The 72,089-nt window shown below is 39.0% G+C and overlaps 1 protein-coding gene and 1 pseudogene across 1 annotated transcript; one reads left to right on the top strand and one right to left on the bottom strand.

Moving 5' to 3' along the window:
* Positions 1-30,963: 30,963 nt before the first annotated feature.
* On the bottom strand, positions 30,964-58,440 carry Sgo2b (shugoshin 2B). The gene is made up of 8 exons (NM_001195687.1): positions 58,208-58,440; positions 49,367-49,492; positions 47,274-47,449; positions 46,294-46,371; positions 44,638-44,723; positions 37,525-37,766; positions 32,736-35,360; positions 30,964-31,136 (listed from the first exon to the last, which is right to left on the bottom strand). Exons 2-8 carry the CDS (start codon positions 49,488-49,490, stop codon positions 30,964-30,966), a joined length of 3,504 nt encoding a protein of 1,167 aa, NP_001182616.1. The 5' UTR covers positions 49,491-49,492; positions 58,208-58,440.
* Positions 38,421-39,633, top strand: Gm35713 (annotated as a pseudogene).
* Positions 58,441-72,089: the final 13,649 nt, after the last annotated feature.

The raw sequence follows: 72,089 nt of genomic DNA on the forward strand, positions 1-72,089 counted from the left end.
GCAGAGCCATGAAGACAGAGAAAAGGGGAATAGAGAAGGACAGAAATGGGAAGTGAGGGGCCACTGGAAACACACACACACACATATACAGAGAGAGAGAGAGAGAGAGGGAGAGGAAGAGAGAGAGAGAGAGAGAGAGAGAGAGAGAGAGAGAGAGAGAGAGAGAGAGAGAGAGAGAGAGAGAGAGAGACATAGCCAGTACCTGGTGCAACTGTCCCCAGAGGCAAGTAATTGCTAGATCCCTAGGAAAAGCCTGATGTAACTGCCTTTAAGCTTCAAGGAGAAACTGTAATCAGGATATAACATGGGAAAAACTATTTTCAATAAAAGAAAATAATTTAAAATAGTTTTTAAAGTCATAGAAAACATGCATCATGCACGATTATAGTGTTTTTGCACCAACACTCAGTCAGAATGTCAATTTAGCCAGCATCCCAGAAAGCCTTCCTCTCCACCACTACTATCTCAGTACTCCTCTTCTTCTTCAAGGCATCCTTTTCCCAACCTTGAACACAGGAATAACGAGTTTTATTTTCGAGCAGTTTTAAGTTTAAAAAAATGAAATGACTGTGACATCTAGAGTGCCCTTTCTCCCACACCATCTCCATTACTGACAATATTGGAGGGGATTTGCTGGTCAGCCAACATGTTCCCCTGCCCTTCAGAGTGCCTCTAAGTGCATTAACAGATGTACAGCATTAAGTGTTTGTATGTTCTATTACTTTGGCAAGAAGACTCCCAGGCTGTTCTTTCTACCAGTCATGTATTGACTACTTCATATGTTACTGGTGTTAACCATTGTTTCTCAAAGTCCCTTTATATGAAATATATTATGTATCAAAACAGTGATACATTAATTCCATCACATTGGTCATATACATCAGCTGTACAATGGCAGTCTTGTTAAATTAGAGAGAAAAATAGTAAAAATCTTAATTCTTTGCCTTCATATAACAATTTATCAAACTAATGACTTTGCTTCAGGTCTTCCCCCAAAATAATCCATACTGAAAGCTCATTGATTTAAGATACCTTGTGTTTCAATTCATCACATTTTTCTATTGCTAGTGAAAATTAAATTGTCTCAATTCACATGCTCATAGTGACTCCTCAATTTGAAATTGTCTTAGTGGTTTTTCAGTTCCTTCCTTATATCTCACATACCAAAATGATTCACTGACTACAACTCTATCAGTTTACTATTTCTAAGGATTTTTAATGGACTACATCAAATAGTAATTTACTAAGCCAGTCAATATTCTACAACTGAGGGAGGAGGGACTCACAAGTCTTTAGCCCTAACTGAGAAGCTACTTACAGACAATGGCTTCTGAAAAAGGAAGAGTCAATTTTTTGTAAAGGTGTGACCCCTGGTAGCCAGACTACCCTCCAGTGTATGGCACCAAACCTGTAACTACGTGGACAATATCACATTGTGCTTTTCATTGTTGTAATAAAATAAAGGCAACTTGGAGAGGGAAAAGTTTATCTGGCTTCCAGGTTCTGATCATAGTCCATCCTGAAAACAGCTCAAGGCAGGCATCTAAAGACAGGAACTGAACCAGAGACCATAAAAGAGTGCTGCTTGCTGAACTTTCCTCTACAGCTTGATCACCTTGCTTTCTTATCTCACACAGAACCAAATTCCTTCACCGGGCTGTATTCTCTAACATCAATCATTAATCAAGGAAATTCACTACAGGCAATCTGATGGAAGGATTTTTGTTCTCAGTTGAGGTTCCTCTTTGCAGATAATTCTACACTGTGTCAAGTTGATAATAATCTAAACAGGACAGAGAGCACAAATTGGATCAGATCTAGGAGTCCTTAGGAGGAGAAGTGAAGGCAAATATGATCAAAATACATATGCATGTATAAAATCCTCAAAGAATTAATAAAAATATTGTGAAGTATACTTATTTCTAATTCAAATTTAGTAGTACAACATGTAAAGGCAGCTTTAACCAGACCTGTTGTGTAATATATTCTCTTTAATTGCTACTGGCACTAGGTATCCCTAGTAAGAACAAAGGAGGCTGAGCAGGTACTTCAGTCAGTTAATTGCCTGACACATAGGCAAGCATTAAGCTCTGCATCAGGACACCCAGCACCCACATTAAGAAAACAAAGCTGGTGCAGCAAACACTTCTAAGGCCATGGCTAATGGTCAGAGAACATCAGAAATGAGAAAGAATCCTGCACTCACTGGCCAGCATGTCTAGTCTAGTGGACTGGTTCAGCCTCTGAGCTGAATACACACATAAACACACCTGCACACATGTGTGCACAGTCACATTACACAAACCACTCACAGGGAATTGCATGATTCATATATTGCGTGTGCATTAATTTGCTTCAGAGTGCATGACCTGTAAAACACTCCAGATAGCATCCTAATACTCTCATTTAGACTAGTGAAAGCAGTTACTTTTTCCTCATTTCTCTAATTGCTGTTTATTTTCTGTCACCATCATTAGTTACTGCTATCATTTCTCACAATGTCCCACATTGCCCCTTATTCATCTTTAAGTCTACAAAAGGCTATCAAAAATGCTCTTCTAACTACTAGTGGCAGTTTGTAAACTCTGTGCTTTGGAGTTATATAGTAGATTCCGTAGAAAGGTCAAGACACCCCTAAGTGTGTGCTTGTGGCATGTACCAGCAGATGACTAACTGAGTTTTCAGCCCACTGACTAGGAGGGCATTCACCCTTGGAATAGTAAATCTAGCCAACTACTTGAGGCTGGGGAGGTCATGGACCCTCAGGGGGAATCTAGTACTGCCACTTTCTAAAACCATTATAATTCCTACTGCATTATAAATACCTATCCCTAAACCCACAATAAGTGTCCCACCTCTCATCAAAGATGCTTCCTTTTGCCTGACATGGAGACTGTTACAAGAATCAAAATTTTTCAAACTGATTCTAGAGTTCCCAAATCAACTAATAATGCATGTACAATTCAACCCCTACAACTGAGGCTCAAGAAAAATGGCAGAAAACACGTTATATTTTACAAATGTTGAAATTTTACAATCAAAAATTTCTAAAATATAGAGGAACAAGATTCCTCCTATGAGAGAGTGTTTTCTGTATATGGCATAAAAGTTACACCCAGAAAGTTCTACCAAGATGGTGGCCTAAACAGCACCTAGACACTGGCTGAGATGTCAGCCTGGATGAGGGAAATCTCTCAAGATCACCCCCATCATTGAAGATTTATAGGCAGTCAAAGCCTACTGAGAGAGAGAATTAGCTTTATCCAAGGATGATCCTCTGAAAGGTTATTTAGTCCAAGTTATTTAGCCCTCAACATATGTACAGATTATGTACATATGAGCAACAGTAAATGAACCCATCCCATCGGGCTGTATTTACACACACACACACACACACACACACACACACACACACACATCATTAACAAAGAGATCATGGGTTTGAGGGGTAGTGGGAAGAACACAGGACAGATTGGTTGGTTGAGGGGAAAGGAGGAAAGAAATTCATCTAAATACAGTAATACAATATAAACTTCTCCAGTTTTATTTTCAAATGGAAATAAATTTTTTTTCATAATTTTTTTCAATTAAGTCTTTATACTGATAAAATGTAAACACAACTGTTATAATTTTATACAACTTAAATAATATAAAGGCTGCAATATAGATGATTACAGAGAGATTGCCTAGAATGTGCTAAGCCCAGAGGTTAAAAAAAAAGAATTAGAAAAATAAAATAAAATAAAATAAAATAAAATAATGCATTCATACAAACCAAAAAGAAACTATTTTTAGTTATTATTCATTAATAGTGCTCCTTTTATTAATCCAGGAACTAGTTTGGTTGACTATAAAACTTTTGCTTCCACTGACTTCATTTGAAACTGTAATCTCATTTCATGTTATAAATCAATGCTGTTGAGAAGTATTATTATAATTTTATTTTGTTTCCTTATGAATTACTTATTTTACTCAGATGCACATAGTATGTATATTGAGTTTTCTTTGCATTCTGGTCATTTTACTGGATTAAATGTTACGTACGTTAGTGTTCCATGATGTCAGATTTCCTTTCTATTCAGGACAAGTCCTCATAATCTAACCATCATCTGTAGTAGTATTTATTATTTTGGTAACCCTGCTTTTTTTCTTTGCAGATTAAATTTATCCTTATCATAGATCTTGTATGCTTGCATTAAGGTTTTTCCCCTAAATCCTTACTATCATTTTTATTTTAAGATTCTTGGGTTTTTTTGCCTAGGTAGAGAAGTCTCTTCTACTTTTTTGTTGTTGTTGTTACTTTTTTCATTCCTAATTCCATCTTGAATTTTCCTACAGTAATTTGCTCTATTACTTTTTTGTGACATCTTTAGTAGATTGGTCTGAATATTGTTTGGAGTTTACATTTTCTATAAAAATCTATTTCTCTGCTTTAATATTTGCTTACTGAAAAACTTTAATAGGTTATGTACTTAATGCATGACTACATAGTATATTATATATACACATATATATAAATATGCATACAGTTCAAATATGAAATCTTGCTTTCTGTAGTTCCCTAGCTTCATAATCTGCTCTAAACTGTCTCGTTCTCTGATCCTCAGTGGGCATGTCCTGATCTGGAAACACATATATGGTAATCCCATTTAGGAATCTCATGACCCTAGACTCCAGTTATCCCAATAGGTCTTACTGTAACGCACATGCTATTCTGCAAGTACAGTGGACCTGCCCTCTAGCTTCAGCAGTTCTTGTAAACTTGGATTATTAGGTGAGATTCTCCAGGGAATGAATACATGTTTTGTATTTTGGGGCTCTCCTCTTCTCTTGCTTGTCAGGTACCCAGTTATTTCCCATTGCTTCCTTTACAGTAGATGATCAAAAGGAAACCATTACAAGTGGAATTCTGCTCCCCACTAATACTAGGAAGATATCTTTTCACTTAGCCTTATTGACAATATTCCCACCTGCTCATGTGTTTGACCTCCTGATATTTTGTGTTTTAACATGAGAGTTCAAGAAAGTCCAAAATTCTGCTGCAAGAAATCACTATTACCAGATTCTACAGGGTCTGCTTCTAACATCGCTAATCCATGTTTGTTCACTGAACTCCCTTGGGTCTGTTTAACTTTACTACATCACAGTGTTTATAAAATGTTAAAGAATGTTTGACAAGGTTTGCACTTGGGAGGCTTAGTTAGGATATCAGATTCTGCCTAAGTATGGGAAAGCTCATTTTTATATTCGGCAGAAGTTTTCTTTTGCATTTGTAGATCCAGATTGTGGGTTTGAATGGTCACCAATACACATGTCTGTATTAGTGTCATACTGCTTTCAAAGGAAGGCATGAAAGTAGAGCAATGGATAATAGAATATGTCGTTGTGGCATTTTGAACTACTATTGACTCATCTACAAGCAGCCTTTAAGAGGAACTCTTGCTGCACTTGAATACTGATGACATTAATTTTATTTTCACATTGATTCATCACACATTGAGATTCTTATTATAAGAGCTACAATATAAGAAAACTTAAAAGGTAAACAGGAGAGAGTAGATTTTCATTAAAATATAAAAGGAGTAAAATAAAAATATATCACTAATAAGCTTTTTTAATTATAATTTCACTAGTAATAGACTGATAATAGGATGATAAATCAACAATCTTATTTTGCAGAAACTATTAGTCCCCCTGGTGAAAAGAACACAACTGGGCATATCTAACTAATGATTTGTTATAGTAAAGTATAGCTTATTAGGTCAGCTGATATATTTAGAGCAACATTTCCTTAAGGCCAAAAGAATCCCTATATTTCATTTGTGCTGACCTAGAAAACATCTGAAAACTAAATGGGTTGTCTAATTTGTGCAAACATCCATGATGCCTTCCATACACACTCTTTATTACTTTTTGATTTTCATATAATCTCTTTTCGGTTACTCTTATTTCAGTTCATTTCTTTAGTATCAAATGCACAGTGTATGTATCTATAAGAACAAGTCTTAGATGTCTGTGACTTAGACTAGCATCACACTTATTTTTTATAAACATACTAACAAGATCTCTAGGGTAAAATGCTAATGCCACTGATATTTGGAGGATTGAGAAGTTTTGAACTATATTGGCTCTTATCTTTATTACAGACCTCATTAGCAAACCTTGCCCTTCATCTAAATAAATGTTATCATTTATTTTTGTCTCCATAAGTTTCCCGTTAGTGCATTTTTAAAGAGTTGTTGATTGTAAATCCTTACTCACATATTGATTCCTTACAAAGCTCTATGTGTCCTACTTTGAGTTATAGGTTCTCATACAGGGAGACACTTGAAAGCAGCTAATATGTGGCAGAAAGAAGCACTGTCCAAACAATATGACAGACTGAGAAAATGCAAAAGAACTTCCAATTTTTGAGAAAACATTCAAACTTAAATACATGATTAAGTCAGAATTTCCGCACTACTATGCTATTTGGGATTTTCAATATTCTCCTTTTATGTTTTACACAGTTGGATTTATATGATTAAATTAGATCCTTATTTAGTTATAGTTGTAAGTTAATCGTAACCTGGTTTTCTTAACTTTTCTTTAGGTGAGTCTAAATAAATCCACAGGATTTGGCAAAAGTAAAGTGTTCCCGGTGCTCTTTTCCTGAACTCTCATTCTGTTAGATTTGCCAGCCATAGAAAGAGTAAATGCTCAGGACAGTATATCCTGATTTATTATATGTCAGGAAGATCAGACAAGAAAAGGACAGATCAAATTGAGAAAGGTGATGATTAGGTAGGAGTTACATTTCTGAAAATAGTATTACAATATCAACACGTAATAAAGCAGTTTGCTATAGATACAGATGGCATTTTTCCCTTTTTCCAATTTTTTATTAGGTATTTTTCTCATTTACATTTCAAATGCTATCCCAAAAGTCCCCTATACCCTCCCCCCCTCCCCTACCCTCCCACTCCCACTTCTTGACCCTGGTGTTCCCCTGTACTGGGGCATATAAAGTTTGTAAGACCAAGGGGCCTCTCTTTCCACTGATGGCCAACTAGGCCATCTTCTGCTACATATGCAGCTAGAGACACGAGCTCTGGGGTTATTGGTTAGTTCATATTGTTGTTTCACCTTAGGGTTGCAGACCTCTTCAACTCCTTGGGTACTTTCTCTAGCTCCTCCTTTGGGGGCCCTGTGTTCCATCCAATAGCTAAGGACCCTGATATAGCTGTCTCTTGTGACGCTATGCCAGACACACAATGGTCTAGGAATATTGTCAGTGCACTGATAAGTAAACAGCTATGGATCCTGAAACCTTATGGTGTTTTAGCCTTTTGCTTTGAAAGAGGGTAATACCATGTACCTAGGGTGGTTTAAAATCTGCTGACTTCAAACACATGATATTCCTATCTTGGCTTCCAGAAGCTGGAATTACAAATGTGAGCCAGCATGACTAGCTAAAGTCCACTTTTTAATGCATAGCAGCCATTGCCTCAATTGTCATGTGACATTTGTCTATATGACACCAAGACTGAAATTTTCTGTTCTTTGCTAGCTGAACTCCTGTTTAGAGGGCACTAGACGAGAAAAGTACAGATAAAGAAAGGGCCTCCCCTCACTGCTTACACTTTCTGTGGGTTTCACCTTAGTAACTGCATTTTGCCCAACAGAGCCAGTTGGTTGTAGTTGCCAGCTAACATCAGTACTCCCAAAATTTACCTAGTACTCGCATCTGCAGTTGGGCATCTCTGTCAGAGGCCACAGCCTGTCTTTGCACAAGAACAGAAACCATTTGGTTTCTGAGAGCAATGTAAGATTAAAGGAGGATTCTACAGCCTTGAGTCTGTAGAACCATTTGTCGTGTAATCCTAGCTCATTGTGCATTCGTAGGTTCTGTGGTAGTTTCTCATAGTCAACAGAGCTCAATGGTCATTTTTTGATAGTTACTTCTAGTCAACAGTTCTCAGCAGTAGGTTTTATACAGTTAACTCACAGCCAGCAAGGTTCAATGGCAGGTTTTGTAGTTAGTATCTGAAGTGTCGTTCTATATTGTATTGTGAGAAATGAATGAAAATTAAAAATTGCCATCTGTGTTCCAATAGCTGACTGTGAGCACCCATGTGACAGCTGTGAGCACAGATGACCTGTGTGTGTGTGTGTGTGTGTGTGTGTGTGTGTGTGTGTGTGTGTGTGTGTGTGTGTTCATGTGCATTCGTTCATGCTATTAGTGTTACTCAGACTCCCACCCATACTTCTCTACTCTGCCTTGTGGCCAGGATTTTGCAAATCATCTTTCTCTCTTGCCAGGTCCCTTTAATCTTCAGCAATGAAGGGTCTTAGAAGTATGGAAGGCAATGAGGAAAATGTGCCATATTTTTCTGGGCACAGAGCAGTCACCCTGGCAGCACCGGGCTCCAGCAGCAACTGCTGGCTCCACAGTAGCAGTGTCCTTACACCCCTTCATGGACACCAGCAACAAGAAAGGCCTGGGGCTCATGCATTTTAATCCCATCCTTTTACTTCCTGGGGCCCCTTCTGTGGTACTACAGGGTCCCCTTCCTCTTGTTTTCTCAGTTCTTTAGAGTACAGCAAACAGTAATTACGGATTTTTGTCTCTTGGTCGGGTGCTAAATCTAATTTCTATCAGTGCCAAGCAGCATTTGACAAAGTCAGTACCAACTGACTTTTCAAAAACCACTCAAATAATAATAGTTTATGCTGCAATGTGATTGTAGTACAGGTTTTCCGGCCATGAAAACCACCATCATTTTCAGGAGAGGCATTCTCATAGAACTGAGGAACAAGACAATGATGCTGTTTCCAACACTACCAAACATTTTCAGGAAACAGACATGGCTAAGATAAGAAAATCCAGGAAAGCCTGAAGAATTGTAATCAAGGAAACTAAAACTCCTCAGCTTCGCTTGCTTTGACTTCATATGGCTTAGCCATAGATGAAGCTGCCTGGTGTTTTAAAATTATGTCTTTTCCTGTTTCTCCCTGCTCTCCAGCAAAAGATACTTTTGTTAATGGCTAACTACAGGTTAGCTTCTTGGAAAAAGGGTCTCAGACTCACTAATGAGTAACTTTTCTCTGGATTTAGAGAGTCTATGTAATCGCATCCTCAGACTTGTCAAACTGAGGGCCAACCATTTGCCAGTCTTGTTAATTACAGGTGGAGTAGTGGTTAACTTGCAGTGAAGTGTGTACGTGTAATCATTCAGATATGAATGCCCCCCACCATAAGCTTACATCTTCAATATTTGGTTCCCACAGCTGGTGGCCCTATTTTGGCAGGAGAGTCTAGCTGGACAAAGTGGGTCACAGGACCCTAATCTGCTTGCTTCCTTTTTGAGATGAACTAACTTTCTCTGCCACATGTCCCAGTATTCATACTCATCTGCCTGGCAGGAACAAGGCAGCACAGATCAGCCCTCTTTCCATGTTTAAGGTGCTCTACCAGGTATTTGGCTATTAATGGTGAAAAAGAAACCAACGTTTCTTTTAAGAATATAGGAACTTCATAAATTCATTCTTTTTAATAGCTGAGTAGTACTCCATTGTGTAAATGTACCACATTTTCTGTATCCATTCCTCTGTTGAGGGGCATCTGGGTTCTTTCCAGCTTCTGGCTATTATAAATAAGGCTGCTATGAACATAGTGGAGCATGTGTCCTTCTTACCGGTTGGAACATCATCTGGATATATGCCCAGGAGAGGTATTGCTGGATCCTCAGGTAGTACTATTTCCAAATTTCTAAGGAACCGCCAGACTGATTTCCAGAGTGGTTGTACAAGCTTGCAATCCAACCAACAATGAAGGAGTGTTCCTCTTTCTCCACATCCTCACCAGCATCTGCTGTCATCTGAATCTTTGATCTTAGCCATTCTGACTGGTGTGAGATGGAATCTCAGGGTGGTTTTGATTTGGATGTTGAACATTTTTTCAGATGCTTCTCTGCCATTCGGTATTCCTCAGGTGAGAATTCTTTGTTCCTAGCCAAATGGATGGACCTGGAGGGCATTCTCCTGAGTGAGGTAACACAATCACAAAGGAACTCACACAATATGTACTCACTGATAAGTGGATATTAGCCCAAAACTTAGGATACCCAAGATATAAGATACAATTTGCTAAACGCATGAAACTCAAGAAGAATGAAGACCAAAGTGTGGACACTGTGCCTCTTCTTAGAATTGGGAACAAAACACCCATGGAAGGAGTTACAGAGACAAAGTTAGGAGCTGTGACAAAGGGATGGGCCATCTAGAGACTGCCATATCCAGGGATCCACCCCATAATCAGCTTCCAAACGCTGACACCATTGCATACACTAGCAAGATTTTGCTGAAAGGACCCAGATATAGCTGTCTCTTGTGAGACTATGCCAGGGCCTAGCAAACACAGAAGTGGATGCTCACAGTCAGCTATTGGATGGATCACAGGGCTCCCAATGGAGGAGCTAGAGAAAGTACCCAAGGAGCTAAAGGGATCTGCAACCCTATAGGTGGAACAACATTCTGAACTAACCAGTATCCCGGAGCTCTTGACTCTGGCTGCATATGTATCAAAAGATGGCCTAGTCGGCCATCACTAGAAAGAGAGGCCCATTGGACACACAAACTTTATATGCCCCAGTACAGGGGAATGCCAGGGCCAAAAAAATGGGAATGGGTGGGTAGGGAAGTGGGGGGGGGGGGTATGGAGGACTTTTGGGATAGCATTGGAAATGTAATTGAGGAAAATACGTAATAAAAATATATTAAAATTTTTTTAAAAAGAATATAGGAACTGGCCTAAAAGATGAAACTTAGATGCTTTATCAAGATCTTCTGGCAAAAGGAAAACATATTCAAGATGAAGACTGCCCAGAATATAGGAGTCCCCCTGCCTCCTCTGCTCCCATCCCTTCCTTCCCACCCTGCCCTCTCTCACCTCCCTACAAAGCTGAGTCCCCAAAGATGGTCTTTGTCTTGGAAGATGAATGCTTTTGTTCTATCACCTTCCAAAGTTTCTAACCTTGAGCAAACATCTTTTCCATCAACTCATGGCTTTTGAGCAAGGAATTTGTATCAATCATAGACTCACAAAAATAGGGTTAGACAGCTTGGTTCAAGAAGTATGTCTGAAAAATATTATTATAAGCCATAAAAGGTTTTTTTAAATCAACATACAAAAATCAGTAATCTTCATATATGCAAAGAGTAAATTAAGAGAACTGAAGAGAAAGCCTTTATTGTGCCAACCCCCAGAAGGACAAAATGCCGAATGGTAAATTTATTAAAAGATTTGCAAAACCTATGAGGAAAACACTAACATTGTAAAGAGAATTACTCATAAAATGATATATAAATGAATAGAAGACAGGAAAATTAACAATTGATACACATGGAAACACAACACTATTTTTTTTTAAAGATTTATTTATTTTATGTATGTGAGTACACTGTATCTGTACAGATGGTTATGAGCCTTCATGTGGTTGATGGGAATTGAATTTTTAGGACCTCTGCTTGCTCTGGTCAACCCCACTCACTCTGGTCGGTCCCACTCATTTGCCCTAGTCAACTCGCTCAGTCCCTGCTTGCTCTGGCCCAAAGATTTATTTATTATTATAAATAAATACACTGTAGCTGACTTCAGACACACCAGAAGAGGGTGTCAGATCTCATTACTGGTGGTTGTGAGCCACCATGTGCTTGTTGGAATTTGAAGTCTTGACCTTTGGAAGAACAGCCAGTGCTCTTACCCACTGAGCTATCTCGCCAGCCCCTAAAACCTTCAAATCAGTAAATAGATATGAGCTCTTAAGTCAATAAGTCACTTGAAAATAGTAAAATATTACAGGTATACTTCACACCATACCACAAACTCTGTATTAGTCTGAAATTTAAATGAAGGACTCACGAAGATGACTCAATAGGCAAAAAGCAAAGCAAAGCAGATTACTTGAGCTCCATTCCTGGGATCCTAATGAGCAAAGGAGAGAGCAAACCCTCCACATGTTCCCTTGTATGTATACGTACATGTACACAACTTTTTTTTTAATTAAACCATGGGTACTTTTATAACCCGGAACCGTTTTTTAAATTTTTTTAGTGTGATCAAACTCTACCAATAGTAAAAGAAAAAGACTAGCTATAAAATATGAAGTAATTTGCATGGGAGAGAGAAATAAAGGAAAATCATCATAAAAGGTAGGGGAAAAAAAGAAACAAAAAATATACTGTCAGAGGAATCCCAGGGGGTCAGAAGTCTTAAACAGTATTCCTGGAGCATGAGATACTGTCAGAGAGGCAACTCTGACACAGTGTAAATGCTCCTTCAAAAAGGCCTCCAACCTCCACTGCACAGGCAGTGTGGTGTGTTCTTGTGTTTTAGCAGCAAAGATGACAGCCTCAATGTTAGGAAGAATTGTGTGCCTTATTCTCCTGCAGTAAACAGGTCTCAAACCTGTCAGCCTAGGACATCTCAAGGACTACTTCAAGTGCTCACCAACAGATTGGTGGGTCTTTATTAGCCAGAAATTATCTCAGAAAGTGTTTATACTTAACTCCATCAGCTAAAGTTTGCCTAATTGTGCGACTGTGGTAAACCATGTAGTGGGCTCAGACACAAGGAAGACTACTACTACTACTATTACTACTACTACTACTACTACTACTAATAATAATAATAATAATAATAATAATAATAATAATAATGATGAAGTGGGGTAAAAAGACAGCTCAGTTCATGGTCTTACAGAGGACCCAAGTTCAGTTCCTAGCAACCATGCCAGATGGCTCGCAACTTCTTATAACTCCAGCACTAGAGGATTCAGTGCACTTTTGTGGACTCCTCAGGATCCTCCACTCACCTGTGCATCTGGGAGTGACAGCTCAGTGGTTAAGAGCAGTTGCTGCTCTTCCAGTGGACCTGAGTTTGGTTCTAACCGCTCCTGTGGCTCTCTCTTACCTGCACATGCAGTATCCTTTCTGCCCCCATGGCAGTCATTCACATAGAAATATATATATATATATATATATATATATATATATATATATATATATATATATATATATATAATATTTAAATGTCTGGAAAGCTGAGGTATTAGCTAATTTTCTGGTTGCAGGGACAAATACCTGATAAAAAGTAATTGAAGGGAATAAGTTTACAGTTTGAAGGGATAAAATCCATCATGGTAGAGAAGGTATGGCAATAGGAATGTGAGGTGGCCAATGACATTTCACCAGGTTAGAAAAGATCAATATTGGTGACCAACCTGTCTTCTCTGTTTCCATCTTTTACACCCCAGTCTGTGGGATGGTGCTGCTCTTCCTACCTTCATTAATCTGGAAAGCTACTCTCAACATGCCTAGAGTGTATGTCCTATGTGACCCTAAATTCTGTAGACATGCTATTAACCAAGACAGCTACCTCTGACTCAGTCATCCCATCACCTTGTAACTGAGAGAGGCTGCTATCTAACAAGTGTCTCTAACATAGGCAGAATGGCTCGGACAAGAGATGATTTTCAAATCCTCTATGATCTTCATGTAACTGAATGGCTCAAAAGCAAAAGACAAGATAGCCTGATATACACGATAACCATTGCAAAGGTACGGATACATTTTACTTGGTTATAAGAATAGTTGCTTGGTTATATGATTTTGATAGAAATTTAAATCAAGTTATGTGATGACCAATGTTTTTTAAAAGTTTTTTATCTAAAATATAACTATTTTATGCACATAGATCTAGCAATAATCCAAAAAATTTCAAAAAACAAAACAAAAAAAGAACACTTCTTCATTTACAAACTCAACCAACTTCATCTTCTCATCTTCCTGCAAAAGAAAAGAAAAAGCAAGGCTAGCAATAATAATTCCAAGCTAATTTTTTCCTATAAAAAGAAAATTTCTAGTAGTCAGTTTCCTTTCTTTTTTTTCTTCAGGCAGGATTTCTCTGTGTAGCCCTAGCTGTCCTGGAACTCACTCTGTAGACCAGGCTGGCCTTGAACTCAGAAATCTGCCTGGCTCTGCCTCCCAAGTGCTGGGATTAAAGGCGTGCACCACCACTGCCAGCAGTAATCAGCTTCCTTAGACACAGCTTTCTCATGTGGGTGAGGCCTGAGCATCCGAGCTTTTCTCTACACTGTTCGGGCCCCACTACTGCATATCTAGTATTTGGTTTATCTACAGCAGGCCTATTTATCTCAGTGAAGTCACACTATGCGTGCTTTTCTGGGATTCACTGTTTTCCTTCACCATCTTAGGCATCCTCAAATCCTCTCCTTTGTAGGCACTCACTGCATATTCTAGATGCTGCTGTAGCTGTTTCTGCTGGAACCACAAGTATTGCACATGGGCCGAGAGTTGTTGTGTGAACTAGCTACTCATTTATTTCCTTCAGAACTGTACCTGTGGTAAATGCATGAGCCGGAGATGAAGGTGTTCTTACAACAAAAGGAAAACTACAACTCAAGTCTTTATCCTTTCCCGTTATTACAGATTCCAGCTGAAATCTGAATAAAGGCTTGGTTCTAATTACACATCTTAGGTTATTCATTTTGTCTCCCAAGTTCAGGACTCTAGTTACTTCCAGGGGCTGAAGTAAGTAGGAACTTATTTTTAGGTTATGGCTCTATTGAGAGAGTAGCGCAACAATTATTGAAAGGATCTGTATTAGAATTCATTCCAGCCAAGCCCTAGGCTCTTCATTCTGACCCTTGATCCTAAGGCTGAGAATGCTATGTCAAGCTGCCCTAACTAGACAAGCACCTCAGGCAAGCTTACCTTTTTGGGTTCCTGCTCACTTATCTCTGGGCTGAGTCCTTTTTTACATTCATATTAGCCAAGAAGTACATTAAGTTGTTTTTTGGTATTTTATCAGGAAACCTTGATTCTCAGTATGAGGGTGAATCTATCCTCCTAGTACCCAGTGCTATACATGGCACTGGATCTCTTCTCTACACTGTGTGTGCATGCACATGCATATGTGTAAGAGGTTACGGTTTTAGTTGAAATGTACACACATACTCTCAAACTGAAAGGGCAGAAAGGCTAGCTGGGAAGCGCGATCTCTTCTCTGCTGGAGTTCATCTCCAGAGCCAATGACAGTACGACTTTGAGTAACTGAACTTGATAAAAAATGTTAAACAAGCCCTTCCCGTCTACTCCAGCACTGGGGTGCCTTGCCTGCAGAGTCTCCGGACACCCGCAAGGACCCACAAAGGATCCACCACGGGATCCTAAGACCTCTGATGAGTGGAACACAGCTTCTGCCCCAATCCAATCGCGTGGAACCTGAGACTGCAGTAAATAGGGAAGCAGACTTCCTGGGCCTGACCTGGGGCACAAGTCCCTTCCGCCCCACTCGAGCACCGGGGTACCTTGCCAGCGGAGTCACCCAACACCCGCGGAACCTGAGACTGCGGTAAATAGGGAAGCAGACTACCCGGGCCTGACCTGGGGCACAAGTCCCTTCCACCCCACTCGAGCACCAGGGTACCTGCATTAACTAGGGAAGCAGATAACCTGGCCTGATCAGGGGCACAAGTCCTTTCCTGTCCACTCCAGTACCGGGGTTCCTTCTACACGGAGTTTCCAGACACCCCCAATGTCCTCACAGGACACACCACGGGATCTTAAGACCTCTGGTGAGTGGAGCAAAACTTCTGCCAGGAGGCAGATTTGAATACCAGATATCTGGGCACCTTCACTGCAAGAAGAGAGCTTGCCTGCAGAGAATACTCTGACCACTGAAATTAAGGAGAGAGCTAGTCTCCCAGGTCTGCTGATAGAGGCTAACACAGTCACCTGAGGAACAATCTCTAACCAGAGACAACTATAACAACTAGCTTCAGAGATTACCAGATGGCGAAAGATAAACATAAGAATCCTACTTACAGAAATCAAGACCACTCACCATCATCAGAACGGAGCACTCCCACCCCACCTTGTCCGGGCACCCCAACACACCCGAAAAGCAAGACCCGGATTTAAAAGTATAGCTCATGTTGATGGTAGACGACATGAAGAAGGACTTTAATAACTCACTTAAAGAAATACAGGAGAACACAGCTAAAGAGGTAGAAGACCTTAAAGAAGAAAAGCCTCTGAGGCGGCGCCATTTCCGGCTCCAGACAACCGGCCACCTTCCTGGTGAGAGCACAGGGGTCCACCCGGCCCAAGAGGCTTCTGCCTCACGTTCCGTGGGGGCCACCTTGGTTCCGGGACTCCGCGGCGGGCGGTCTGCGGGTGAGAGTGTGGAACACAGAGGCCAGCAGCTTCTGGAACGGGCGAGAGCCACAGAGCCTCTGAGGCGGCGCCATTTTCAGCTCCAGACAACCTGCCACCTTCCTGGTCAGAGCACAGGTGTCCGCACAGCCCGTGAGGCTTCTGCCTCACGTTCCGCGGGGGCCACCTTGATTCTGGGACTCCGCAGCGGGCAGTCTGCAGGCCAAAGCAACACAGCTTCTGGGAAAGATCCTGTTTTGGGCCTTCATCTTCGGCCAGGAGGAGGTCCAAACACCAGATAACTGTGCACCTCCCTGAAAGAGGAGAGCTTGCTTGCAGAGACTGCTCTGACCACTGAAACTCAGGGAAGAGAGCTAGTCTCTCTGGTCTGCTGATATAGTGTAACAAAATCACCAGAGGAACAATCTCTAAACAGAGACAACTATAACAACTAACTCCAGAGATTACCAAATGGCAAAAGGTAAACGTAAGAATCTTACTAACAGAAACCAGGACTACTCACCATCATCAGAACCCAGCACTCCCACTTCGCCCAGTCCAGGGCACCCTAACACACCTGAAAAGCTAGACCTGGATTTAAAAGCATATCTCATGATGATGGTAGAGGACATCAAGAAGGACTTAAATAACTCACTTAAAGAAACACAGGAGAACACTGCTAAACAAGTAGAAGACATTAAAGAGGAAACACAAAAATCCCTTAAAGAATTACAGGAAAACATAACCAAACAGGTAGAAGACATTAAAGAGGAAACACAAAAATCCCTTAAAGAATTGCAGGAAAACACAACCAAACAGGTGATGGAATTGAATAAAACCATCCAAGACCTAAAAAGGGAAGTAGACACAATAAAGAAAACCCAAAGTGAGGCAACAGTGGAGATAGAAACACTAGGAAAGAAATCTGGAACCATAGATGCGAGCATCAGCAACAGAATACAAGAAATGGAAGAGAGAATCTCAGGTGCAGAAGATTCCATAGAGAACATCGGCACAACAATCAAAGAAAATGGAAAATGCAAAAAGTTCCTAACTCAAAACATCCAGGAAATCCAGGACACAATGAGAAGACCGAACCTATGGATAATAGGAGTGGATGAGAATGAAGATTTTCAACTCAAAGGACCAGGAAACATCTTCAACAAAATTATTGAAGAAAACTTCCCAAATCTAAAGAAAGAGATGCCTATGAACATACAAGAAGCCTACAGAACTCCAAATAGACTGGACCAGAAAAGAAATTCCTCCCGACACATAATAATCAGAACAACAAATGCACTAAATAAAGATAGAATACTAAAAGCAGTAAGGGAAAAAGGTCAATTAACATATAAAGGCAAGCCTATCAGAATTACACCAGATTTTTCACCAGAGACTATGAAAGCCAGAAGAGCCTGGACAGATGTTATACAGACACTAAGAGAACACAAATTCCAGCCCAGGCTACTATACCCAGCCAAACTCTCAATCACCATAGATGGAGAAACCAAAGTATTCCACGACAAAACTAAATTCACCCATTATCTCTCCACGAATCCAGCCCTTCAAAGGATAATAACAGAAAAAAACCAATACAAGGACAGGAACCACGCCCTAGAAAAAACAAGAAGATAATCCCTCAACAAAACTAAAATAAGACAGCCACAAGAACAGAATGCCAACTTTAACAACAAAAATAAAAGGAAGCAACAATTACTTTTCCTTAATAACTCTTAATATCAATGGTCTCAACTCCCCAATAAAAATACATAGACTAAGAGACTGGCTACACAAACAGGACCCAACATTCTGCTGCTTACAGGAAACCCATCTCAGGGAAAAAGACAGACACTACCTCAGAGTGAAAGGCTGGAAAACAATTTTCCAAGCAAATGGTCTGAAGAAACAAGCTGGAGTAGCCATTTTAATATCGGATAAAATCAACTTCCAACCCAAAGTTATTAAAAAAAAAAGGAGGGACACTTCATACTCAACAAAGGTAAAATCCTCCAAGAGGAACTCTCAATTCTGAATATCTATGCTCCAAATGCAAGGGCAGCCACATTCATTAAAGACACTTTAGTAAAGCTCAAAGCACACGTTGCACCTCACACAATAATAGTGGGAGACTTCAACACACCACTTTCATCAATGGACAGATCGTGGAAACAGAAACTAAACAGGGACACAGTGAAACTAACAGAAGTTATGAAACAAATGGACCTGACAGATATCTACAGAACATTTTATCCTAAAACAAAAGGATATACCTTCTTCTCAGCACCTCATGGGACCTTCTCCAAAATTGACCATATAATTGGTCACAAAACAGGCCTCAACAGATACAAAAATATTGAAATTGTCCCATGTATCCTATCAGACCACCATGGCCTAAGACTGATCTTCAATAACAACATAAATAATGGAAAGCCAACATTCACGTGGAAACTGAACAACACTCTTCTCAATGATACCTTGGTCAAGGAAGGAATAAAGAAAGAAATTAAAGACTTTTTAGAGTTTAATGAAAATGAAGCCACAACGTACCCAAACCTATGGGACACAATGAAAGCATTTCTAAGAGGGAAACTCATAGCTCTGAGTGCCTCAAAGAAGAAACGGGAGAGAGCACATACTAGCAGCTTGACAACACATCTAAAAGCTCTAGAAAAAAAGGAAGCAAATTCACCCAAGAGGAGTAGACGGCAGGAAATAATCAAACTCAGGGGTGAAATCAACCAAGTGGAAAAAAGAAGAACTATTCAAAGAATTAACCAAACGAGGAGTTGGTTCTTTGAAAAAATCAACAAGATAGATAAACCCTTAGCTAGACTCACTAAAGGGCACAGGGACAAAATCCTAATTAACAAAATCAGAAATGAAAAGGGAGACATAACAACAGATCCTGAAGAAATCCAAAACACCATCAGATCCTTCTATAAAAGCTTATACTCAACAAAACTGGAAAACCTGGACGAAATGGACAAATTTCTGGACAGATACCAGGTACCAAAGTTGAATCAGGATTAAGTTGACCATCTAAACAGTCCCATATCACCTAAAGAAATAGAAGCAGTTATCAATAGTCTCCCAGCCAAAAAAAGCCCGGGACCAGATGGGTTTAGTACAGAGTTCTACCAGACCTTCAAAGAAGATCTAATCCCAGTTCTGCACAAACTATTCCACAAAATAGAAGTAGAGGGAACTCTACCCAACTCATTCTATGAAGCCCCAATTACTCTGATACCTAAACCACAGAAAGATCCAACAAAGAGAGAGAACTTCAGACCAATTTCTCTTATGAATATCGATGCAAAAATCCTCAATAAAATTCTCGCTAACCGAATCCAAGAACACATTAAAGCAATCATCCATCCTGACCAAGTAGGTTTTATTCCAGGGATGCAGGGATGGTTTAATATACGAAAATCCATCAATGTAATCCATTATATAAACAAACTCAAAGACAAAAACCACATGATCATCTCATTAGATGCAGAAAAAGCATTTGACAAGATCCAACACACATTCATGACAAAAGTGTTGGAAAGATCAGGAATTCAAGGCCCATACCTAAACATGATAAAAGCAATCTACAGCAAACCAGTAGCCAACATCAAAGTAAATGGAGAGAAGCTGGAAGCAATCCCACTAAAATCAGGGACTAGACAAGGCTGCCCACTTTCTCCCTACCTTTTCAACATAGTACTTGAAGTATTAGCCACAGCAATTCGACAACAAAAGGAGATCAAGGGGATACAAATTGGAAAAGAGGAAGTCAAAATAACACATTTTGCAGATGATATGATAGTATATATAAGGGACCCTAAAAATTCTACTAGAGAACTCCTAAACCTGATAAACAGCTTCGGTGAAGTAGCTGGATATAAAATTAACTCAAACAAGTCAATGGCCTTTCTCTATACAAAGAATAAACAGGCTGAGAAAGAAATTAGGGAAACAACACCCTTATCAATAGTCACAAATAATATAAAATATCTTGGCGTGACTCTAACTAAGGAAGTGAAAGATCTATATGATAAAAACTTCAAATCTCTGAAGAAAGAAATTAAAGAAGATCTCAGAAGATGGAAAGATCTCCCATGCTCATGGATTGGCAGGATCAACATTGTAAAAATGGCTATCTTGCCAAAAGCAATCTACAGATTCAATGCAATCCCCATCAAAATTCCAACTCAATTCTTCAATGAATTAGAAGGAGCAATTTGCAAATTCATCTGGAATAACAAAAAACCTAGGATAGCAAAAAGTCTTCTCAAGGATAAAAGAACCTCTGGTGGAATCACCATGCCTGATCTAAAGCTTTACTACAGAGCAATTGTGATAAAAAACTGCATGGTACTGGTATAGAGACAGACCAGTAGACCAATGGAATAGAATTGAAGACCCAGAAATGAACCCACACACCTATGGTCACTTGATCTTCGACAAGGGAGCTAAAACCATCCAGTGGAAGAAAGACAGCATTTTCAACAATTGGTGCTGGCACAACTGGTTGTTATCATGTAGAAGAATTCGAATCGATCCATACTTATCTCCTTGTACTAAGGTCAAATCTAAGTGGATCAAGGAACTTCACATAAAACCAGAGACACTGAAACTTATAGAGGAGAAAGTGGGGAAAAGCCTTGAAGATATGGGCACAGGGGAAAAATTCCTGAACAGAACAGCAATGGCTTGTGCTGTAAGATCGAGAATTGACAAATGGGACCTAATGAAACTCCAAAGTTTCTGCAAGGCAAAAGACACCGTCAATAAGACAAAAAGACCACCAACAGATTGGGAAAGGATCTTTACCTATCCTAAATCAGATAGGGGACTAATATCCAACATACATAAAGAACTCAAGAAGGTGGACTTCAGAAAATCAAATAACCCCATTAAAAAATGGAGCTCAGAACTGAACAAAGAATTCTCACCTGAGGAATACCGAATGGCAGAGAAGCATCTGAAAAAATGTTCAACATCCTTAATCATCAGGGAAATGCAAATCAAAACAACCCTGAGATTCCACCTCACACCAGTCAGAATGGCTAAGATCAAAAACTCAGGTGACAGCAGATGCTGGCGTGGATGTGGAGAAAGAGGAACACTCCTTCATTTTTGGTGGGATTGCAGGCTTGTACAACCACTCTGGAAATCAGTCTGGCGGTTTCTCAGAAAATTGGACATAGTACTACCGGAGGATCCAGCAATACCTCTCCTGGGCATATATCCAGAAGATGTTCCAACTGGTAAGAAGGACACATGCTCCACTATGTTCATAGCAGCCTTATTTATAATAGCCAGAAGCTGGAAAGAACCCAGATGCCCCTCAACAGAGGAATGGATACAGAAAATGTGGTACATCTACACAATGGAGTACTACTCAGCTATTAAAAAGAATGAATTTATGAAATTCCTAGCCAAGTGGATGGACCTGGAGGGCATCATCCTGAGTGAGGTAACACATTCACAAAGGAACTCACACAATATGTACTCACTGATAAGTGGATATTAGCCCAAAACCTAGGATACCCAAGATATAAGATACAATTACCTAAACACATGAAACTCTAGAAAAATGAAGACTGAAGTGTGGACACTATGCCCCTCCATAGAAGTGGGAACAAAACACCCTGGGAAGGAGTTACAGAGACAAAGTTTGGAGCTGAGATGAAAGGATGGTCCATGTAGAGACTGCCATATCCAGGGATCCACCCCATAATCAGCATCCAAACGCTGACACCATTGCATACACTAGCAAGATTTTATCGAAAGGACCCAAATATCTCTTAATATCAATGGACTCAATTCCCCAATAAAAAACATAGACTAACAGACTGGCTACACAAACAGGACACAACATTTTGCTGCTTACAGGAAACCCATCTAAGGGAAAAAGACAGACACTACCTCAGAGTGAAAGGCTGGAAAACAATTTTCCAAGCAAATGGTCTGAAGAAACAAGCTGGAGTAGCCATTCTAATATCGAATAAAATTGACTTCCAACCCAAAGTTATCAAAAAATACAAGGAGGGACACTTCATACTCAACAAAGGTAAAATCCTCCAAGAGAAACTCTCAATTCTGAATATCTATGCTCCAAATGCAAGGGCAGCCACATTCATTAAAGATACTTTAGTAAAGCTCAAAGCACACATTGCACCTCACACAATAATAGTGGGAGACTTCAACACACCACTTTCATCAATGGACAGATCGTGGAAACAGAAACTAAACAGGGACACAGTGAAACTAACAGAAGTTATGAAACAAATGGACCTGACAGATATCTACAGAACATTTTATCCTAAAACAAAAAGATATACCTTCTTCTCAGCACCTCATGGTACCTTCTCCAAATTGACCATATAATTGGTCACAAAACAGGCCTCAACAGATTCAAAAATATTGAAATTGTGCCATGCATCCTATCAGACCACCATGGACTAAGGCTGATCTTCAATAACAACATAAATAATGGAAAGCCTACAATCACGTGGAAAATGAACAACAGTCTTCTAAATGATGCCTTGGTCAAGGAAGGAATAAAGAAATTAAAGACGTTTTAGAGTTTAATGTAAATGAAGCCACAACATACCCAAACTTATGGGACACAATGAAAGCATTTCTAAGAGGGAATCTCATACCTCTGGTTGCCTCCAAATAGAAACTAGAGAGAGCACACACTAGCAGCTTGACAACACATCTAAATGCTCTAGAAAAAAAGGAAGCAAATTCACCCAAGAGGAGGAAACGGCAGGAAAAAATCAAACTCAGGCGCAAAATCAACCAAGTGGAAACAAGAACTATTCAAAGAATTAACCAAACGAGAGTTGGTTCTTTAAGAAAATCAACAAGATAGATAAACCCTTAGCTAGACTCACTAGAGGGCACAGGGACAACATCCTAATTAACAAAATCAGAAATGAAAAGGGAGACATAACAACAAATCCTGAAGTAATCCAAAACACCATCATATCCTTCTACAAAAGGCTATACTCAACAAAATTGGAAAACCTGGACGAAATAACAAATTTCTAGACAGATACCAGGTACCAAAGTTAAATCAGGATCAAGTTAACAATCTAAACAGTCCCATATTCCCTAAAGAAATAGAAGTAGTCATCAATAGTCTCCCAGCCAAAAAAAGCTCAGGACCAGATGGGTTTACTGCAGAGTTCTATCAGACCTTCAAAGAATATCTAATTCCAGTTCTACACAAACTATTCCAAAAAATAGAAGTAGAAAGTACTCTACCCAACTCATTCTATGAAGCCACTATTACTCTGATACCTAAACCACAGAAAGATCCAACAAAGATAGAGAACTTCAGACCAATTTCCCTTATGAATATTGATTCAAAAATACTCAATAAAATTCTCGATAACTGAATCCAAGAACACATTAAAGCAATCATCCATCCTGACCAAGTAGGTTTTATTCCAGAGATGCAAGGATGGTTTAATATATGGAAATCCATCAATGTAATCCATTATATAAACAAACTCAAAGACAAAAACCACATGATCATCTCGATAGATGTGCAGAAAGCATTTGACAAGATCCAACACCCATTCATGATAAAAGTGTTGGAAAGATCAGGAATTCAAGGCCCATACCTAAACATGATAAAAGCAATCTACAGCAAACCAGTAGCCAACATCAAAGTAAGTGGTGAGAAGCTGGAAGCAATCCACTAAAATCAGGGACTAGACAAGGCTGCCCACTTTCTCCCTACCTCTTCAACATAGTACTTGAAGTATTAGCCACAGCAATTCGACAACAAAAGGAGATCAAGGGGATACAAATTGGAAAAGAGGAAGTCAAAATATCACTTTTTGCAGATGATATGATAGTATATATAAGTGACCCTAAAAATTCTACCAGAGAACTCCTAAACCTGATAAACAGCTTTGGTGAAGTAGCTGGATATAAAATTAACTCAAACAAGTCAATGGCCTTTCTCTACACAAAGAATAAACAGGCTGAGAAAGAAATTAGGGAAACAACACCCTTCTCAATAGTCACAAATAATATAAAATATCTTGGCGTGACTCTAACTAAGGAAGTGAAAGATCTGTATGATAAGAAATTCAAATCTCTGAAGAAAGAAATTAAAGAAGATCTCAGAAGATGGAAAGATCTCCCATGCTCATGGATTGGCAGGATCAACATTGTAAAAATGGCTATCTTGCCAAAAGCAATCTACCGATTCAATGCAATCCCCATCAAAATTCCAACTCAATTCTTTAACGAATTAGAAAGAGCAATCTGCAAATTCATCTGGAATAATAAAAAACCTAGGATAGCAAAAACTCTTCTCAAGGATAAAAGAACCTCTGGTGGAATCATCATGCCTGACCTAAAACTTTACTACAGAGCAATTGTGATAAAAACTGCATGGTACTGGTATAGTGACAGACAAGTAGACCAATGGAATAGAATTGAAGACCCAGAAATGAATCCACACACCTATGGTCACCTGATCTTCAACAAGAGAGCCAAAACAATCCAGTGGAAGAAAGACAGCATTTTCAACAAATGGTGCTGGCACAACTGGTTGTTATCATGTAGAAGAATGCGAATTGATCCATTCCTATCTCCTTGTACTAAGGTCAAATCTAAGTGGATCAAGGAACTCCACATAAATCTAGAGACACTGAAACTTATAGAGGAGTAAGTGGGGAAAAACCTCGAAGATATGGGCACAGGGGAAAAATTCCTGAATAGAACAGCAATGGCTTGTGCTGTAAGATAGAGGATTGACAAATGGGACCTCATGAAACTGCAAAGCTTCTGCAAGGCAAAAGACACTGTCAATAAGACAAAAAGTTCACCAACAGATTGGGAAAGGATCTTTACCTATCCTAAATCAGATAGGGGACTAATATCCAATATATATAAAGAACTCAAGAAGTTGGACTCCAGAAAATCAAATAACCCCATTAAAAAATGGGGCTCAGAGCTAAACAAAGAATTCTCATCTGAGGAATATCTAATGGCTGAGAAGGACCTGAAAAAATTCTCAGCATCTTTAATCATCAGGGAAATGCAAATCAAAACGACCCTGAGATTCCACCTCACACCAGTCAGAATGGCTAAGATCAAACATTCAGGTGACAGCAGATGCTGGCGAGGATGTGGAGAAAGAGGAACACTCCTTCATTGTTGGTGGGATTGCAAGCTTGTACAACCACTCTGGAAATCAGTCTGGTGGTTCCTCAGAAAATTGGACATAGTACTACCAGAGGATCCAGCAATACCTCTTCTGGGCATATATCCAGAAGATGCCCCAACCGGTAGAAGGACACATGCTCCACTATGTTCATAGCAGCTTTATTTATAATAGCCAGAAGCTGGAAAGAACCCAGATGCCCCTCAACAGAGGAATGGATACAAAAAATGTGGTACATTTACACAATGGAGTACTACTCAGCTATTAAAAAGAATGAATTTATGAAATTCCTAGGCAAATCGTTGGACCTGGAGGGCATCATCCTGAGTGAGGTAACACAATCACAAAAGAACTCAAATGATATGTACTCAGTGATAAGTGGATAGTAGCCCAGAAACTTAGTATACCCGAGATACAAGAGACAATTTGTAAAACACATGAAACTAAAGAAGAACGAAGACCAAAGTGTAGACACTTTACCCCTTCTTAGAATTGGAAACAATCACCCATGGAAGGAGTTACAGAGACAAAGTTTGGAGCTGTGTTGAAAGGATGGACCATCTAGAGACTGCCATATCCAGGGATCCATCCCATAATTAGCCTTCAAATGATGAAACCATTGCATACACTAGCAAGCATTTGCTGAAAGGACCCTGATATAGCTGTCTCTTGTGAGACTAGGCCGGGGCCTAGCAAACACAGAAGTGGATGCTCATAGTCAGCTATTGGATGGATCACAGGGCCCCCAATGGAGGAGCTAGAGAAAGTATCCAAGGAGCTAAAGAGATCTGCAACCCTGTAGGTGCAACAACATTATGAACTAACCAGTACCCTGGAGCTCTTGACTCTAGCTGCATATGTATCAAAAGATGTCCTAGTAGGCCATCACTGGAAAGAGAGGCCCATTAGACAGGCAAACTTTATATGCCCCAGTACAGGGGAATGCCAGGGCCAAAAAGTGGGAATGGGTGTGTAGGGAAGTGGGGGGGGGTATGGGGGACTTTTGGGATAGCATTGGAAATGTAATTGAGGAAAATACGTAATAAAAAATATATAAAAAAATGGTAAACAAAAAACACAACACACTTTTAGTACAAATTATAAATGATGACAATCCAGCTGTCATGTTGGAAAAAGAGTACTTCAGGAGTATCTGTTTCAAGTAGAACTTCCACACCCAAGCACTGGAATACAGGAATCATAGGAAGAGGGAAAAAAAAAAAAAAAGGTATTTTTAAAACCATTATCTCTTAAGTTGCATAGCACTGAATAGGAAAAGAAGATATTTTAATGTTAAAATCCATAATCTGTAATGAATATATAATCATGTTTTTACTTTAAATCAGAGCTATTATCTTTCTGAAACAAAGACTAGATAGAAAAGTGTCACATGAGCACACAGCAACACACAGATTTCACTGCAGCACAGTTAGGATAAAAACAATCAGGCAGGGAAAAATAGGAGATGAGGATACAGTGAACCTAGAGATATTACCTCCAGAACTGCAAATGCAACGGGGCCCAGATAGCATTTCTCACCTGCCACTAGCACAAATTAAAAGCATGAAAGTACTTTGTGTTTTGGGGTATGTGTGCTCTACCACAGTGTGGATGGGAATAAATGACATCAGTTCAATGAAGAGAAGCAATAGTGTCTGAACCTCAGTGGAAACCAACTAATCCACAGCAGAAAGAATCATATATAAAGCCAGTTGGTAAAACGGTTTTGACAGGATTATGGGATAATAATTCTGAAATCATGCACTAGAATTAAACAAACAAGCAAATATTTTCAGATAATGAGAATGAGGCTTCTTACTGATGAAGAAGTTACATATTTAGCAAAGGGGAATGATAAAATGAACTCTGCATCATTAAATTGAAACTAGTGGTATTAGATCAACTCTAATGGATCATGATTTTATTATATATGTAATAAATAAATAAATATAAAAGTATATGTTTATGTGGGTATTGTGTAACAGCTTTCTCCAGGATTAAAACATTCCACTCTAGCCGAAGTGGTGGTGCACCCCTTTAATCCCAGCACCCCTTTAATCCCCCTTTAATCTCAGTGGGCATGAAAGTCTTTTTATTGAAAAAGAGTCAGAGTCGATTGCAAACCTTCCCACAATGCAGGATGGAGTGCGACCCTGATTCCAGAAAGCATTGTGTTTCTAGACAGCACAGTTGGGAATTCTTTGAATATCAGGTGGATAAAGCAAGCCATAATTTTAACAGGATTTCATTTGTTCAGGCAAAATGGTGCAGCTAAGAGGGGAATTCTCCTGATCTTAAGGGTTATCTTTATGGCGCTATCAGAGGCCAGTTTTATGACTGTCTGTGACCTCTGATCACCTCCTTTTTATGTTTCAAACATGGGACCCTAATCTTTTTTGAGTTTGTTATTCCTTTCTCAAAGTGCCAAGGACAGGCAGCAGCCACACCTGGAGATTTTGGCCATTTATTAGAGAGAGTGCTAGTTTATGGTGTAGCAGAGGCAAGGGAGGCTGTCTCAAGCTAGCATTTGTGGCTCCTCAGGGTGTTTTCACTAGAGGGGCTTTATGGGAAGTGCCATTCTAATGACAGACTGGGTTCCCTCAAAGTGGCCAGAGAGGGGGAGGGAGCTCTGTGCTTGCTGCAGGAGGGCGCAGTGCAGAAGCCAATGGTCTGCCTGTATACTCACTGTGCTTGTCACAGACATGAGGGAAAATTAGGAGCTTCTGCGGGAAAAGCACAGAGGCAAACTGTCTGCACACAACATTAAAGTCTCTTTGGTGAGGCTTCCAAGAAACAGGACAATTAACAGAAGAAAGTCAGCATCAGTAATTAGGGGCTACAACATTAGCTATTGTGCTGCCTGTAGACTGGGCAGTGAGTTCCAGGTTAGGGTGGGCTTTGGAGATACAGTTGTCTTTGGGCCATGCCTGCTCTAGTAAATATCCTCTCACCCATTAAGTAACTGCAGTAAAATTCACTGGTTCAGTAAAGTGGACTTTGGCTTGTTGTGGGTTTCCTATCTGATGTGGATATATGTTGTTGTGGGTTTCCTATCTGATGTGGATATATGTATGGGTTTTTTCCTCCCAGGAAAGTTTTGCCACACAACAGTGGGAAACTAGAATGTATATACGCACATATATATGATATATACATATGTATATATCCTAGTGCTTTCTGTGAGAGGCCCAAACATAATCCCTGTGGTATACAGACTATAACAAAGACACTACCCACAACCCCCATCTACTAGCATTCATACCTTGACGTAAGTCCTTCCAGGTGATTATGGGCAGGAACAGTGATTTGTGTCTAACAAAGTGACAAGGATGAGAGGCCACCTCTCTTTTGAGAGCACATTTCACTATAAAACACTACCTTGCTAAAGGGTTTTGCTGTAGAGTCTTTCCATAGCAGGCTTTGAGCAAGTGGCCTTGTTGGGAAAGAAGCCCATGTAGCATGGAGGTGAAAACAGTCAACAGTCACTATCAAGATGCTAAAGTCCTCTTCTACCCTCATGACGAGAGTCTACCAATAGTGCTTATGAGCAGAGCCCCCAGATAAAAACTCTGGCACTCTGATCACAGTATTAAGAGATGCTACCCTGAACACCAATTAAGCCATGCCTATACTCTGAAAAAAGAATAACCGGTACTATTTTCTAAGCTACTAAATCTATGGTAATGCTATGCAGCAGTAGACAGGTAGTACTATAATGTCAGCTATGCACAGATGTAGGACACAGAATCTGGTTGCTAAACACAATTTTACAATAAAAAAAAATCAGAATTCCTAAGAAGTGTCTGATTCTAGGACCAGGACAGGGAAAGTATGATGATGAACCTGGAACATCTGTGGTTTCAGAAAGTAATGAAATGGTCAAGAGTATGAAGTCTTGTTAAAGGAAATCAGAAGCTATTCTGAAGAAGCTTATAATACCAAAGGTGCAGTCACTTGAATAATGAAATAAACATGGGCAATATTGGATTTCAAGGAGACTATAATGTAGGACTATTAGCTCACCTAAGTGAGTATATCCTCACAAAAGCAGAACGTCAGTAATGGTGCCACACATCACACTGGTATTGGTTTCAAGGAAAATCTACTAATAAATACAAAAATCAGTAAAGAAAATTTTGACACACAGGATGCCCAGACTCAAATAATCTCCTCCAATCCTTAAGGAAAAGATAAATTTCACATTGCAGAAACCCAGCAGATTTCAACAGTAGCTACAAAATCAAGGCTAGCCCTATCTTGATAAAAGAACAGACTAACATAATAAATCCTTGATATGATGCTAGGACATGGAATTCATTCAGAAATGCATAACTGCAGTATGATCATGGGGGTGGGGAGGTTAAAAAAAAAAGCCCAAATCTCAATTTGTGGATATCCTACAAATGAACTGCCTGGTAATCTTCAGGATGCCATGAGAGAGAAAGGAGTGGGAAATGACACAGGTATGATGAGGTTAAAGAGAACCAAAAGCTAAAGAAAACACAGGGCTCTGCCTAGTACACTAAAGCAGAAAACTGTATACCCATCTGTGTTATACAGTTGGCCAGTTAGTAGAAATCAATGTAAACAGTCATCAGGGTGACTTTATGGCAATTAAGAAACTTTGAATAGATTAATCATTAAAGGACAATAAGAATTTATTGATAGTTTTGTGAAACTAGAGCCTCATGTGTGTGGGGCAAACTACACCTTGAGCTATAATCCCAGTCCTGCCTAATTCTAATGTGGTAAACCTTGTTAAGATGTGTGTGTGTGTGTGTGTGTGTGTGTGTGTGTGTGTGTGTGTAGAGTAGAGGCCAAATGTCAATGTCCAGATGTGTTCAACTGATTCTCTTTGAGATAGGGTCTCTCACTGAATGGAACTTTCAGATATGATTAGACTGACTGACCAGCGAGCTCCACTGTCTCTCCCTTCCCAGTGCTAGGTTTTCAGGCTCATGCTGCTGTGCCTGACTTTTATATGACTTACGGGTCTACACGCAGGGCTTCTTCAAGTGATTTACTGATGAAGCTATCTTTCCAGCATGAGAAAAATCTTATTCTTCATTTATCAATGAAATCACTCAGAGATATGCTTTAAAAGTACAACATCTGAATCAAATGGAGCACAATGTTGATTATTATACAACGTGAGAGGTGGGTAAACTGGGAGAAGGCTAGAAGTCTTTCTTCACTACTGTAGTTAAAAAAAAAATTTTTTTTTAATTGTTATTCTTTGGGACCAAAGGAAATATAAAGTACACTGACTTCTAGGGAGCAACACAAGAAATAAATGTATGTGATAGCTATGAAAACAGTGATTGTTGGATACAATTTACCAAATTAAAAGAAATTATAGCTATCAATTAAAGGTTTTAAAATGACAGTAGTAAGATAGAAATTAAACGAAACTGAATTAATTTAAAACTAGAGAAAAACGCAGAAAAAGGGTTCATCTTGACTTAATCTCTACCAGGTTCACACTGTGCAGCAGATTCATCTGCGTCCGTGATATTCGGGAGTGTTCAAGTACTAATCCAGGCAGAATGGTCCTCAAAAGCACATTAACAACGCTGCCACACTTGCCTTTTAAGGCTCGGCTCTGTCAGATTGAGAGGGGCGCACTGTCTTTTCCTTCTCCTCGGGGGTGAAGACTGCTCTTCTGACTCATTCTCAGGGTTAGCAGTGTTACTCGAAACAGAACTGGTATCCACCAAGACCAGGGACGTTCTGCTACCTAAAAATAATATTTTCACAAATATTTGTACAAGCATATGTAAAGATATGGAAATAAGTATGAGGTCAATAAAGTTTACCGTTCAAAGGGATCAAATTTTAAAACTTAAAAAATTCAATTTTGAGAGAAAGAGGAGCTAAAATGTAAAATAAACCAACTGTAAGACATTACTTGGGGTTTTCATCGCTGTGATAAAGTCCATGATCGAAAGCAACTAGGAGAGGAAAGGGTTTCCTTCACTCTCAGTTCCACAGCACAGTCCGTCACAGAAGGAAATCAAGGCAGAAACCTAGAGGCAGCAGCTGATGCAGGGGACATGGAGGGTGCTGCTTACCGACCATTCTGCTTTCTTATAGATTCCAGGACCAGCAGCCAAAGGACAGCTCCACTCAGAGTGGGCAGGGCCTTTCCACGTCAATCACTAATCTGGAAAATGCTTTACAGGATTTGCCTACAAGAGGCATTTCTCAGCGGACAGTCCTTCACCGCAATTGACTCTACCTTGTGTCAAGCTGGCAGAAAACTATCTAGGACACCAACAAAAAGGTCTTGAATGTTTTGTCTCTGAAATCACAAAAGCTCTTTATGGCTCAACTCTTCATCACCTACACCAACCTCTGCACAATCATTTCAAAACATACAGATCTGGTTACTCCGTGTGTGAAAGCCATTATGAGACAAGCAAAGATATGTTATTCCTTTAACATACCTACTACACAGACTCTTGGGGGTTCTTCTACTTTGGGTCCCTTTTATCTAGATTAGCCTAGGCATCAAAATTCTAGTGTTCTATAGACACAGTGAAAGGGTGGTTTCAAGTAGAAACGCTTCTAAATAAGAATGTCTCATGTTATAAAATCTCTGATGACAAAGGAAATCCCCATGACTGAACACTGAGAAATAAGTGGGAGAACTGGTATTTTAGAAATATGATTTCAAGAATGTGTTTAAAGATTCACAAATTCAAGTCCATGTACATATGGTAAATGGTGATTGCCGTTTTAGTGAGTTTTCTCCTCTGATTTTGATTATTTATAATAACTATTATTTTAATAATCAGTTAAACAAAAGTAGACACTAATGCTAAAAATCTTGCTTATCCATTAATCTAAAATGTTACCTACTTGATATCTTTGCAATTTCCTGTAATCAAAATTTCTAGCTATACATTCTTAGCTTAGTGTCTGCTTTTAAAACCATTTACCACATACTGTATCTGTTAACCTTACATTTTTCTGATCCCATTAAATATAAGCTGCTGGACTGAGCCCCACTCTTATAAAACTTGTCTTCAGTAGAATAAATTCAATACAATTCCCTATACATTCATTTAAAACATTTAATTTCCTCCAAACACATAAAGAGAGGCCTTATCTGCCTAAAGCCATTATTAGATAACTTTATAGTAAAGGCTAACTCAGGTTTTATATTTCAAATGCCCAAGATAATCTGTTACCTTCTCAATGTACAAAATTTCACTTCTGTTTCTATAGATGATGATATTCATACTATCTTAAAATTTTCACTAAAATGCCTGTTTCAATTGAAAATACATCACTGGTTATGTGAAAAGAATACAGTTCTAAAACTCTGGCCTACCTGGTCTAGACTTTTGTGTTCTGTGGGGATTATGAGTGCCTGCCGTTATCTTCTCACGTGCATCATCACCAACTTGAAAGATGCATGTACTCTCCAGGGAAGAACTTTCTTCCAGCATCAGGTTTTTACTAGAAGAAATACTCAAAGGTAGCGAACTCTTACACATACTGTCCAAGGAAGAATTCTTTATATTAGATGAACATGTCTGAGATAAAGGTTTCAACACCTTCATACAGAAGTCTGGCTTCCTCTTGGCAATTTTCTCATTCTCCAAATAGTTCTCCTTTTCCAAATAGTTCTCCTTCTCAGTCTGTTGGGAGTCAACAGCCTTAGTGAGGTCAGTGTTGGGTGTTATCTCCACTGGTCCATGGGTTTCAGGAGAACAACCTAGATGAGTCTTTCTTTTCTTTAATTTGGATGTCATTTCACTAACTGCTTTGGCTGGGTTGCTTCTTGCTTTTCCCGCACTCACAGAGAAGGCATCTCCCGGTGAACTCACAACGATTGGTTTCTGCTTCTTTGGCAGGTTAGTCCACTCTCCAGGACTAGTATCTGCTTCGTTTGGATGGTGTCTTAAGCCAGAGTCTAAGGTGACCGACACCTGGGAAGAATCTGTTAACCGCAGACTACACCTGTTCTTATCTCCTGCCAAACTGCTCCCTGAGTTACACGATCCCTTTCTCTTTGTTTTTTTAACCAGTGTGCAAGGATCTTGAATTGGATCATAATTTTCCTTTTTATTACTGTTGATTTCCCCCAAGTCACAACTTATAACACCTTGGCAATCTTTGACAGAGCTTTTAAAGCCATTCCCATCTTCAATAGTAGTCTCATATAGTTGGTTCATTTGAGAAATGATATCTGATATATTAACCTTCTGACCGAGCTTCTTATTTAGTGGGTCATGTGCACTTCCTCCATCATTGTCATGTATTTGGGTGATTTTAGAAATTATTTCTGTCTTTCGATTTGCCTGTTTTCTAAGCTTCTTATCTACTTTTGAATCACCTTGACAAGCAGGCTGCATATCATGGTCATGTTTTTTCAACCCCAAGAGCATTTCAGACTTATATGGCTCTGCACTATCTTGGTTACAAAGAGCAGGCATATCAGACTCACTTAAGTCTTTTAAGGTTCCAAGAATGTCTTTATCCTTTTGTAGCAAGAAAGACTTATCCTTTTCTGAACAATGAACACCTTTGTCACTACTAAAACAATTCACTCCAGAAATTACTGCTGTCTTGCGATTTACTTTCTGCCTAGGATTTTTGCTCATTTGAGACTCATTCTGAGCAGGGTATATACCAGTAATTTGCTTGTGCAGATCCATAACATTCTGGGTCTCACAGTCTCGCAAGCTTCCATTAACTCTTGTGAAGAAAAGAGGTGTATCAAATTCTTCTGTAGCTTCTAGACTTCCACTGGTGGTTACTTTATCTGCTTGGGTTTGGAAGGGAAAGTTGCCTTTTTCTAGGAAGTGCATATCTTTATCATTGTCCTCATATATTTGTTTCATGCTAGAAACTATTTTTGTTCCTCGATTTATTTTCTGCTTAGTCTTCTTTGTTAGATTTTGTTGAGCATTGACAGACTTTCTCAAGCCCAATGTTGTCTGAGCCTCATGGTCACATACATTTTCTCTGATGGAATGATCAGCTGTATGAAATTCATTTGTAACTTCTAGGCTTTCAGAAATGGTGTCCTTATCTTCTTGATTTGGAAATAAGTTACCTTTTTCTGATTTATGAATCACAAATGTCTGTCGAGAAGGGTTACTTAAATTATGATGTAGGGTTTTCTGACACAGGTCAAATTTACCATCTTGAAGGAATTTGACTGAATGTCTGGAGAAAGGGTTTGCTTCCTCTTGCTCATCTAGCATATATGTTCGCCTCCTCTTTTTATTTTGAATGTTCTCCTGATCTGAGCTGTTCTGGGGGGTTATTTTCTTTTGCGTGTTTACCTGAGATGGCTGCTCAGTACTGGAAATACAGTTTGGCTCTTCTGAATCCCCTCTGCCATCCAGGACACCAGAGCCTCTTTTTGCTCTGCTTTCATCAGTCTCTTTTTCAGCACCTACTTCTGAACCATCTTTACATTCTCTCTTTGAGCTTTCTCTCTTTTTATCAGAGCTTGCACCTTTCACTTTTCTGAAAGTCTCCTTTCTACAATCTGCCTTTTTCTTAATTTGATTTTTATTGCTCTTTGAAACTATTACAATCTTGCCTACATCAGTAGCAGTTAACTCCACATCAGCGGCTTCAGACACAGTGTTATGAAAATGAAAGTTGTCAGTTTTCTGCACTTGCTCCATGCGCTTTACATAAGGCTCACTGGAAGATTCAGAAGGTAAGCCAAGAAAACACTCGGTATTTCTTTGTGTGTTATTACTGGTTTCATTGGTATGGCCATTTATCTCATTATTCCAATTTGATCCTGGACTTGATATTGATTGGTTTTCTAAATCTGACACATACAGTATGTCTACAGTTGAAGACACACACTTCTTCCTCTGAGTAATATTTTTAAGTGTTAATTTTTCTCCCCTTCTAAGGTTGGGAGATGGACCAGTTTTCATCTCACTCGGAGAACTCTGAGGACTTTGATCTGAGTGACAATGGCTCTCTACAAAATAAAGAAAAACAAAAAATACGTAATAATCTATAGTAAACAAAGCAGATACTTAGCTGTTTCACAGAGAGAACTTCTGTTCTTCTCAGACCCTTATTCAGAATTCATGCTAATAAAAATTAGTTAGACTAACTGGAGTACTCACAGGTCACATTTTACATCTAAATCCATGAGAAATGCATACTACTGAGCATTCACTCAGCCCCCACCCCAAGACTGGAATGGGTATATACTATAATAGAGCCATTAATTCCTACTTCTAGAGCTGAAGGAGACCATGGCCTCAAATAATAATAGTAACGCTGGTGGGGAGGATACCTAAGACTGTGGAAAGAAAAACACTGTGCTCTGAGCTTAACATTTAGTGCTACACCCACTCCAGTGAAGTCTGCCTGTCTAGGTTGAAAGGCCTGGAGGCAGTCAAAAGAGGCAAAGAGTTTCAAGGAAACTCAGCCTCCTGGAATCTTGGCATTCTCATAGCCCATATACTCAAACCCTATCCCCAAGTTAGTATGGTGTATGCTCTCTTTCAGTATTGTTTTATTATAAGTGCCTTTAAAGATTGAATTCTGACATAGGTGAGCCTCCACCAGTGTTCCAAAGTCCTAGAAAATCCTTGAAGCTGAAGGTCTTGGAATTCAGTAAGAATTCAGTGAGAAGGTTACCTATTCAGTAACATTCAGATTTACTTCTAGTAGAGAAGTGAAACTAATTAGGCATTACAAAGAATGGAGCTAGAATAGCTCAGGGCTAGTCAGCAGAGTGATTACTTAGTCTCACCCAAACAAGGGAATACACAATGGCCTAGCGAATAAGAATGGGTGGGGTAACCGTGAAAGAGTTAGGGAATCTCCCTGGGACAATTTTCTTCACTAGGCCCAAAGGAACACATAATCAGGCATTTACTAAGAACCCCTGGTGGTGAATTTAGCAATAGACTAGCATTACATCTGTCTCCATTCTAAGTGGTAAACAGGGCCTGTTCCCCACCATCTTTTGATGTATGCATTCCTTTTGTTTTATGTCACTGTAACTTAGCAGATATGTTGGCCTGGTTTCTTGTTATTCTTCTATATAAAAAGTTTGATGCTCGATTTGACACATTACACTCAGATTCAATACACTCTCTCATGTTCCATCTGTTTGTCACCCCTATTCCCACCCACTCTATGCCTATCTGTCCAAGACCTTGATTAGCAGGGATTGAGGAGGGCCTGTTGAGCACCGGTCCATGGCAAATTAAGTTTCTGTATTCTAGTTTGTTAATATTTAACCAATGCATAAGCTATAGACTACATTACAGGATTATCAATTAGGAAGACCGTGTAATAAAATTAAGTTTTATTATGTTTTCTTACTAAGTCATTACTCAAGTTCATTAGCACTATGATATTTTCATTTCTGTTGCTCTGGTAAAATACAGACAATAGAACCTTAAAGGAGAATTTATTTGGTTCACAGTTCTGGGCTACAGCTCATCATTGCAAGGAAATCAAAGTGGCAGGAATTTGAAGCAGATAGCCACCCACACTCAGAGTCTTGAGAAGAGAGCAATGAATGATAGAAGCTTGTACTCAGTTTGCCTTCTTCACTCTTAAATAGTTAAGAATCTCCTGCCAAGGAAATGGTACCACCCACAGTGGACAACGCTTCCCAACTCAGTAAAATCAAGATAATTCTCCACAGTCATGTTCACAGGCAAACTTGATCTAGACTATCTCTCATTGAGATTCTCTTTCCAGATGATTCTAGACTATGTCAGCTTGAAAAATCAAAACTAACCATCATAATCACTAATTGGTTATGACCTTGAAAAAAAATCACTGTATTCACCTAGATGAACATTTTTTCATATCCATGAAAAGGAAATGAAACTAAACATATAAATGTAATGGCATTTTCAAATTACAAGCTAAGCAAAATGGAAAGCTTAGTCCTGCTCATTTTTGAAGACCGCTTCTAGACTAACAGTATTAGGTGTCCATGAATCTGACATTTGTCTGGACATTTACTTCAAGTTGAAATTTTCACCAGTAGTTTTAAATGGTAGAAGTTAGCAAGTACAAGTTACCTATACAAGAGATCTATCTAAAGGATAAACTGTTTGTACATTGTTGCCCTTAAGAAAGGCTACATAAAGTTTTAAAAACAATCTTACCATTAGGAAGTACATCAACACTTGAAGTATGTTCTGAATGACCTGAACCACATGTTTTCTGATTACCTTCTTTAGGAAGGAATAATTCCAAATTACATTGATGTAAGGATAAAGGTTGTCTTGATACCAAAGAAGTAGTATCAGGTGAGGTCTTTGATATAATTCTGTTGCTACACTTTGTATTCCATTTATCATCAGCACCATCATCATCATCATCATCATTTTCTGAAGTTAATAGAACCCTAAAGGCAAGGGAGAATGAAATAAGAAATTCTGTGTTTTACAAAAATTACATTGAAAGAAAAAGGTATCATTATACTTGTACCAATAGTCTGACCTTTTAGAAAAAAATTGAAAAATTATTTGAAGAACATGTAAAAACATGACAAATATAACATAGGGATTATTAAAGAAATGGGATAGGGACTGGAGAGGTGGCCTAGCAGCTATGAGCATGTACTACTCTTCCTAAGGACCTGAGTTTGCTACTACCTCCTATACTGGGCAGCTCACAACTACTTTTAACTTCAGCCCTGAGAGGATCAGCCTCTAGTCTCCACAAGCATCTGCCCTCACATACATGCACATCCTTATACACACACACATAATAATTTTTAAAAAAAATAGCATATTCTCAAAACCTCTCCGCATGAAAGCTATAGGCTAAGGTAACTTTTCTTAAGCTCTTAAAAAAAAATAATGCCACTTTTAATTTGCTTCCTGAATTAGAACGGAATGTTTATCAGTCAGCACAACTGAAATACCTAAACCTGAAAAATAATTGCAAGAAAAGAAAATTAATATTTTCATTATAACACATATGTAATACACCTTTAAAGCAACAATAATAATTTTGTGATGCAGAGAAGGAATTCTAAAATAGATCATAGAGAGACATGGCTCAGCAGATGAGGTATTTGCCTTGGAAATCCTGATGACCTGGGTTCAATTCCTAGGACCCATGTAAAAGTGGAAACAGATTCCACCAAGTTGTTTTCTAATCTTCGCCGATATGCCATGTATTTGCACCCCACACACACATCATGTGTTTGTATACATATGATATACATATATAATTAGCAATGATATATATTACTATTAGTAATTAACCAATTCATTGTATTTTATTATATGAATAGAAAAAATTAAGAATTCATTATACTAACAAAGGAGTATCTTTTCAATAGCAGAAAAAGAAAACCTACATGATTAATTCAATAGCTATTCAGCAAGAAACTCTCAGCAATGAGTTTTTGACCTTTCTTTTTCTGAGACAGTCTTATTGTGCAGACCGACTGCCCTTGACTCTATATAAATGACACTTTAGATGACTGAAAAATAGAAATGGAAGGATTCTTTAAAGAAAAGGTAAAAACCTGACCAAGAAATAAGAGATCTGAATGTCTAAATTTTAGCAAGAGAAATGGAATGTTATGAAAAAGGTTTTGATCAGAAAAAAACAAAACAAAACAAAAACAAACAAACAAAAACTATAGGCTTTGGGCCAGTGAGAAAGTCTATTGGGTAAAAGTGGTTGCCATACAAGTCTGGGGACCTGGATTTGATCCCTAGAACCCACAGTGGAAGGGAAAAAAATGACCATTAAACGTTGTCCTCTGACCTCTTACACATTCTGAGGCACATCTATACTCACACTCACCCACCATATACATGCACATATACACAATAATAAAGAATGAAGGAATGAAAACAAACTGTGGGCTTAGATAACTTCTCCTAAGCTTTTAGTTTGCCTTGAACTTGTGATATTTTGTCTCATCCTGGAACTTTATTAATCTGACAAGCTCTAGAAAATCCAAGCGTTCACATCATACCTAACAGTGGAAGCGCAGAATGCCTGTTGTTGGAAAAACTGCTGCCAGCAGCCTGCACACCAGATGCTGCCGAGATCATCCCAGTGTTCTGCTTCACCTGTGGGAAGACTGTCACCACAAATGGGAAACCTACCTGGGTCTGCTGCAGGCCGGGTACACCGAGGGGGATGCCCTGGACGCTCTGGGTCTAAAGCACTACTGCTGCCGCCGCATGCTGCTGGCACACGTGGACCTGATTGGGAAACTGCTGAACTATGCACCCCTAGAGAACTGACTGCTGGAGCCTGCCCTCCTCTGCTGGCCAAGGGCAGTTTGACATGCTGTATTCAAACTGAGCTGTTGGGGATGTCAGTGTATTGCCTGGCTGCGGCACTGTGGCTAAGTCCTATCACCCTGGAAGGAATTGTTTATGCAGAACCACCAACAGGTCTAAAAAAAAAAATTTTTAAAAGAATGCCTCTTATGACTTTTCCAACTTTGAACAAGTAGTGATTGCAATAAAGTAAGAAAAATGGCTTGCAAAGGGGAAAGAAAATGGTTCTTATATACAAATAACAAAAGTATATTAATAGAAAATTCAAAGAGATAGCTGTTAGAATTAACAAGTTCACTGGAAACAGGACAGTATCTAAAAATTAATTATATTTTTGCAAGCTAACATCAAGAAGAAAACATAATTTAAGAAGCAACTGCATCAAGTGTTCTGAAACAAGCCTGTAACCCCAGCATTCCAGAAGTGGAGACAGAGTAAAAGTGATTAAAGGGCAGCCTCAGCTACATGAAAATCTTGGCTCAAACAATCAAAACAAAGGAATTCATTCAATACAACACTAAAATATCAAGCAAGTTGGAAAGATCCTAGCATATGGAATAACTTTGTATAAAATAACCTACAAAACAGAAGAAAACACGTAATAGCTAAGTAGACCAAGTGGTACAGTGTGCTTATAGATGAAACTGTTATATAAAATTTCTATTTTCCTCAAACTGAACATATTCTCAGTTATTGTTTATTAACAGAATGTCAGATGTTTCATCTTTACAAATAAAGACTTGGGAACCAGAAGTCAGATAGCTCAGAGAGGCAGAGAGAGCACTCACCTCATCTCTTTCCTTAGTTGATGTTCCACTATATCTCAAAAACCCTTCAAACTGAATGTCCCTCCCTTCTACTTCCTGTCCATCTCTCTATCTGTCCTCCTGACTTCCTCTTACTCTCTATGGTGTTTTCCTATGTTCACTTCTTGTCAACTGGTTGCTTGCACTTGACCTATGGTTGACTTTATATAGTCATGTTTACAATAAGCAGAAACTTCTTGAATATGTGTGTTAGGGCTGAGCCACACCACTACTAGAAACAGGTTTTTCCAGTAAATAACATAATCTCAGAGTTCATAGTGTGATCAAATTATCCTGCAATGCCTAGTAAATTGTCCAACTATCCCTGTGTGTGTGTGTGTGTGTGTGTGTGTGTGTGTGTGTGTGTGTGTGTTGGGGGGGGTTGTGGCAAATTGCTAGACTACTTATGAAGTGCAAAGGACCAAAATAGTCATACTAATATTGAGAAATGAAAAGAATGAAGAGACACAGACTGAAACAATAAGACTTATGTGAAAATTAATCATTTACACAGCATGGTAGTGACAGTACCCACATACAAGAACCATGAGTTCAGAAACAGACTCTTACATATCCATCCAGTCAGTTCATTATGATACAGATGAAATAGTCGTTAGGTAAGGAAAGGATAGTGTTTTCGATAAATAGTGCAAAGCCAATTAAATTTCCACACTAAAAAACAAAACAACAATAACAACCCTGATCCACTGTAATAGTTTCTATAAGCCTAGACCTGAGAGTGGCACTATTAGAAGGTGTGGCCTTGCTGGAGTAGGTGTGTCACTGTGGGTGTGGGCTTTAAGACCCTCATTCTAGCTGCCTGGAAGCCAGTCTTCTAGCAGCCTTCAGGTGAAGATGTAGAACTCTCAGCAACTTCTGCACCATGCCAGCCTAGATGCTGCCATATTCCCACCTTGATGATAATGGACTGAACCTTAGAACCTGCAAGCTCGCCTCAACTAAATGTTATCCTTATAAGAGTTGCCTTGGTCACAGTGTCTGTTCACAGCAGTAGAACCCTAACTAAGGCAGCCTTCCCTCACAACATACCCAAAAATCTAAGTAGGCTGAAGATCTAAATGGTGTAGGGAAGCTGATGTGATGGATGAGTAGGTAAAGCACCTACTATACAAGGCTGGATACCTAACTTCAATCCCTAGGGACCCATGTGAAGATCAAAGGAGAGAGCTAACTTCATGAAGTTATCCTCTGGCCATCAAACATATGCTATGGCACATGCAAGTGCCTTTCCATCCCCATCATGCATGTAATAACAGTAATGATAATAACAATAAAGAATAATTTAAGTTTTTTATTTAATGTATGAGTATCTGCATGTATACCTTCATGCCAGAAGAGGGCCCTAGATTTCACTATAGATGGCTGTGAGCCACCACATAGTTGCTGGGAATTGAACTCAGGACCTCTTGAAGGGCAGACCATGCTCTTAACCGCTAAGCCATCTTTCCAGGCCAATAATTTTTAAAACAACAATGTAAAAGGGAAGTGTTGAAGCTCACTTCTTTTAACATAACTACATTTTGTATTCAGTCTCCATTTTGTTCATAAGGTGAAATTAAGTTCAAGTTCTCAGACTTTACTTTCCAGAATTATCCATAGTTGACACTGAAAAATTCTCCCAAAAAGCCATAACACTATAGTTGCATTACTTATGCTATGTTAGCTTAATGCTCTGAAACTCCCCTGTTCACCATCCATTCACCACCCCTCTTACCTCTCTTAGGATCAATCAACTTAAATGTCAGCTGATAATACTTTGTCAAGTTGACCAAAATGTCTGCTGCCTCTACCCTTCTGACCTACTGAATTTGGTTTTTCTTATAAAAAGCTTGCGCTAACAGACTAGTACCATAATTAGGCTCCCAAGTCCTTTTTTTATGGCCAAATCAATTAGTCTTGGGATGTATGTTCAATAAAATATTCTTGCTTAACTGAGATCAGTGCTCACATGGTCTATGTGGCAATTCCTGAACACCAACAGAAAATAATACACTTTTGGTAGGAAACAGAATAATGACTTTGTAAACAGTAAAGATTAATAAAGGGCCACAGAAAGTATTAATCAGAACATTGTGAGAGTGTTGCAGGAATTTTCCTGTCCAATTTCATCAGTACAAACTGGGCTTTATAAAGAACTGTTCAGCTAAATATCCCAAGGAAACAAAAAAGAAAAGATGAGAGCCAGAGAAAAACACTTGTGATACACAAAGTAAAAATTAATACTACTCAAAAGAATACATATGAGCAAGTATTTAACTTCATTTGTCATCAGAGAAGTAAAGGTAAAAACTTAAATTTAACACCACTACACACTAAGGATATAGGACAGGAATGCTCACACACTGCTGCTAGGGCCATACTCCAAGAACAATTTGGTAGTCTATACCAAATAGAATGTGGATTTATTCACCAAGCAGGAGATACCTATATCTCTCTACGTGGCGGCCTTATTTGTAACAGATCAGAGCTGGAAGCACAGCAGAATGGCAGAATAGAGATGCAGTGGCATACTTCATAGCAACGAGGAAGACTTACAGCTATGATATAGATAACTCCTACAAACAATGATAAGCAAAAGTCACATTTTTAAAAGTACTTTTTTATCACTAGAGGAATCACGCAAAATTGATGGATGCTGTTTTAAGGTCAGAATCCTTGGGTAGGCAGGCATTGGGTGATGATCAGGGAGGAAGCTACAGGGATATATCTGAGATCCTTGGTAACTTTTGTCCTTTAGGGTCTTCTGGATAAGGTCATATAATGCTGTTTATGTGTGAAAAACCTACCTTTAATGTGTATAAAATATTTCAAACAAAAATCTCATTAAAGGACATAATGAATTTTTTTGTATGGCAGACAAATATGCCTGATGTGGTTTTCTGGCTTGTTTATTGAGATAGGGTCTACCTGTGTAGCCAAACATGGCCTGGAAATCATTATGTAGCCCAGGCTGGCTTCAAATTTTTAGAGATTTTACTGCATCAGCCTCCCAAACACTGGAATTACAAGTCTGCACCACTACACACCCAAAGTGTTCTTGGAAATATAAAGATATAAGATAATACAACTCACTACTTTAAAAAATGCAATAATAAAATGTACTGGTACAAAATAGTGGCAATATAGATTGTACATAAATAAAATAGAACAAACTGAAATAAATAGAAACTGACATAAATGGCATGATCCGAGGGTTCTTCCCCTCCTGTAGTAAAGACAGTATTTCATATATGAAATATGCCTCTACTTATTTAATGTTTTTACTGAAGTGCAAAATTTCCCCCTTAACCAAACTACCCAATGGACAATCACTACTAATGCTTACTTAAGGAACGTTCTAATTTTCTGCTATGCATTGGAATATACACATGCATATATCTACACAAATACAAGATCTTTACACTTAGGCAATTCATGTCTACATATACATTATGTAATATCCATAGACTGTATACACTTAAAACAAACACATTAAACTTATTAAGTAGATGGAAAGATTCCAGTCACTGCTTAAGTCATTTCACATCTCTCAGCCTCAGGGTTTACTGTTTAATATGTCAAATTTGAAACTGGGTATGCTTTGATGACTTGTAACCAAGTCAATCAAAAAAGGAAAGAGACTTTAGACAAGAGAATAGCCAAAATGAGAGTTAATCTCACAGATTAGGACAGTATACATAATATTAAAGGTGGAAAGAGTTAATCAGATTTGCTCAGCAAGAAAAAAGGCCAGAAGAAATGTAATTAAAAGTAGCAACTACTACAATCTACTTAGTTGTCCTCAGAGTCCTGAAGAGCCAGCCTTAACAAGACACCACACAGGATTCCTATTTCCACCATAGCAGCACAGCTAGGGGCTGACAGAGAACACTGACTATTTTATTCAGTCTGTGCTCTGAGCCAGTGTCAATCTAGCCCAGGTAACTAAAGGTGTACTAAACTGAAGTATACAATAGAAGTCTATGAAATGTTTAACTCAACAAAGCAACATTACACATTATTTATTTATAAGTTATTATCTCTAATTGTTTTTTTCTGTTTTTAGAATGTGAGTAAATAAAACCACTCAAAGACCAATCTCTCATGTTCTAAGGCACAAACACATAAGCCAATTCTTAACCAAGCTTTAAACAGTTACCTTTCATATGGAAGATGTGCAGACTTGCATTGATTACTCCGCCTTTGTTTCTTGTTAGCTGACAGGAAAGAAGAACTTTGATGGAACTATTTTTTAGTAAAACAAAGAAAATTGTAAGAAATAATCTATTTTATTAGACTTGCCATTAAAATAGCAAATATACCAGGATACTAACAGAAACAGAACAAAATTCTTGAACTGTATGTGTGTATTTCTGAAGAATAACTCAGGGCCCCATTCATGCCACCTAACTATTCTACCACTGAACTACCCAGCCTTTACTTTGGGCTTTAAGTGGTAAATAATTATAGTATAAAGATAAGATTAAAATAGTTCATCCTTCATCATACTTTACAGTGATAATCACTCCTGATATTCTTGTTAAGTAATTCTTCAAAACTTTCTATAATTATAATATATTAGTGTATATATACAAAGATATACACTAATATATATATACAACACAGTTATAATTATATATAAGTTGTTCATGTCTATATGTAGATATGTGTTATTTAGTGTGGAAACAGACATTTGGAAGTTATCAGTTTAGGTTAGTAATTAAAACAAAAACTGGTAAAATTTCCTAACAAGAATGAGTATAGACAGAAAAGAGAAATCTAATAACTAAGTCTTGGGCTCTCTGAAACTTAGCAGTTAGGGAAGGAAACCAAAAAACCAGGCTGAAAGAACAGGCAGACAGGAGGGGAAGGCTCTTAGTGAGAACAGTGTCCTGAGAGTCCTAAGATCAGCAACAGCTGCCTCTGGGATCTGGTCACCCTAGTACCACTGGTGGCTTACAGAAACACCATAGTGATGTAGAAGTCTAGAAGTGTGAATCAAAAGAAAGGAGAACGTGGCAGTAAGTCTCTGAAAAAGTATAAAAGTATGAATGAGACAGTGCCTGAGGAGAATGTGCTTTTGTTGGTGCTTTCAAGAGGAATTATAATAAGCTTTCTGCATACTGACACAATATAATCCAGAAGAGAAACAAATATAATGATATAAGAGAGAAAAGTACTCTACACTGACATCAAGGTAACAGCAAAAGACAACCCATGTGGCTAACAGTAGGAAATGGCTCAATGGGTAAGGGTATGGAGGAGAATGTGTATCACTGACATGAGGGACAGGGCCTCAGCCCACAGGAATGGCAAGGTCTTCCTTAGGTCAGGCGCAGAAGAACAGCAAAACTTTCCCCTGACTCGTGTATGGATGATAATGACTCTTAGGTGTGTCTGTGCTTTATTTTGTGTCAATATTTTAAATGATCTAGAATTTATACTGGTATAAAATAGGATCTACCTATTTTCACACCAATGATTTTTTGATTCTTTTTATTTTAAAATAAGTTCTTTTCTAACTTGAAATGTTCCATTCTACTAAGACTTTGTTTCTAAATCCTTTGGGTGGGTCATGTTCCAAAGAGAAATTTAATCTATTATTTTAAATCAAATTTAATCTATTATTTTAAATCAAAATTAGATTTTAATGAAATAATTTCAATAACCAATTATGAAGAAGATGCATTCTACATGATTATTATTAGTTCTTTGCACATTTGAATATCTTACACCCTGATGCTATTTAATCTCAACTCTTTTTAGTATTGCTAAAAAAAAAAAAAAATGTCCCTACTCACATGAATTCACTTACCTCAGAAAGACTGCTCGTTTCAATTGCAGCTAACAAATTATTGGCCACATGTGATTCTATCTCTTTAAGCTTCTCATTCTGTGCATGTAAAATAAAGACTTCTTTTAACTAAGGTTTGAAATTTGTCATGATACATTTATAGCTACCATCATTGTAAGAAGACTTGAATTAAAAAATGTTTTGATTCTATTCTTATTTTTGAGGCAAGTTCTCACACTGTAACCCCAGGTGGTCTAGAACTACACAGTGGAGACTGTTAGTGGCAAACTCTTGCCTCAGCTTCTAACTACTGGGATTACAGAAATGAAATCATAACTGGTGACTGTTTTCAACTGAGATCACATTACGCTCAAAAGCTACACTAGTGTTCAGTCAGAATAGCCATGAACACACAGATACACTGAACATATGACACTAGTTATCAATTTTTGATATATTTCTGTTTTCGCATAACCGTATATCACATGGAAAACAAACATAGTTGGTCAGTAATATGAATTAAACCAAAGTATTACAGGCCATTTTTCCCATTTTAAACCAATTTCTACTCATTTTAGACCTAAAATGAACAACCTAAGAAAGGACAATCTCCTCAATTCTATTTGGTTTGTAGCCAAAGAAATGCAAGATTAAAGGAGAACAGAAATATTGTGCAGACTCTTTCAATTATTTAGAGGAATTATACTTACCATTTAAAAATGTATGAATGGGCCAAGTTTTGCCTATGGTGAGCAAGCAAATGTTAATCATGGTGTTAAACTGGTTTATGGTACACATAGCATGCATTTAGAGCAAGATTTAAGATGTCTATTCTATCCCCAAGAGGTGTCTATCCTTTAGTATAGACTTTACACAGCATACTGACATTGAATAATTCTCTACAACAACTAAAATTTAAGAAACATTTTTAGAGTTTCTACAGTAATGTAGTTAAAAGATTCCATTTTAATGGAGAGTCCAAAACAATACAATTTCCATACCAAGTTATTTAGCTTTAAGCGAAGAAAGGTATTCTCAAAATTCAGTTTCTCTACTTCTTTCTGTAATTGCATCTTTTCGGTAGTAATTTTTCGAGAGTTCTCTTTCTCTTTACTAAGGGCCCGCGCTAGTGCTCTGTTGTTGTGCTTTAGAGAGATCCTGAACATAGAAGAATTGTCTGCAAAAATATTTTTAAAAAGTTAACACTCAACTTATACCTTATATTTCTTTAATAAAATCTCACATTCCTTAGTAATATTATTTCAGAAAAAAATACAGTTTACTTTATAGACATCAAGTGACAGTTGGAAATGAGGATGATATAAGTACAGTTTAGAGAGAGAAAAAAATGTGCCCAGATCTTAAAAGTGAAGAAAGAAAAGCTAGAGAGAAAACAAAAGTGGAGAGGCATGCAGCTGTGACCAAGTGAGTGGAGCCCTTCAGACAAAGCAGCCACAGAATAGCAGTGATACTCAGCCATTTCTGCCCTCCCCACCTTGACTGGAGGCAAGGAGGGACAATGACCCCACAGTAGGTAGGGTAGACAATCTGAAATGTTTGCACAAGTTTCTGTGGCTCCACAACTCCCTAAAATTGCCTCTGCTCCCAAATGCCATTTCCTAAACTTCAAATGAAAGGACTAATTCTCTAGGACCAGTGGGCTCTTCACTTCTACCCAAATGATTATACCTTTTGTAGTAAGTGACTGCAATCTATGTTACTAGGATTTAAATTGTTACTGAAACGTAGCAAAGATATTTTGGTGAGGAGTAAATGATTAAACTCACCTTAAGAGTATTATGTTCTCTAGTATGATTAAATCATAATTATATTTTCATAATTTGAATTTAGAGCTACTACATGCCAATAACATACTTACTCCATAGTAACACAAACACACACACACACACACACACACACACACACACACACACACTTGGTCTCTTGAGTGCTAAAATTATAGGCCTGCGCTAACATATCTTACTAAAATAATTTTTGTTAAATATAACCTTTTTAAGTATTCAGAGAAACATTTTTTGCATCTAAAAAAAAAAGAAAGAAAGAAAAGTGGGGCAATAGTTGGACTGTACAAAAGTAAAAGTAACAATAAAAAATGCAAGAAAGAAAGAAAGAAAGAGAGAGAGAGAGAGAGAGAGAGAGAAAGAAAGAAAGAAAGAAAGAAAGAAAGAAAGAAAGAAAGAAAGAAAGAAAGAAAGAATCCGTAACAGACTTTATCTTTGGTAGAGAGTACTTTCACTGCTCTCCTTGGCATACTCAATAGAAACAGACCACAACCGGTTAGGACATCCAAAATCTAAAATAACATTTTCCTGCTGTTTTCCAAATGGTCCTGACTAATGAAGCAGAAAATAACCATTGTAGAAAGCTGGCTAATTCAGATTTACCTACAGATCCTGGTAGGTGCAATGCCCTGATTTAAAGATACTTAGACATTTTGGCTCTGTCGTAAGTAATGGATGTAACATCAGCAGGCAGACAGTACATTCCCCAGTGTAGCCAACATGGACATAAAACATTGAGATAATTTTTGAGAGCAATAAAAGTTTATCCTGGAGAGTTTCCCATCTTCATGGGTTTTTTGTTTGTTTGTTTGTTTGTTTGTTTTTGTTTTTCTTCTTGTTTTTGTTGTTTGAGGTTTTATTTGTCTGTTTGCCTTCCTAACACCTTACTGCTGAGATTCATAAAAATCTCATCTTCAAAGTGTGTAGTGCTTTCTTGGTGTACTCTGGCATATATAAAATCATGTACAACCATACCTGATCTTGGCAAAGCATTTCTACATGACTTATCACCTGACAGCCACAGAATGCAGAGCAAATCTCTTACTCTATTTTGCTCTTTTCTAGAGAAGCCATATTGGTATTATCTTTGCAAGCTGAGAGGGAGCTGCCTGGGGACAGGCCAGCCATGGGCTGCTTACAGGTCAGCTATCACCAAGGGAAGATTAGCAAAAACCATTCAGCAGAATAGCTGAAAGTCACAGACAGAAAAGATCAAACAGAAAAAGTACCAGCTAACAAAGTAGTCATTTTAGTAGTTTTTCCATATTTGCTAAACTAAAGTAGGTACTTACTGAATAGTTTTGTTTTGATCTTTGAAGCAAGAGAAACACTCAACTTTGTCTTTGCAATTCGGTCCTTCACACGTCTCTGAATTCCAGAGGTAACAGCGTCAACTTCTATCCCTGGGTACTCCATTTCTAAAGTGAAAGGAAAAGAAAGGATGGGGTGGGGATGGAAGAGTATAGTACTGATTAATAAGAGTAAAAACTGGTAAAGATCCATTCTAAAGCCCAACCACCATGACTTAAAATCCACTGTCTACATAAGTATTTGTAAAGCCCTTTGCATAAAAATCTCAAGATACAAATTTATATGATCAGGATAATTAGTGTATTCTAAGAAGGTAAATACTTTTGTTTTTCCGTTCAAACCTGTATTAAATCTACATTCCTACTGGACACAATGGGCTACCAGCAGATGACAGGATAAGGTCCCTGCTGTCATGGAAGGAAAAGTCCAGTGTGAGACAGATACTGTTCTGTTACTATGCCAAAGTATAACCTTAGGGAGGTAAGTGGACCTTCATGGAAGCACAAAAGAAATGACTCATTCAAGGAGTGGAAGAGGGCTGGAAAGATAGGAAATTATAAGCATAGTTAAGTCTAGATTTATGATCTACACTGGTTAACAATGTAATAGAAACAGGGAGATAAATAATTAAACAGTATGACAAGAACAATAACTTTAACATACAAGATGTTAAAGAAGTGTTAACACTACCTGGGCAGAAAACAGATCAGAAAAATCTTCACTGGGGTGCAGATGCTGCTGCTGAGCTATGTGCTTGAATGGAGTCAACTCCCCAAACCTACATTCCCTCCACAAGCCACTCTGCTCCTTGCTTTGAGTTCACAGAACAATCTCATTATTCTACTCATGTCCCCTAGGTTCCACATTATCTTTATCTTCCTCACCCTAACCACCCTCCCATTCTTCACATCCTGTAATCAGTCCTATAGTAGGTTACAAAGTGACCTAGTCAGGTACTTACAATTCTCAATCTATACACAGTCTGTAGATTTAATGTAAGGATCCAACGATAAGATTCTCATTTATCTAGGCATCCATAATGCCATCACAAGCATCTTCATGGAGAAGAGCAGAGATTGGGCAATGCTGACTGACAGACACAAGTTTCTGTCAAATTTGTTTTCTGCTGAACTCTTAAAGCCTCTTAGTGCCTTGCACATAGCAGCTTCTTGGATAAACATTTCTGATAGAAATAAATATGAGCTTTCTTCTGGTCCTTGCTGCTGGGGCAGACTACTAGTCCCACCCAGAGTCTCAGAGCTCCTGCTGGGAGCCTGGGTGGACTCAGGACCCATCACCCACCCCCCCCTCCCAAATACCACTCCTCTTCCCTCTATCCTTTCCACCCCTTCCACCTGGTCCTTGCTGCTGGGCCAGACCCCTAGTTGGTCTGCTCCTATGAAGGTTCCATATCCCAATCCATCCTACAGCACCCTCTGCACTAAGAGCAGTTGAGGATCTGCTGCTCTCAGAGAAGTTGAGGCTCGGCTGCATTCAGGGCAGTTGGACAACAGCTTGACTACTACACAGAAGACCTAACATTCTGAAGACTCCCCAGGAGATCTACTGCAGCCAGGGCAACAGATCAGCACCTTTTCTGCCTCTGTGAAGAGCCCACAGTTGGAAGTCCCCACAGTTGGTCTGATACAGCCAGGGCCACAAGCCTAAAAGGAGACCTGAAGCAACCCAGGGACAAAAGTGGAAGACTCCATACAGTCATCCAGCTCAAAAAACACCAGGGATATTCAGATGGTGAAAGGCAAGCACAAGACCATAAGCAACAGAAGCCAAAATATATGGGTATCACCAGAACCCAGTTCTCCCAACACAGCAAGCCCTGAATACACCAACACACCTGAAAATCAGGAATCTGTCCTAAAATCCTATCTCATAAACATAATAGAGTCCTTTATGGAGGATATCAATAACTCACTGAAAGAAATACAGGAAAACACAGACAAACAGGTGAAGGAATTTAATAAAGTGATCTCCAAGACTTAATTGTGGAAGTAGAAACAATAAAGAAAACACGAATGAAAGCAAACCTGAAAATGGAGAACCTAGGAAAGATGTCAGGAATTACTGATGTAAGTATTATCAACAGAATACAAGAGAATGAAGAGAAAATCTCAGGTGTGGAGGATAGGGTAGGACTCAACTGTCAAAGAAAATTCAAAACATAAAAATCTCCTAACCCAAAGCATCCAAGAAATTCAAGACACAATGAAAAGAGCAAATCTAAGAATAATTGGAATGAAGGAGAACAAAGATTCCCAGCTGAAAGGATATGAAAATGTCTTCAACAAAATCATAGAAGAAAACCTCCCCAACCTAAAGAAAGAGATGGGCATACAGGTACAAGAAGTCTGTAGAAAACCAAATAAATGGGACCAGAAAAAAAATCTTCTCATTGCATAATTATCAAAACATTAAATGCACAGAGCAAAGAAAGAATATTAAAAGCTGCAAGGGGAAAAGGCCAAGTAATATACAAAGGCAGACCTATCAGAATTATACCAGACTTCTGAAGAGAGACTATGAAAGCCAGAAGAGCCTGGTCAGAGGTCATGTAGACTCTAAGACAATACAAATGCCAGCCCAGGCTACTATAGCCAGCAAAACTCCCAATCAACACAGATGGAGAGAACAAAATATACCAGGACAAAACTAAATTCAAATAGTATCGATCTACCAACCCAGCCTTAGCCTTACAGAGGATCCTGGAAGGAAAAGTCTAACACAAGGAAGATACTTGCACCAAAGAAGAACAAGATATTAAGCATCTCCCAACAAAGTCAAAAGCAGAGAGCCACAGCACATAAAACCACCTACAAATACAAACATAGCATGAACCAACTGTCATCTCTTTTTAATATCTCTCAATATTAGTGGACGCAACTCACCTATAAAAAGACATAAGCTAACAGACTAGATACCCAAACAAGATCCAGCATTTGGTGCATACATGAAACACACCTCAACAACAAAGACAGGCACTATCTCAAAGTAATAGGATGGGAAAAGGTCTTCCAAGCAAATGGTTCCAGGAAACAAGCAGGAGTTGCCATTCTAATATCCAATAAAATAGACTTTCAACCAAAAGTTATCAAGTGTGATGAAGAAGGTTACTTCATACTCATCAAGGGGAAAATCCACCAAGAGAAAGTCTCAATTCTGAACATCTATGCCTCAAATGCAAGAGCACCCAAATCCATAAGAGAAACTTTACTAAAACTCAAAACACACATTGAACCCCACACAATAATAGTGGGAGATTTCACTATCCCACTCTCACCAATGGACAGGTCATTGAAACAGAAACTAAACAGAGATAGAGTGAAACTAAGAGAGGTTATGAACCAAGTGGATTTAACAGATATTTACAAAACATTTCACCCTAAAGCAAAAGAATACACCTTCTTCTCAGCACCTCATGATACCTTCCCCAAAATAAATCACATAGTTGGTTACAAAACAACCCTCAATAGATACAAGAAGATTGAAATAATACTGTGCATCCTATCAGATCACCATGGCCTAAGGCTGGTCTTCAATAATAGGAAATACTACAGAAAGCTCACTTACATGGGGAAACTGAACAATTCTTTACTCAGTGATAAGTTGGTCAGGGAAGAAATAAAGAAAGAAATTAAAGACTTCCTGGAAATTTTTTTTTCATATTTAGTTTTTTTTTTGAATTTTTTTTATTACGTATTTTCTTCAATTACATTTCCAATGCTATCCCAAAAGTCTCCCCCCTCCCCTACCCACCCATTCCCATTTTTTGGCCCTGGCATTCCCCTGTACTGGGGCATATAACGTTTGCCTGACCAATGGGCCTCTCTTTCCAGTGATGGCCGACTAGGTCATCTTTTGATACATATGCAGCTAGAGTCAAGAGCTCTGGGGTACTGGTTAGTTCATAATGTTGTTCCTCCGATAGGGTTGCAGATCTCTTTAGCTCCTTGGATACTTTCTCTAGCTCCTCCTTTGGGGGCCCTGTGATCCATCCAATAGTTGACTGTGAGCATCCACTTCTGTGTTTGCTAGGCCCCGGCCTGGTCTCACAAGGGACAGCTATATCACCGTCCTTGCAACAAAGGCTTGCTAGTGTATGCAATGGTGACTTCCTGGAATTTAATGAAAACGTTGACACATCACACCCAAACCTTTGGGACACAATGAAAGCAGAACTAAGAGGAAAGTTCATAGCACTAAGTGCCCTGGTAAAGAACTTATCAGCACACCTGAGAGCTCTTGTACAAAAAGAAGAAAACTCACCCAAGAGGAGTAGAAGGCAGGAAATAGTCAAAGTCAGGGACAAAATCAACCCAATAGAAACAAAGAAAGCAATACAAAGAATCAGCAAAACCAAAAAATTATCAGATCCTACTATAAAAGTCTATACTCAACAAAACTGGAAAATCTAGATGAAATGGATGGTTTTCTAGACATATGTCACATACTACAGTTAAATCAAGAGCAGATAAACTATCTAAACAAGCCCATATCACACAAGTAAATAGAAGAAGTCTTTAAAAACCTCCAAACCAAAAAAAAAAAAAAAAAAAAAAAAAAAGCCAGGGCCAGATGGATTTAGTGCAGAATTCTTTCAGACCTTCAAAGAAGACTAGATACCAATTCTCCTCAAACTATTCCATAAAATAGAAACAGAAGGAATACTACCTAACTCATTCTATGAAGCCACAATTACTCTGATACCTAAACTGCACAAGGACCCAAACAAAAAAGAGAACTTCAGAGCAATCTTGCTTATGAATAATGATGCAAAAATACTCAAAAAAATTCTTGCAAACTGAATCCAATAACACATCAAAACGATCATTCACCATGATCAAGTGGGCTTCATGCCAAGGATGCAAGGTTGGTTTAATATACAAAAATCCATTAATGTAATCCACTATATAAGCAAACTCAAAGAAAAAAAATCACATGATCATCTCCTTAGGTACAGAAAAAAAAAAAATTTGACAAACTAAAACACTCCTTCATGCTAAAAGAATTGGAGAGATCAGGAATTCAAGGCCCATACTTAAACATAATAAAAGCAATTTACTGCAAACCAACAGCAGATATCAAGTTAAATGGAGACATACTTGCAACAATCCTACTGAAATCCGGGAAAAGACAGGATGCCCACTCTCCTTATATCTATTCAATATAGTACTGGAAGTGTTAGCTAGAACAATAAGACAATAAAAAGAGATCAAGGGGGTGCAAATTGGTAAAGAAGAAGTGAAGGTATCACTATTTGCAGATGATATGATAATATACATAACTGACCCCAAAACCTCTACCAGAGAGCTTCTTCAGCTGATAAACAACCCAGCAAAGTGGTGGGATATAAAATTAACTCAAAGAAGTTAGTAGCCTCCCTTTATACAAAGGATAAACAGGTCAAGAAATTAGAGAAACAATTCCCTTCACAATAGCCACTAATAGTATAAAATATCTTGGGGTAACTCTAACCAAACAAGTTAAAGACCTGAATGACAATAATTTCAAGTCAAGAAAGAAATTAAAGAACATCTCAGAAAACGGAAAGATCTTCCTTGCTCATAGATTGGCAGAATTAACATAGTAAAAATGGCCTTCCTACCAAAGGCAATATATAGATTCAATATAATTCCCATCAAAATCCAAACACAAGTCTTCAAAGACATGAAAAGAGCAATTCTCAAATTCATCTGAAAAGGCAAGAATCATGAGAACAATTCTTAACAATAAAAGAACAGCTGGGGGAATCACCATCCCTGAACTCAAGCTTTACTACAAAGCAATAGTGATAAAAACTACATGGTATTGGTACAGAGATGGACATGTTGATCAATGGAATAAAATTGAAGACCCAAAAATAGAACTACACACTTATGCACACTTGATCTTTGACAAAAACACCAAAAATATACAATGGAAAAAATAATGCATCTTCAATAAACAGTGCTGTCTTAACTGGCTGTCGGTATGTAGAAGAATGAAAAAAGACCTATATTTGTCACCTTGCACAAAGCTCAAGTCCAAGCAGATTAAGGACCTCAACATAAAACCAGATACACTGAATCTAATAGAAGAGAAAGTGGGAAAGAGCCTTGAACATTGGAACAGGGGGGAAATTTCCTAAACAGAACTTTAATGGATCATGCTCTTAAGATCAAGAACTGATAAATGGGACCTCATACAACTGGAAAGCTTCTGTAAGGCAAAGCACATAGTCAATAAGACATATCGGCAACCTACAGATTGGAAAAAATCTCTTCACTAACCTCACATCCAATAGAGGGCTAATATCCGAAATACATAAAGAACTCAAGAAGTTAATCACCAAAAAACCAAACAACCTAAACAAAAAAAAAATGGGGTATAGAACTAAACCGAGAATTCATAACTGAGGAATCTCTCAAATGGCTGAGAAGCACCTAAAGAAATGTTCAAAGTCCTTACTGATCAGAGAAATGCAAATCAAAATGACCCTGAGATTCCACCTTACATCAGTCATAATGGCTAAGATCAAAACCTCAGGTGACAACACATGTTGGATAGGATGTGGAGAAAGAGGAACACTCCTCCATTGCTGATAGGATTGCAAACTGGTACAATCACTCTGGAAATCAATCTGGAGGTTCCTGAGAAAATTGGAAATAGATCTACCTTCAGACCCAGCTATACCACTCTTGGGAATATACCCAAAAGATGCCCCACCATCCCACAGGGGCACAAGTTACACTATGTTCATAGCAGCCTTACTTGTGATAGCCACAAGCTGGAAACAACATAGATGTCCCAAGACAAAAGAATGGATACAGAAAATGTGGTTCAATTACGCAATGGAATACTACTCAGCTATTAAGGAGGCTATCCAGACTTTTGCAGGCAAATGGATGGAACTAGAAAATATCCTGAGTGAGGTGACTCAGACATGCATCCAAAAGGGCATGCATGGTATGTACTCACTAATAAGTGGATATTAGAAAAAGAAAGAAAGAAAGAAAGAAAGAAAGAAAGAAAGAAAGAAAGAAAAGAAAGAGAAAAAAAAAGAAAAGAAAAGAAAAGAAAAGAAAAAAGAAAATACAGAATACACAAGGTATAGTCCACAGAATTCAAAAGGCTCAACAAGCTGAAGTGCCCAAGTGAGGGTGCCTCAGTCCCACGTGGGAGAGAGAAGAAAGCAATCATAAGTGGGGAGGGAAGGGAGGACTTGGGAGGGAAAGTGTGTGGGGGGGGGAGTAGGGAGGGGGAGAGGGGAACCTGATCTGGTATTGGGTGAGGGAAGAGGACTGAAGCCCTGAGGGCCAGCAGAAAGAATGGAAACAAGCAACCTCAGGAAATAGGAGGTTGGGGGACTGGAATGCACCAGATGGGAGGTGAGAAACTACCAGGACTCACAGGGATGGACCTTTGATGAAATGCCTGACAGTAGGGAGAGGGAATTTATAGAGTCCACCTCCAGCAGGAAGTGAGGGATGGGGTTGTTATCCCATAGCCATACCTCTGACCCATAATTGTATCTGTCTGAAAGAATTGCAGGGATGGAAATGGAGAGGAGCCTACAGAAAAGAAGGTCCAGCAACAGGCCCAAAGTGGGATCCAGCTCAAGGGGAGGTCCCAAGACCTGACACTATTACTGAGGCTATGGATCGCTCACAAAAAGGGACCTATCATGACTGCACCCTGAAAGATCCAAGCAGTTGAAAGAATCAGAAGCAGATATTTGCACCCAACCAATGGACAGAAGCAGCTGCCCCCTGTTGTTTGATTAGGGAAAGGCTGGGAGAAGCTGAGGAGAAGGATGATCCTGTAGGAGGACCAGCAGTCTCAATTAATCTGGACCCTGGAGATCTCTCAAACACTGGACCACCAACCAGGCAGCATACACCAGCTGATATGAGACCCCCAACACACATACAGTAGAGGACTTCCAGGTCTGTGTTCATTCAGAGATGATGCACCTAACCCTCAAGAGGCTGGAGGCCCCAGGGAGTTTAGAGGTCAGCTGGGGTGGGGGTATCCACGTGGAGATGGGGTGGGGTGGGGTGTGGAGGAGGTGTGGAATGTGGAGCAGTTGAAGGGTGGGGAGGGGCGGGGAATAGAATATGGAGTGTAAAAAATGAATTACAGGTAAAATTAAGTAAATAAATGTGAAGACATGAAAGGACTTTTCAGTAGAAAACAATCTGCCCCATGTTAAAATGGTCATGTTTGAAAGCATTAAGCAGATGTGGAAAGAAAGGTGTCAAGCAATTGACAGAAGATGGCTTGGGGGATGAATTTCTGCAACAGGGAGGAAGTTTCCTCCCAACATTTCAACATTAAAGTTCAATTTTTCTGAAGTTTTGCCCAAAGGAAAACGTAAAACTGCAGGGAAGTAGGTAGGCTAAATGCTGGTTTTCACCTCGCAATCTGAGCAGAGAAGCAAGGAGGCTAACTGCAGATCTTCAAATTTCCCTACTTCAAATGCCCCAGACTCATCCACAGCTGTGTGGCAGATCTTCTGCTGTGACCTCTTCTTATCCTCTGACCCCACTTCCCAGGGCGGGGAAATAAACAGACCCTGATGGAACAACTCTCCTTTCCTCCCTCCCGTGGACCCCCCCCCCCCCCCCGCCATGCCATCCCCTAGCTTATAGCGCCTCTCTATTCCTTAAGTGTCAGCTCCCAATACCCAGATCTGAGCCAAGCTTTTAGTTCTGTTCTAAACAAGCTAGGCAGAGGCCCTGCCTGGAGATAGCATCCGTATCTACACGCAAGCAGCCTTTTCAGACCTGGTCACGGGGACCTAGATCCCTTTCCCTCCCAATACTGACCTGAAAGCTACTGTGACCGTCTGCCCAGCTAGGAGCTCAAAGGCAGAACAGAGGTTAGCGCCCTGATCCAAAGCCAGCACCGCGTCCGGCCTCAGCGTCCGGGCCCTCCAAGCCGCTGCAGGAGGTGCCAGGAGTAGCTGCTGAGAAGGGTTCGGGCTCCGCAGGCCTCGCTATCCCCGCAGCCTGGCGACCCCTTCAGCTGTGGGTGCCCACACTTGCCTGAGGACCTCGACAATTCCCGAAGCCTAGGAGTCAGGTTTAAACTCAGCGGGAGACAGCAGTAGCCTCTCCAGCCAATCAGATTCAGAGAAGGCAGCACATAGGTGAAAGATGTAAGAGGCGGGATGCCCTGTAAGCTCTGAGTGGTGCTCCCTGAGCCGAGCCGGGATGCTACCCGCTGCCGCTGCCGCTGCCGGAGAAGGTTCTCAGTGCCTCTCTGAACCTGTGATAGCCATCTCCACCAGCTCTAACAGAAAAGGCGACGCCATGGATAAGTCTGACACCCTAAGGGTTGACAGGCATCTCAAGACCTTCTCAGGACTTTGTGTTGCTCACTGTGAGATTACTTGTCTGAATCTGGTTTCTGCACCCTTGCCCTCCAATCGTGATGTATGTATGTGTGTGTGTGTGTGTGTGTATATATTTATTATATATATATATATATATATAATTTTGAGAAAGGATTTTTAAAAACTGCTCTAATCCATTATGTTAAAAATACAAATAGAAGCCAGGCAGTGGTGGCACACTTGGGAGGCAGAGGCAGTCATATTTCTGAGTTCGAAGCCAGCCTGGTCTACAGAGTGAGTTCCAGGACAGCCAGGGCTATACAGAGAAACCCTGTCTTGAAAAACCAAAATATATAAATAAATAGATAAATAAACAGATACAAATAGGGAGTTTAGAGGTTATGAGCATTTGTTACTCCTACAAAGCAAGCTTTTGTTTACAAAAGCAGAAACAGTGATTTTTGTTAAAGTCGTACAAGACCAGAAAATTACAAAGATTAGCCCTTAAGAACCATTGACATTTGGATGTCCAATTTTGCTTTATAGTTCTCTTAAGCACACACACACACACACAAATTAAACTTTTTTCTTTATGGAATTCTCTTTTAAATTTGGGAATTATTATAGGATTAGTTATTTTCCTTCTGTTTCTTCTTCCAGCCATCTTCAAGCACTTAGGGTCTTCTATCAGGACTGCTCTAAGGGAAATATATACGCTTCATTTATATTTCAAAGGGAAGAGATGTCAGAAGCCATAATGAGACAAGCTAAATACTAGCAGGTGATCATCCTGAAATGGCCTGCTTCAGATTATTATATAATCTGCAACAGGTGAGCCCTTATTAAGCAAGGCTGTAAGGGACTCATTTTAGGAAAGAGTCCTGCTATTAATATGTTTTCCTGTTATTATTAAACATACATAATAATCAGTAAGTAATAGCACAGCCCTTTGGAGCAGATCTCTGCAGATTCACTAAGATGTACTAGCTTATAGTGATGCTACGTAGAAAAATAAATGACTTAAGTCTTAATAATGATCCTATAAGAATTCCTAAAATTATATCTGTGATTATTAAGCTCTTTTATAATGGAACTGCTATTAGGTCCTTTTCTGATAGTCACAGGTGCAATGAGAACTCTGCCAGTCTCCCAAGTGTCACCACTTAATTACTCTTAGATGATAACCAGATTTTCTCCTACTCAGAGTACATTCCAAGAGGTTGTAAAACAATTAACCAAAGGTTATAAAAAGGTAACTAACAATTTATTATAGGTGCAAGTCAGAAGATAAAATATCAACTGGGTTTATCTATACAAAACTTCACTAATAACTTAGTTATGGTTTTAAACCTTCAATGAACTTGTGAATCTGAGACAGGTGATGGGTGTTTAGCCAGATAATCACTCCTAATGGATATGCATGTAAACATTATCTGTTGTAAACTTCTAATTCAATTTGTGATTTGATTTTTTATGTGTGAACTTGTGATGAACTTTGCAACATGTGATCATGTATTCCGAAAGCTATATAAGTACTGAAGATGCCGGGCAGTGGTGGCTCACGCCTTTAAACCCAGCATTTGGGAGTCAGAGACAGGTGGATTTCTGAGTTTGAGGCCAGCCTAGTCTACAAAGTGAGTTCCAGGACAGCCAGGACTATACAGAGAAACCCTGTCTCGAAAAAACAAACAAACAAAAAACAAAATAAGTACTGAAGACAAAGAAGAAAGAGGAGAATCTTTTTCTCTTTCCCCACTTAGGATCTTTCCACTTTTCCCCTTAGATAGCATTCATGGGAAACATTTTAGAACTTAGTAATAAATGCTATAATAACTTCTCTATATGTCCCTTTTTCTTTCAACTAGCAGGCTGAAAGTTAGAGCCCAGCAGTTCCTGCTGACATAGAACAAAGGCTGTATTGCTTAATCCTCCCATTATGCTACAGGTGTTAACCTGAACCTGTAGTGTTTTACCCTCAGAAAGCTCAAGAAAGTTTCTAGGACTTTTTAGAAGTTATCAGCATTTAATACAAATAGAGAGCTAGAAACCCTCAGACTTTAAAGCCATCACGAGAATCCTAGTCTGTGACCCCACCACTACCCTCTCTGGGCATGAAGGCTCCTGACATTCTAAATTGGCGCCTTGGAACAGGGACTTTGAAGAAGGTAAGTGGACACAGATAGGACTCTTAACTGGGTCTTGCAAACCCCTTGGACAGGGAGTGTACAGTTATGGAGGGTAAGACATAGTTAAATTGCCTGCTGCTGTCAGCAGAGGTGGATAGTAGGTGCCATCAGCACCTGGTTGGTTACCATCAGTACCCAGGTTCAGCCAGGAGCCCTGAGACCCTCAGACTTTAAAGCCATCACCAGAGTCCTACTCTGTGACCTCACCACTAACCTATCTGGGCCGGGAGACTCCAGGCAGTGGTGCATTTTCTTATGTTGTGATACATGTAGGAGAGTCCTGACCATTGTGTGTGGTGCTACTCCTGAGCATGGTTAGATAGATAGATAGATAGATAGATAGATAGATAGATAGATAGATAGATAGGGAGAGGGAGAGGGAGAGGGAGAGGGAGAGGGAGAGAGAGAGAGAGAGACTTTTCCAGTACTTTGATGATCTGATATGACACTGAATTGTTGACAATAAACTTGCCCAAAGATAAAGCATTAATATTAACCAGAGTCACTCATATCCTCCATTTAAAGTGGCATTTACCATATCTTCTTTAATGATACAGTAACAACATGTTGTCCATTGAAAGGGCTTGTTACCTGTCCTTTGTAAGTTCACATCATCACAAGGGGATGTAGTAGATTTCCTTCACTCTACCCAGGAAAGTCAACCCCTATAACTAAGGCTCCTCACAGTCCTTGAAATTATGTATTTTCTTGTTCTTTCTGTTATTTTTTTATTAGCACCAGTCTCTGAGTTATTCTGTTTCTATGTTTAGGAATCACCCGTTTCAGCTGTCGAGGCTCCCAGCATCCGCCCCTGTTTTCTTCCCTCTTTTGACTCTTAACATGCTGTGCAGTCACAGAGATAGATGGTGAATCTCTATCATAGCTCTCTTTAGCTTAATTCTCCTCTTAGCTAAGGACATTTTTTCTCTAGTGCTTTACTTGGAGATCTCATCAGCTCATCAGTTCAACCATTCCATAACTACACTGGCCATCTCTCTTCCTCCTGACTCTACATCATCTTCCATTCTTCATTTCCAGAGCTTGACATCTCTAATCCGTGAATATGTCTGAATATGTCCCCACATTGCCTCATCGCTTGATTGGACATATCATTTTGAGCGCTGACATTTCTGGTCTTTATTCTTGATGCTTTCACTTATGACTATAGCTATTTATCTAATGTGTTTCTTAGCCTTTGTTTTTGATTATCTATAACTGACTCATAAGTGCATTGATTTTTCTCTTCCTTCTGTGAATAAATTTTTTGGTTTGTTGATTTGTTGGTTTCATTTTTTTGTTGTTGTTCTTTTTTTGTTTGTTGTTTTTATTTGTTTTGTTGTTTTGTTTTTGTCTTCTTTCTACATGTCTACTTGATTCTGCCAGGACATTTTTTAATACTCTACTTTTGTCAGTTCCATAAACAATGCTGATGCTTTCCAGGTAGTCTTATCTCAACTTTTATTTCATTCCATTCTTTGTAGCTTGGAAAAGTACCAATATTCCAGAGACTTCTGTGACCACCTCTTTGCTAGAAAATCTGAAATTTATATTTCCTGTCCATGTTTAATATTAATTTTTTCTATGTAGCTAGGAATATGTAAATATTCCACAGGAATATTTTAGCATATTAAAAATGAGCACGGCATTTTCTTCTAAATATAGCTTTCTTTTGAAATTCATATCAGAATGAAAATATAGCCACTGGGCTGCCCTGCCAAAGATATTGTCTCATGTTAACAACTTTCAGTTCCACACTTATAGTCCATTACCTCTCCTAACTATACTACTACCACCATCTTGCATAAGATAGCTTCATCTATCAGAATTACAGCTGCTGGGCTGGAGAGAGGGCTCAGTGGTTAAGAGCACTGACTGCTCTTCCAGAGGTCCTGAGTTCAATTCCCAGCAACCACATGGTGGCTCACAACCACCTATATAAAATTTGGTGCCCTCTTCTGGCATGCAGGTAGCCATGCATGTAGGCATCATACTGTTAAGTATAAGTAAGTAAGTAAACAAGTAAATAAATAAACAAACAAACAAATATTTTTGTAAAAGAATTACAGCTGCCTTCTAGCTCAGTTCTACGTGTCCAATTTTACCCTTAACTCTACATATGATCTTTCCAAAGTGCAAGCATTATATGATTTCTGTGTACAGATCATTTAAAAATACTCAGTGTCTGCAGAATGTGGAATGTCTCCTTACCTTGGTGTGGCTAACCCTTTAGTTACTGATGCACAATTGCACTTACGTTAGCATAGTGTCTTGCCGTTTCTCATTTTCTTTTATAACCCTTAGTTGTACTGAACTTGCTTTTGCAACCTGAGTCCCATGCTGTCTATCGCCCTAGTTTAGGAAGTCCAGATGCCTCTCTCACTGTGTGCAGTCTTTCATGCACACTGAAACAACAACAACAACAACAACAACAGCAACAACAACAACAACAACAACAACAACAACAACAAACCATTTCACTGTGCTTTCAGGGGATGGCTGAGAGAATATTTCAAAAGCAACATCTGAATTCTTTCTCTTGAATTAAAAAAAAATAACTGTACTTCAATGCTTATTGCACTTTTGACTTTTTTATTCCATTTGAAACCTGTTTTTCTAGAAATACATCATGTTGTGGTTGTCCTGTTGCTATTGATGCTATTTATTCAATCAGTGTTCATTGATGGAATTGACAGGCTGTTCTAGCATGATAAGGGGAGTAAGTATTGACACTTTGTATATTCCATATGTTGATTTGCTGTCATAACTGCTCCTTTATCAGTTTGTCAAGTACAAACAATAGACATATGTTTTTCCTGCCTGTTGTCAAGGTAACCACACATAATTGCTTTTAGTGAGTAAATTATTTTCCACACATGAGCAGAAGGCCAGGAGTTTTAAACCCCAGAACCAATTTAAAGGCAGTAAGTAGTATTTGTAATTCCAGTGCTTCTCTGGCCATGTGCAAGTCAGAGAAAGGAGAATCTGAGGGCATGCTAACCACTCAATCTAGTTTGAACAGTGAACTTCCTATTTTAAAAAAGAGACCCTATTTCAAGGCAGTAAGGCAGATAATTTTTCTTGTTAAAATGGCAAACTTTGTTATACATATTTCATCATATTTAAATATCTAACAATGTAATGCACTCAAAGCCACTGTGTTGTGTATTTAAAATGGGTGTATTGTAAACCCTGTAAATTATAGTTCAGTAGGTTCTTTAGAAGCTCTGTATTAATTTCCCAGGGTTGTCAATTAACCTAAACTGTGAGGCTTAAAGTAACAGAAATGCATTGTTTTGTGGGTCTAGAAGCCAGAAAATAAAATTGAGACGTCAATAAATCCATGGTCCTTCTGAAACTCTGGGGAATACATTTTCCTTGCTTCTACCTTTTGGTGGCTTCTATCATTCTTGGGTTTGTGAGGTATCATTTCCATCTCTGTTACCATCTTTACACCTGCCTTCCTCTTTGCCTCTTCTGTCTTTATATGTTAGACTTCACACTTATTTGGCTTGTCCAGGATAGTATCATAGTGGCATCCAATAATCATAGTTGCAAAGATTGCTATTTCTGCGTAGGATAATATTTGCAGGAGACGGAACAGACACACACACTTTTGATGCCACCATTCAACCTTCAATAAGTTCTGGCAAAATACGTTTCATCTGACTTACTTAACTTTTCAAAACAACTCTAACTAAAACAGAAACTATATTCTCTATCTACATACCGCTGGTGAGAACACTGGATTAAGCTACTTGCTCATTGTCATACAATAAGCACAATTTGACAAGCTGTAGAGTTGAAACGGGATTTGGCTTCAGAGTCTGACCACACAGCTCAACAATGTAATTCTTCTCTTTTGAGCAGAACAGTATACAGGACAGGCATGAATATATGTCTTCTTATTTTCCCCCATTTTCTGTCTCTTGCAAAGTTTCATAATTACTGTAGAGTGAAGAGCAAGGCCTTCTCTTTCCCCTTTATCTGCTAGAAAAGCCCTTTCTATTTGCCTCACAGTCTGGCATTTTACTCAAGATAAAAGTTTAAGGTGAAACTTGTCTACCTTTGATCTTAAACTCTCTCTCTGAAAATCCCTCTCACAAAGAAGTTAAATGTCATAAATTGAGGTTTGTAAAAATTTATGCAACCTGGGCTAATTATACAACTCAGAGCTATTGTGCTAAAAAACAAGAAACAAAACAAACAAACAAACAAACAAACAAAAACCTTGTGTCAAGTGTAGGCTCTTAATTCTTTCCTGAGCTTGAAATGATGCAATAACAACCCTCCTGAAGAGAAGTTCAAGCCCACATACATGTAAGTGAACACTGGAAAAAGAAAGAACTGGAGTTAGGTGGGTTCTCTCTTTATTTTTTTTCCTAGATCATTTTATTAAGACAGCTCTTGAAAGCCATTTCTGTTAAAATTTACAGCAATTCATCACTACATCTTGTAAAATCAGAAAGCACGTTATATCTTTCCAACATACAATGGCACAGAATATACCTTCTCATTCCAATAAATAGGGATGTACATATACTGAGAGAATCTTGAACCAAGGCAAGAAGCACAGCATTCAAACACCAACTCCTGCAGCTTTGTTTCGTACACATTGGACTTGAATTTCTAAGAGTTTAGATGGCCTTATTCCAGTAACATCTTATACATCTCTGAGTACTTTCTCCCCCTGTATGCATATCTTCAGAGAAGATTTTTCAATGCCTTGGTTATTTCAACACCTTGTGGTCACAAAATGCAACTCAATCTTCATCCTCACAATTGGAATGTGGGTCTCAATTTACCATAGGAGAGAACCTCCAGGGAGGTAATTCTACTCTTTACCTCCAGGTGGGTGTTGGGAAGCACCTCCCCCAGCAACACTTTATGGGGGGTTGGGAAAATGCAATATGAGTGGGGGGAGAGAAGCCCAAACTTGTTTGGGGGTCCCTGGGTCCTGCTACAAAGCCAGAGCCATTGGGGTTCTCTAACTCTTAGTCATACCGGCACCTTGGGAGTGGAGGAAGAATCAATAATGGAGTTGGGCCATCCAACTGAAGGCTGGCATCTAGCCTGGGGCGAGGGAAAGGGGAAGCTCTGGCTTAGCTCAAATGTGATTGTCCTCAGTTTGCTGGAGGCAGGCTAGAAGCATAGAGAGGCCTGCTATGGGAAATTTAGCTTCGGCTCTGTAGGCCAAGACCTTTTCCATGTTCCCCATGGGGGTGATAGATGAAAGAGAGAGTCTGTGCTTCTAAACTTTTATTAACTGTTCATGACAGAAAATGGATGTATACACCCCGCTTCTCAGAGTCTGGCTGAGATTAAATACAGAGAGTACTTACATGCAGGGAGGAATGTCTAGGAAGGGAAGCTTATTGGCAAGGTTCTCAGGACCTCTAGGTACCTCAGTAGCATGGAAAACTCTGCTCTGGCCTATGTGACCACAAGTCACGTTTCTTTATATATGGAACATAGCTTGTGTTCCAGGCCAGGAGTCTGTTAGGGACCAGGGAGTTCCTTACGTCTCTGGTGTGTGTTCACCACATCTTCCAGATCTCAACCCACTCTACCCACCAAGCATCCTGGTATGGTTTTTCCATCCCACATGTCAATGCAATGAACTCACACAGAATATTCACTGGGGCTCTGACTGTACCAAAACAAGGCTGGAATAGTGCTAAACTGAAACCATAGAGGAAGTGTCCATACCTTAAATTTTTCATCTTTCAATTTCCAGAATCACCACAATAAGGATGATCCTGTCAAGTTTGACTTCTTAGTTGATGGATCCTGCCACGCTTGGACCACAGTTGCAGCAGATTTTATTAAAATTCCTTCCTGGGACTACGAATCAGTTCGCCTTCTCCTACCATTAATTTAAGCTTTAGCAGAAGGTAGTGTTATTCTTAGAGCACATTCTTTGGCATAAACCCAAAAGATGCCTCACAATACCACAAGGGCATGTGCTCCACTATGTTCGTAGCAGTTTTATTCCTAATAGCCAGAAACTGGAAAGAACCTAGATTTCCCTCAACCTAAAAATGGGTAAAGAAAATGTGGCTCATATACACAATAGAATATTATTCAGCTATAAAAAAAAAACAAGGACATCATGAATTTTGCATAAAATATCCATGCTGTACTCTATAGACCCAATGAAGTTAAAGAAGAAGGAAGGAACAAGTGACAATGGTTGAATCTCACTTAGAAAGGAGATTAAAATAGTCATAGGAGGCAGATGGAAAGAGAGAATCGGTGGAAGAGGAAATGGAAAATTCAATTAAAGGATGTCTATGTAAATTACATGTAATCTGTCCTGAATATCCTTGTAAAGCTATTCTCCAATCATCATTTTGTAATAACTGTTCGGATTGTTGCCTGTTATATTGGATAATAATATTTTGCATTTCTTTTCCAAACAATTCCTTGGAACGAGTTTGAGCCTAAATAATTAACATTAAGCACATAAACAAGTAAGTGGACACCATTCTAGTTTGTGTGTGAGGTAGATAAATCCATTCCAGTACTCCCCCTTGCCAAAGGCACCCAGTAGGTGTATAGGAAGTCTTGAGGATAAGAAATTCCATTCTCTCATATAATCCAACTGCTGTACTTTGGCTTCTGTAATTTTTTCTTCTACCAGAGCAATGACCTATAAGACTTCTGGAGTTTTAACTCTAGGTGAATTGGGATGAGTATCACCCTTTGAGATATTAAAAAAGGGACTTAAATCTCCTGTGGTAAGCTTCAAATATGGCCTAACCCAATTAATATCCACTAACACCTTCTGGTAATCATTTAAAGTTATTAATGTATCCAATCTAAGGGTAACATTTAAGAAGAGACATAATCTTTGTATATTAAGTGCCCCAAAGAGTTCAAAGGTCTATTATGCTGAATTTTTTCTGGAGCTACTATTAGCCCATACTTAGTTAAACATTCTATAGTTATTTGCAAAACCTGTTCTGTTTGTACTTTACTCTCTGTAGCTTGCCTACAGCTGCTAAACTCAAGGGACTCTCTCATTGGGTCCATCTGTCTCACCTCAAACCTTTCATTCGTCCACCTAAAAATGACCCTTCTTCATACACATTGACCCTAACATAACCAAGCTCTGTTAAGTTCCCGAAGACATTGAGACCACTCATCTTGTCCCCAGTCCCAGACAATGAGGCTCTAGTCCCACATTCAAGCTCAACCTCAATGAATTAGACATGAGTTTCTCATCCTGCTCCTATCGTTCATTTCCATCCAGGGTAGCCCTTACATCTGGAGATCTGAAGTCCAAGAAATACCCACAGATAACAGTTTTTCCAAATAGGATCAGGAAACTAGAGCCAAATGCCAGGAACCAACCCAAACTGCTATCATCCCTGTATCTGTTATCCCATCTAAATATTATGATTTCTATACTTGCTTTATCTTTAACAAGACAAAAGATTATTGTAGAAAATGGCCAGATGAATATGGGGGCTACCCATATTGGTTTTGTCAGATACATATGCCAGGATCACGGACCAATCATTTTTTCTCTCAACACTGCAAGATACTCTTTTTCTAAATATAAGACCCACGGGATTCCAGGTGGGAGACAGGAGTTGTTGGTAAGCTCTACCTTAAAAATCAGCCCGGGTCCCGAGTGAGTACGTTCCATATCTAGAAAAAATATGTCTCAATTGCCCAACCCCTAAATATTCAAAAACTAGGGGAGATAATCAAACACTCCTCTGAGGTCCTTAACTCTTTGACACCACACCTCATAAATAACACTAACTTGTAATTTCACCTTTTGCTTCAAATCTTGACCTCGGCATTCCAAGTCCTTAATGTCATTATGAGGAAATTCTTGACCAAAACAAGACCAAAAGCCAGATGGGAAATCTCCAAATAATGCATCTCCATGTCTGATGTCAAAGCGTTCTTCAGATCTCCAACTACTTTCTGCTTTTTTTCATTGCAGCACAATTCTTTCTCTTTGACTGGTTTTATTCTCTGAAAATTTTCCTAACCAGGCACCCCACAACTCTGGTATCTCAAAGATCTTAGGGTTTCCAAGGTAACCTCAGTGTCACAGTTTTTTCTTCCAATGTCTGGAATCTACACATGATCTTCTGGGCTCCTCCAAAAAGATTAGGTCACTTCTCCAGCTCTGTCCTTTGTATCACTCTAAGCTCTGATTTACTCCACTCTACTGATGCTGCTGTTCTTTCTGCTCATTCCATAGGACTGGCATCTCCAATATGCTGGGTTCTTCTGCTGCTGAATTTATTTTCCCTAATAATATTTCTGTAGAGCCCTGACAAGAAGCATTTCTGCCTTTTACAGATGGTTTCTCTAATGGAAGGGCAGTGGTGTATAGAGAAAACCATCCCCCTATAATAAAAAGGGTAGCAGAACTTTCTGCTCAACAAGTGGAAATTGCTGCGGTAATTCTAGCTTTAAAAAATTTCCCTCAAGCTTTTAACCTTTATATAGATTCTAAGTATGTCACAGGCCTGTTTCTAGCCATAGAGACAAACTTGCTGTCTGGAGATTCTAAAATTTTAAAGCAGTTACAGCAATTGAAGACTCTTATTCAGAGTAGAAAGGAAAAAATCTTTATATGACATATACGTGGACATATGGGACATATGCTGTCTTTATGACATTTGATAGCAGATAATTATACTAAAGAAATAAACATGAATGTCATAGAAAGAACTCAGCAAAGTCATCAACTACATCACTAGAATGCTTTAGCACTAAAAAGAATGTTTCAAATTACTAGAGAAGAGGATAGACAAATTATGAAGCAATGTCAGTACTGCCTGGAGGTGTACCATCCTCAAAAGATGGGCATTAATCCATGGGGCAGATGAATGTTACTCATATACATGCGTTTGGAAAATTGAGTTTTGTACGTGTTACAGTAGATACTTTGTCACATGCTGTCATGGCCACTGCCAAAACAGGAGCAGCAATTAAGGTTGTTGTACAACACTTGCTGGCTTGTTTTTTTATATTTAGGTGTTCCAAAGAAATTAAAAACAGAAACTGGTCTCACCTATACTTCTAAAACATTTGGACAATTTTTAAGTCAGTGGAAGATTGAGCATGTTACAGGGATTCCTTATAATCCACAAGGACAGGCAATAATAGAAAGACCTCATCAAGTATTAAAGAGTCAGCTTGATAGGGTGAGAGCTGCTAATCAATTTTACTCATCCCATCATGCTTTGATTCATGCTTTATTTGTAATAAATCATCTTAATATCAATGAACACGAAGAGACTTCTATGATGAGACATTGGGTCCCGGTCGCTTTTAGAGCACAACCTTTAGTAATGTGGAAAGATCTTTTAACTAGCACCTGGAAAGGTCCAGATGTGTTAATCACCTCGGGAAGAGGATATGCATATGTTTTTCCACAGAATAAAAAATTCTCCATCTGGATCCCAGACAGACTGGTCCAACCAGCCTCACCTCTCTTGCACACAAAGGTGTGCAGAGAAGAGAAGGAGGAAGTAAAGGGAGCAGATGCTCACAACAAAAATGAAGAAACTCTCCCTATCTCTGCCACAGACTGCAGTGAGAGCCGCTCTGATGCCGACTTGGGGACAACTAAAGAAGCTGACTCATGAGGTGAAGGGGCTGATACAGAGAATGGGCAAGACACTTTCATCAGAGACAATGTTTGTGGCTATGCTTGCCTTAATAGCATAGCTACACAGGTGACTGCTGTAACAGGAGAAAGTTTTTGAGCCTAAGTACCTAAGCCACCGTTTCTTCATTTGGGTGGAATGAACAGAATCATATAAAGGTCAATGCAAATAATTCAGAGTTATTAGGGGATTCCTAGATTTTGGTATGAATCCACCATGTAAATTATGTAAATTATGAAGGAAGGTCTGACGTGGTTCCTATTTGCCTAATGCTTAAAGGATCTGCATCAGTAGGGTTCTTGCCAGTTAACTATAGATCATTTGTGACTGGCGCTCCTGATAAAGAGGACAGGTTTAAGTGCTGGGTATGGAAATTGTGATTTCAGACTCTTGGATATGAAATCTATAATGAGACTTTTGAGACTATACCTCGTTTACCAATTCCTGATTGTATGAAAATCTATGGAGATAAAGATAAAGATCAATCTTGGAATAGTTTGGCTACTGAGTATCCTGCATGGCTGGATTGTGGATTGACACATTCACCCTCAGATTTTCATCCTAGGGGAACTCAAGATACAGTAACAGATTTTTCAGTCTCAGATCCCAATTATGATTATGCTCCTTTTTTACAGAACTACTCAGATTGGTTTCATAAGTTTGATCCCAACATGGGGAGTGAGCCTTATAATGCAACCATTGGTTGGGAAAAAGACTAAGGCTCATTCACATGGAGTGTGGAAGGATACATATATTTCACATAATATGGAGCAATTGAAGGCAGAAATTTCAGATATTAGCAGAAGTCATTTGGATACTTGGAATATTAATGAATTGGCCAGCAATTTAAAAAATAATCTAAATGCATTAAATCCTTTGGATTGGGTTCAATATACAATCTTGCGTGCTATTATGATTGGCATTATTTTATTAGTGACTATTGTGTTTCCACTAATCTTTAGAGTTCTTCTGAGATCCCTAGACACAATAAGGTGGGACATCCTGGAACTTTGACTGAAAAATAAAAAAAAAAGGAAAATGCCACACCCACTTCAGTGGAGTCTATGTGACAAGTCCAAAAGCTTTGCCAAAGTACTGAGGCAAAATGTTTCACAGAAACTGGTCTCCTGGAGGTCCTTGGTACCCTGTAGCATGGATGTGGTTCAGATTTGTCCTTGTGATAGTCACTGGAGCATTTTGTGTGATTTCTTTTAGTATTGTTTTATTATAGGTGCCCCGAGGAATGCTTTGACAAATAGCCAAGTTAGATTGCATGTTGTTTCCTGGCCTCCACCTGTGTCCCAACATCCTAGTCAATTTATGAGCCGACCATGGAAGTGGAATTTTGAAAAAAATGTGACTTATTCAGACAAAATGCCTCCAGTGTTGAAAGAGAGATAGTAAAAGAAATCAGGCATTCATTTTACTGGATAAGAGTTAGAAATCTCAGGGCAAGTTCAACAAAGTAAACTTAGAATTCTCATTACAGTCATGGATGGCAGACTACAGTCATGGATAGAAGAAAGTTGGGAGGCTCCTCTGGTAAATG

Source organism: Mus musculus, chromosome 8 (genome assembly GCF_000001635.26).
Source record: "Mus musculus strain C57BL/6J chromosome 8, GRCm38.p6 C57BL/6J".
NCBI classification, from domain to species: domain Eukaryota; kingdom Metazoa; phylum Chordata; class Mammalia; order Rodentia; family Muridae; genus Mus; species Mus musculus.

Coding starts and splice junctions, on each gene's coding strand:
- Sgo2b (NM_001195687.1), bottom strand. CDS start 49,490: ATGGAGTACCCAGGGATAGAAGTTGACGCTGTTACCTCTGGAATTCAG. Junction 44,724..46,293: donor AAACGAGCAGTCTTTCTGAG/GTAAGTGAATTC, acceptor ACTAAAAAATAG/TTCCATCAAAGTTCTTCTTT. Junction 31,137..32,735: donor AACACAAAAGTCTAGACCAG/GTAGGCCAGAGT, acceptor TATTATTTTTAG/GTAGCAGAACGTCCCTGGTC.